We start from the raw sequence: 72,089 nt of genomic DNA, 5'->3' as shown, positions 1-72,089 counted from the left end.
TAATAATTTATTAGATTTGTATGCCGCTTCTCTCTGAGGACTTTAATGTTATTAAAATTAATATCCCTCATTTGACTTATAGCTCTGAGATATTCCTATGTTAATACTAAATAAATATTTCCATCAAATCGATACTTACAAAATTTTTCTTTCAGTAAATTGGGATTACCATTTAAAGAAAATATCTTATTGTCTTATTTTATCAGCTATCAGTATATGAAATGACAGTGTAATGAAATGTTAAACTTTTGGGTCATGTTGGAAAAATGATCTATTTCCCTTGTGGACATGGAAGGATTTTGGTATAACATAGAGCAGAAAATGTTTTATTTCTAGGAATACAAACTGAGAGAAATTTGGGGGACATAAATTGTTTTTTGATAAGGAGATTCATTAAATATTTAATTCTTGGGGTGAAGTTACTCTAAAAACAAGTGATAAAGCATTTTATTTAATAAATTGTTTTAGTGAAAAAAGACCCAGCTAGAAAGTGAAAGAATATGAATTCAAGGCCTGTGTTAACAATGAAAGCCAACCAGTCACACTCTCAGCCCAACCCACCTTTTGAGTGGTTGTGGGAAAATAGGAGGAGGAAGGTGTGTTGGATATGTTCAGCACCTTGAATTATTTGTAAAAATGATAAAGGCAGATAATAAATACATTCCCTTCCAGCTGAAGTAGAGCCAATAAGAAGCATTCTTCAGGTGAAGGGGAATGAAAAGGTAAACATTTGCCAATCTGTTAAATGACCTTTCAAAATGTACACAATCTCTACTTGTAGCTGATCCCATGAGTGGGGGGGGACCAACACAAAGAAAGCATCAAGGGAATCATACTGGGGTAGGTGAGAGGAGTGGAAATGGACTAAGAAGCTGAGAAGAAAATTGAGTTGGTTAGAAATGAAAGAAATAAAAATAGCTAGTAAGCAGAGATGGGCTACTGAATATATGCATGTTCCAGAGGGATTCAAGATCACTCTATAAAGAATCACAATAGGAATCTTCAAAAAAAGGGCAACAGAGCATGAGGTCTATCAAGCCTGCAGAAATATAAGGAGATTGAAAAGAAACTAAAAACATCAGGAAGTAACTCCCAAGTATTGTTGTGAGAAGTTGCCAGCTTCTTGAATTCAATAGCAACTGAATATTAAGAGAGACATGCTTGTCATTTTTGGCAGTATTGGTAACATTGTCAGCAGGGTTAATCAAAGCTGATCCCTGAATTGAAGATTAGGTTAGATTTAGGTTATACAGTAACCTTCTATATTCTAAACTCTTTGAAGGCAAACAGAGGAATCCCGAGAGAAGTATAGCATTGTTGATATGCTTTCACTGACTTCTGCTTTCTATCGCTATTATATTTTTAAAAAATTAAGTGGAAAAAAAGACTTGGCATAGTTTATTCTCTTAGGTAATAAGTCATAGGTCAGTGATAAATCAGTTAATAATTGCTCAATTTCATAGTTATTTCATCCGGGCCATATTTTATGATTTTATTAAGATGTATTAATATGATTGTCTTTCTGACAGTTTTGTGGAGGTCAAGATATGCCATATGTTCAGTTTTCCCTCATCTTCTAAGTTATTAAAGCAATAAAAGGAAATAATTCCATCAAAATTATGGACTCCTGTTAATTGTTACATTTCAGGGAATTATATGTCTTCATGCTAGCATCTTTCCCATTTTTTCTTTTTGTTGAAATGGAGCACCTTATAATATCTCATTTCATAGGATTTCCCATCATTCTTGGACACGTTTTTGCCTCAGAACTTCAAGTCATGTGATCTGAGTTCAAAGTTCATTAAAATCTGTATATCCATTTTATTCTTTTCAGATAACTCTTCTCATACTATTTTCAGCAGATATGGTTTGGGTTCTTTTCAAGCAGGAAGACAAAATTGCACACACTTTGTACATTATGATACAAAGCAAAACCTTCCTGTTCCCTTTCTCTCTGTTTGTTTGCGTGAATGTGTGTTATATATAAATATCACAGTATGCCCAGTGAAGGCCTACCAAAATTATTACTACCACACTGTGGGCGTGGTTTATGCAGGACACCCTGCATTTTGTTTCAACATCTTTCAGTGCAAATTGGTTGCTTTGGGGTGGAGTTTCATTTTCGCTACCGCACTGCATTCCCCGCCCCCACCCCACCCCCGTACAGGCAGTAGCCCACCCCTGAGTATACCTGCACATTACCAGATTTATGAAGATCTTTTTCAAATACCTAATGCGTCATTCTAACCCTGCAATTGTGTAATGATCATTAAACCAAAATAATTAAAATACATCAGCAGTTTGCTTATCTGTTTTATAAATCGATTTTAAAGAAAGCATAAAAATAGTTGACTGCAAGCAAGCAAAACCAGAAAAAAGTGAGCAACTTCAGTTAAAACCATTCTAATTTTGTAAGTATATGATATATTTGTACATATACCTTATATATGTATTAGCATGTATCAAATATTGAATAGTTACTTGCAAATTAATATTGTGTGGCTGTTATAAATTCTAACGTAGCACATTATTAGCACAAATATTGGTCATCTTTTTAATTTAAAACTAAACCATTGACTGTCATCAAATCAGTTCCACAAACTATGAAATATTCATTTTAATTAGCTTCACTGGAAATTAAATTAGATATTATCCTCTCTATATATTTCACTGTAGCTTTAATTTATCGTTCCTGCTTCTTAAAGTATTAAGTTCACTTAAGAAATAATAGAAATAAGTGTATATATAATGGCTAGAATTTGTATTCAGATTTGTATTACTTGTGTTCTCAGAAATTTATAATCTAAATACAAAGGTAAATATGAACTGGTTCTCAATTGCTGCTTCTATCCCCTCCCTCCGCCTGCCCCCCACTCTCTTTCTGTTATGTTACTGCAGTCTTGTTCATATTTTAATTCAAAAAAGGGGGGGTGTAAAAAAAATAAAGGTTATAAACCCACAATGTGATTTATTTAGTATTGATTTTGAATAAGTTGTGAGCTCAGCCACTGTGATAAGCCATGTCTTACTAATGTACCTGACCCAATCAATGTTGTATATAATAGTCAACAAGTGAATATAAATATTGTTTTGTCAATAGGCATTTTATTTGATCAAACATGATAACATGGACACATGAATTAAAGTCACATATCACATGAATTAGAGTCACACATGTGTCCGTGTTACCATGTTTGATCAAATAAAAGGAGGGCCTGGATTGTGGGGACAATATGCTGGCTCTGTTAAAAAGTGCTATTATTATTATTATTATTATTATTATTATTATTATTATTAAATAAATTTGTATGCCGCCCCTCTCCGTAGACTTGCTAACATGTTGTAAGCCGCCCTGAGTCTAAGGAGAAGGCAGCATTAAAAAATCTCCTTTCTTTTTCTTGGCTTCCCCTACTATCTTTTTTATTTGTATTTTAAATAAATTGATTGATCTCCAAAAAAGAAAAAAGAAAGACAAGAATGCCAATGCTAATTCTCATTCTGTCAGCAGATGTTGCTACTCTTACTGAACTTAAAAAGAAGTTGAAGAATATTTTAAGCTGCTGACTGAGAGAGACTGGTAACATTTAGTCTAGAGCTCCAGAAATTGCTTTTTATTCCTGCCACACCTTTTGCCCGAACAGCAAGTTCTTTAACCTATTATTGCCAGATGCTTTTTACTAAACTCCTCCATGAATTGAATCTTCCGGACATGGCAAGTTCAGGCTTGTTACTTATATGATCCACTTGCCTACACAGTTCCCATGGATTACATTTTGGTCATGTATATGAAGTCAAGAATTGTGTTCAGATTTCTTATTTCATTTTGAAAAAGAAGGGTTGCAAATATTCAGCTCTGAAAATAAATATGTCTGCTTAGTAATCTCACGAGTATCTCAATCAGTCACTTAGCAAGTGGCTAAGTTGAAGGCCTTCTCTGTGGCGGCCCCAGGTCTTTGGAATCAACTACCCCCTCAACGTCCATACCAACAGTCCTAGGGGGCCATGAGAATGGACATATTTTAATTTCAGCCTAGACACGATTTGATTGATGATGTTTGACAGTATGATTATTGTGATAATATTTAAGGGTTTTATATTTTATTAATTTTTGTATTTAACCACTTTATATTGTTTTTATTCTTGCTGTAAGCCGCCCTTAGTCTATCGAGAATGGGCATACAAATCTATTAAACAAACAAACAAACAAACAGACAACCATTTTACAACCAGCCAAGCTCAAGAAAGCATCAAGGACCCCACAGTTCAACCCTGGGTATAAACATTATCTTCTGTTGGGACCATTTGAAGTTACAATGGAACTGGGAGGCAGGTACTTATGAACTGGATTCTGATGGTTGCGTCTCCCCCAGTCACATGACTGCACTTTGGGTGTGCTGCATTTATATTTCTGTAAAATCAGGTCAGTTACATGATCAAGAGTTGATCAACTCACTTTACAAAAATCATGAGTTATAACCGATTCTGTTATGGTTATAACTCAAGGACTACCTGTAATTCATGCTGCTGCTCCATTTATATGTAACAGCTGATGCAACCTGAGATAAAAGCAGAAACAGATTTCCCTCCATAGGACAGCATTACAAGTAGAGTGCTGATGAGTGGTCATTCCTTACAATGGGGGATAGAAGTGGGTAGGTATTTTTCAAATTCTTTTGCTATGGGCCTTACTTTCTAGAAAGATTAACCCAAAGTTGTCTATACTTTTCAGTTCTTTGGATCATAATTTGTGGCTGTGGCTAAAATATTCAGCCAACTACAACTATGACTTCATTGCTTCAAACTGTAAACTCTAAGAAGAAAACAATTCTGGCAGTGTTCAATTCTCATACTTAGAAGCGGACTTGGAAAAATATTTTCCAATGTTTCCTGATTGCTTAAGTGCAAAAATGGCACATCAACATTCATTTTATTGATCGAAAGACTTGCTATATCTGTGGATATCTCCTGATTCCTTATTGTAGAATTTATCTTTCCTTCCCATCCTTTAAAAAGTATTTGGGGAAGTTCTATGATTATAGTTGATATTCAAAATGAAGTTAAAAATTTTGCTTCACTAGTAATTTTCAATATCATGGCAGCAAATTATCTATTCATTAAAGACGACCTTTTTTGTCAGATCAGGTTGGGCGATTTTTGATTCCTCATTTATCATTGTCATAAACAGACCTAATCCTGTCAAAATCAATGAGCTGAATTTCTGTATAAAGTCAATGTTTACCTTTCTAAAGGATGCAGTCAGCATCAAAAAAATATGTATGTATGACCAAAAAAACCCTCAGGTGTCTGATGTTACATAATTGGATAATTTTTATTTATTCAAGGTGTCAAAGAAACTGCTATATGCAGCGTATGCCAGTCCTGTGTTTTATTTAAATGTTTTGTATTTTATGTTATATTATAGAAACACCAGATTTAGAAATAATGTGATAAAAAGCAGCAAAATGAAAAAGGCTTGCTTTCCTGTTTATGGCACTTAGTTGACCTTCCTAATAGGTTTGAAGTTAGAATTAATGAGCCTTTACATGTCTTGTTTAGTTCATATTTAAAGTGAGAAGTTATATTCAACCAGCTGAATTCAGAAAATACATTATCAGTGTTTTTCAAAGACCTACAGAGTTCAGCTAGGGTTTGGTTTTTTATGAAACTGAGATTACAATTACTTCCTAATTAGTGTAATGGAAATATAACATCCTTATCAGATCAGCATTCAGCATTTTAGCAGTGGAATTTTGGTGAAAGACTTGAAACCAAAGCAGATCCAATTATAATAAATATTCGCATATATCTCAAATATTTTAGAACTTGTTCATGTATGTACGAACCTAAGAGTGGTTTACTTGGTTGTGGAAAAATTAAGCATTGAATTTATTTATTTATTTTATTTATTCAATTTTTATGCCGCCCTTCTCCTCAGACTCAAGGCGACTTACAACATGTTAGCAATAACACTTTTTAACAAAGCCAGCATATAGCCCCCACAATTCGGGTAAACATTTTACCCACCTTGGAAGGATGGAAGGCTGAGTCAACCTTGAGCCGGTGATGAGATTTGAACCGCTGACCTACAGATCTACCGTCAGCTTCAGTGCCCTGCAGTACAGCACTCTACCTGCTGCGCCACCTCGGATCATATGTTTCTGAAGTTAAAAGAAAAAAATATATGCCTGTAATTAGTTGTCAATGATATGCCTAAAGTACTTCTCATTCAAAATGCTCAAGGAAAAACAAAAGGGAAGGGAAAGACTTTGTTTTTAGATATTTCACTTTTGTTTTGGAGAGCTCAAAGTACAAAGAAGTACGCAAAGTTCTACCAGCCCCATTTTCTCCTCACAACTACTCTATGAGGTAGATCAGGGCTATCAAACTCCCAGCCTGCAGGCAGGATGCGTCACATACTGGCCATGTCCATGCCATAGCCAGTTTAGCGAAGAGGGGGGAGGTCCTGATATATTATGTGATTATGCCATGATGACAATAGTTTGATACCCTTGACTGAGGTAGATTATGCTGAGAAAGCTTTTTAATGAAGTTGAATCCATTGTAAATGTCTATTTCTGAGTTCAAAGTGAACATGTTTTGTAAAATAGCATGTCTTCAATCATGTATTAAAATCTAGAAATCATTTTCCTCCTTAGACATATTTCCAATCCTGATGACATCAACCAATGGAATGATTTCATTATCACATAATGTATAGATTTAAACAGCCATTAGGCAATTCTGATTGCTTAAAAAATGGGCCAGTTTTTCAGGTTTAATGTTATTTCCAGCAGTTCAAACATGAGATAATGTTTGCTTTCAGATAATAAACCAATTATGCTAAACTTCCCAGATGTGTACTCTATATTATTAAATATAATGTATATACTACATTATTGCTACAAAACAAATCCAGAGATGGTTTAGAAATTACTATTAAGAAAATATTAATAATAAAACAAAGAAAAACCATCTATAGCATTTAAAGTTGACAATTTTTAAAGTAACAAAATATCCAAAAAAGTAAAGAAATGCTGTATCAAAAAAATGTTTCTAAAACATCTAAAATAAGAATGTTCATGGTGGTACAAATTTCATAGCGGGAGACTATAATTCAAAGACCTTACTTCATGTCCTGCTTTGATGTCTTAATGATCAGTTTTTCTCCTGTGAATAGGATATGATTTTCTATTATTGAAATCTATATTTCATGTATAGATAAATTACATCTTGATGAAGGCGTGCTAAATTGATACGAATGATTGGTCAATTTAACTGAATTATTATTTCACTGAAGCAAGTAATTTAATGAAACTGGTTTTGGACTAAGAAATATGGTAAAACTAAATGAAGTCAAAAATGAAAGGTTCATAAGTCAAATACAAGTACGATGAGTGTACCTTTTCATGGCATGTTAAATGGAAATACTTTACGTGGAACAGAGTTTCCTTTTATCTTTGCTCCATGGACAATGGTATCTTTTCTTCAGAAGAATGGGAGAGCTTGTGCCAGGTAAGACAAATACATTGAGGGACGCATAATATTGGATGCCAAATCTAGTTATAAACATCTGGCTGACTCTGTGATGAACATAATAATAAAGCAAAGCAGATAACAAGACAGGGCAATGGCTAAAGAGCATGAAAATTGAAGAAAGAGACAGAAAGACTACCATATTTTTCAAATGGTGTAGTAATATATTATTTAATAAAATACCAGTGTAGCAGAATACTTTTTACAAACATGTATACTTTTTACAACTATGTATACTTTTTACAAAGTTCAAACTTGACGGCTTTAAGACTTGTGGACTTCAACTCCTAGAATTCCTCCTCCAGTCATGCTAGCTCAGAAATGGGAGTTGAAGTCCACAAGTTTTAAACTTGCCACGTTTGAATACCCTTGCACCCCTAATCCCTAACCCAGGGGTCTTCAAACTTGACAGCTTTGAGGCTAATGGACTTCAACTCCCAGAAATCCTCCTCCAGTCATGCTAGATGGGGTAGTTAGAAGGCAAAAACAGCTCCATTTTTGTTTTTATAAAGGGCCATTTTCACCCTTTTTTTTCAGAAAAAATTGGTGGGCAAAGAGTCTAGGAAGCGTGCAGGGAGTTCCTGGGTACTGGCGGGTGGCAAAATGGCCCCGTTTTTGTGAAAAAGGGCCATTTTTGCCATTTTTTTTAAATAAAAGGGGATGCAATTCTGCCTTCCCCCAGTCCCCAGGAGCTCTCTGCAAGCACCCCAGATCCTTTGCCCCCTCGTATTTTGCAAAAACAATTGGCTCATTTTTTGAAAAAATGGGGCCATTTTGCCATCTCCCAGCACCCAGGAAATCTCTGCAGGCATCCCAGACCCTCTGTCCAAAAATGGGATACGGAGGCAGGGCTTCAAGACAACAAAAAGGGTGGCGAGAGCGGCGGCCCCTTCCACAGACAGTGTATGGAGGTGGCAATGGTGAGCAAAATGGCCCCGGGGAGGCACGGCAATTGCTCAGCCAGAGCAGCCTCAGCAGTGGCTGCATCGGCCACTCTGTCCGTGCCATGTCCCACTCCGGCCAGCTGCGCAACTACAAGTGGGGCAACCTGGTGAAGATGATTTCCCAGAGTGTGCCGGTGGTCAAAAAGCAGGCAGATGGCCAGGTGGGAAGCCGGAGTCTCAAGCTTCACAGAGCCACAGTGGGAGACATGCAGACCCGAGTGGAAGGCAGCAGTTTCTGCAGCATCCCCTTCCCCTCTTTGGATTGCCTTACAGGGGGGGCTCTTCCTTTGCAGAAATGGGGTGGGTGCATGTGCAGCAACCCCGGGATGTCTGCTTGCCCTCCTGGATCACTGCTACTGCCGCCCTCTCAGTGTCTGCATTTTCACCATTTCAACCAGTGACTACTCAGAAGCATAGTTCCCTCTAAGCTGAGCAGGTGAGCAATCGCTCACTTAAAAATCATCATCAACTCAGAGTTTTCCAAACCTGCCCAGAAGCCGAGAGGGAAATTTTATTATTATTTCTGTGTCGCCCAGTCCCAAACTGCCGCTCAGACACTATACTTTTCCGCCCACCCCAAAAAATTTTTAGAGAGAATACTGCTCAGAAGGCAAGTGGGCATGGCTGCTACCTCCCTTCCCTGACACCCCAACATGCTTTCCTGTCTTCCACGTGGCCTTCCACTTGCCTGGCTTCACATGCTGGCCACGGGGAAACCAGGAAGGCTGTGTGGAAGGCAGGAAAGCATGTCAGAGCTGCGGGCCATAGGGAATGGAGTAGGGAAGGTAGTCTGGGATGGGGGGCACGGGCATCTAGGTAGGTGCAATTTTTCAGGTTTATCTGGCAGGCAGATCATGGGCAGGCAAGCTGCAGAGTAGAGACTGGCAGGGCAAGGTGAGTAAGCAGCGACTAATGGTCCTGTTCGGAATCGTGGCCAGCCAGTCATCACTACCAGTTTGGTGAACCATCGATGGACTCAAACCAGTCCAAACCTGGAGTATTTCCCCCCTGCTTAATGCACATAAAAATGTGTTTGTGCGTGTATGTTTGTGTGAGAGAGAGATGATTCTGAAATAAAGAGGGCTCTAGTGTAGATTGTAAATTAATTAACCTAATTTGCTCATTTCTTCACATTATTATTATTATTATTATTATTATTATTATTATTATTATTATTATTATTATTATTAATTCCATTTGTATGCCGCCCCTCTCCGCAGACTCGGGGTGGCTCACAGCAGTGATAAAGAACAATATGTATTGACAAATCTAATAATTTAAAATCTAAAATAGCAATTGTACATTTAAAAAATCTAAAAACAAGGAACCCAATATAAAAAACATTCCATATAATGCGCTTTCTCATTATCTCCTTGACTTCCCCAAACCCCAATCTCTTTCTTGCTTAATACTAGATTTTTATTTATTTTTTTTAAACCTTCCTGTTGAAATTTTGATCAAGTGTATGTTTGAAGCTTCACTGCCTTCCAAAATACAGAGATGATACTAAAATTAGGGCCTTTTCAGTAGTGACATTACTTCTCTTCAGGCCATGAAGTTGACAGCATTTTGTTATCTAACTAACAGTATAGAAGGTATTTTTATTTCCTGGGTTTTAATAGATTATCCTATTGATTTATTGTTGCAGTTTTCACTTAATTATCTGTTTAACTATATCTCTATAAGGTCTTCTGGGTATCTTCTTAGCGCTAATAATTAGAGAGAATGGAAATCTTTCAAATCAATTTAACATGGCTGAATGAAATCTGGTTGTATTTGATTAAGAGATGATCTACCACTGGAGGAAAATGAGATTTCTTAGTAATAAGGGCATCTGTTAGCTGTTTATCTGTGCAAATAATATATTTATTTTCATGTGTTAATATTCTCCTCCATATGGCATTTAAATCAAAATGTAAAAGAGAAAATTAACAAAATATTTAGATATAATTTCAGTTACTGTTTTATGAAAAAAATAAGATTAATGAACAGATTTCTCATTAATCTTTAAATTCAATGAATAAGCACTATTTCAAGCAAAAGGAAGAAGCGCTTGCTACACAATTAATTATAAGGAGATCCTGTTTCAAAAACTTATATATAATACACAAGCTTGTGTAAGTTGGTTGATTTTTAAAATTCTGTGTAAATTGCCTGATGTCTACATCAGTGTTTCCCAACCTTGGCAGCTTGAAGGTATCTGGACTTCAACTCCCAAAATTCCCCAGCCAGCATTCGCTGGCTGGGGAATTCTGGGAGTTGAAGTACAGATAGCTTCAAGTTGCCACGGTTGGGAAACACTGGTCTACATCATATTAAAATTTACTTCAAAATAGGGAATTTACATTAAAGAATATTAGAACTGGAATGGCAAGGAGATGGGAGGGAAAATCTAATGAGACAACTGGAAAAGGAAATGGGGAGGAGCTGGTGTGCAAAACTCCCAGTTTTGCCCCAGGGGACTATTCAAAGAAAAATGAGGAAATCCAGATTATCAAGTTATCTGCATATCTAGGGGAAACTTCTACATATCTCTGGATAATGAATGCCCTATTATCCCTACAGTTAGTCAAGCATGTTTTGTGGAAATAGGCTCAAGAAAGTACAGTACTGTACTGTAGTGGCAATCTAACTTCGGCATTTTTGAAGAATTGTCTAGAACAGAGGTGTCAAATTCGCAATGATAAAATAAATGCAATTTGTTCTGAAACATGAATAGGAGGCACACTAGGAATGACTGGAAGTGTGTGTGTGTATCTGTTTGTGACTATGGAGATTTTTGTTGCTCCAGGATGTGAACTAATGTATGGTGAGGAACTTTGCTATTGATCCCAGGAGGAAAAGTACATGGGTTTCTCTGAATTTCAGGGTCAGCAAACATGAATGCAATGCAGATCACCTTGATCTGATTTTTAAAGGAGTGGAAACTGAAAAAGCTGTTGTTCAGGAGTGTCTTGCATTGAAAGCAGTCATTGAGAGATCAGAAACAATGCTACTTTTCCATTTAGAGACAGTGAATTCTCTCTTTGCATTAGGAGACACTGAATATTCTTCTCCAATAAATATCCATTTGACTTTTTATAAGAAGAGTAACTTCTCTCTGGATGGTGATTCTGTTGAATGTCCTCCCTCCACACAAAATAATAATAATAATAATAATAATAATAATAATAATAATAATAATAATAATAATTTATTAGATTTGTATGCCGCCCCTCTCCGAAGACTCGGGGCGGCTCACAACAATAATAAAAACAATATTCCAGCAAAAACAAATCTAATATTAAAAAGCACATAAAACCCTATCATATTTAAAAAAGCAAACAACATATACATACACAAACATAAATATAAAAAAAGCCAGGGGGAAAGGTATCTCAACTCCCCCATGCCTGGCGGTATAGATGGGTCTTGAGTAATTTACGAAAGACAAGGAGTGTGGGGGCAGTTCTAATCTCCAGGGGGAGTTGATTCCAGAGGGCCGGGGCTGCCACAGAGAAGGATCTTCCCCTGGGACCCGCAAAACAACATTGTTTGGGCGATGGGACCCGGAGAAGGCAACTCTGTGGGACCTTATCGGTCGCTGGGATTCGTGCAGAAGCAGGCGGTTCCGGAGTTACTCTGGTCCAATGCCATGCAGGGCTTTAAAGGTCATAACCAACACTTTGAATTGTGACTGGAAACTGATCGGCATCCAATGCAGGCCACGGAGTGTTGCAGAAACGTGGGCAGAAAACGAAATTGTATTGCAAATTAATAGATATTTCAAAAAATAATAAGTAAGCAAAGGCTTTCCCATAGACCAGTGTCCCTCAGCCTCAGCAACTAATACCTGTGTAAACTTCAAAAGCTACAGTTCTGGCTGGGGGCAACTGCACTAGACTAGAAATGTGGGGGGGGGACGACCTTTGTACCAAGTCTTACCCATTAATTCTTTATAAACTGGCCAAAGGCTCTCTGTTAAATATACTGTATTAACTTTTTGTTTCACTTTAAGTATGTATCTGCATATTGTTCTTCATCTCCTTTTATTAGTAAAAAGACACCTTCCCCCAACTGCTTATCTTCTTTTTCCTTTCTTCCTTGCCATTTAAGGAAAGCTTTGGTTCTTTCTTCTCTGATTCACTGACTGGGATTGCATTTCATTACTTTGTCTTAATATTATCTGGAGCAAAGGTGGGTAAGAGTCCAAGGCTGAGACACAGTCAGTCAGTGAATTCTACCAACTGTTTCCCTAGAGTTTATTTCATAAAGCCCATTCCATGTCTGCAACACTTGTAATCATTTAACCATAGAATGATTTCTATGACGCTTGTTGTAGTTATTCCTGAACTGATGTACCTAGTGACAATAAAGTTGCCCTTTTTTTAATGCAGAGCATACAATTATCTCCCAGTGAGTGAAGAGGTTGGGTTTCCTCTATTGCTCTTATGTGCCCATAGGAAGGTGCTACTGCCCAGAAAGGATAAGTTATGAGATCTTTTTGATTCAGGGACAATGACCATGCAATGTATGTTTTAAGGCTTTATTCCAAGGCATTATAATAAAATAACACAATAATATAATGAAAGTAATCAAAGGAATACTAAAAAAATATAAACTAGGATGATAATAAAAATGTTAAAGGTTATTGAAGGATACAATAAGCCAAAGTAGAACCTTATGCCTTTCGGCATTTGGGGAACTTCAAAGAGATAGAGAGAGCATTGGGAAGCCTCCTTCAATACCAACAAATATGAAGCACTCTACCCTATAGATCTGCATTGAGGTTCCATCCTATGGGAATTATATCGACTTTAAATCACCATCACTCACATCCAATTTTTTTATAGTCTCATCTTGCCGGAGTTCAAAATCTGGTGCTTGGAATGCATTTATTATTTCTGCCAAAATGAGATCAGAAGGTTCAGAAATAATTGTTTATGTCATACTATCACAAAGAATATTTGTTTTTCATGGTTTTGGGAAATAATAAGGGGAATGAAAAAGATTATCCTACTTTACACAGGGCAGGGCAAAACAAAGTATGACCCAAGTATAACCCTTTAGTGCAGCAGTCCCCAAACTACAGCCCATGGGCCGCATGCGGCCCGCTGAGGCCATATATCCAGCCCGCAGGTGAGTGACAGGAAACCAGAAAACTTTGTATAGCCAATCAGATGTTAACAAAAGAAAATTAAAAACAAAAAATAAACATATATGAATTTCAGACTTCTTCCCCCCCTCTAAATAGTACATTCCCATTTTGCTTTTTATTTTAAAATAAGGTATGTGCAGTGTGCATAGGGATTTGTTCATAGTTTTTTTTTATAGTCCGGCCCTCCAACAGTCCGAGGGACAGTGAACTGGCCCCCTGTGTAAAAAGTTTGGGGACCCCTGCTTTAGTGACTAAAGTAAAAGAGATTCAATCATTAAGTAGCAATATACAGTTACAGGCACCTAAAGGAAAGAAGTACACATATCTATTCAATTCCTCCTCACTAATTGTTCAGTAAGACTATCAGCAATTCATTTTTCTCTATGCAAAGAGAAATGAAGCAATCTAACAAATGAGGGAGAAATTATTTTAGTCTTTCTATGTCAATGCAAGACTCTGCTAAGTCTGTTGATATGCAGTTCCACGCAGGAAGCTTGAGAAACAATCAAATCTTGAAGACAGGACAGATTTCCCCCTGTTAATGGCTCAGCAGGATTTCTATCCTACATAGAAATGGCATGTAAATTGAAATTGGTGTATGTGCATGCAAAATGTGTGTCTCTTTGCACAGGAAGAAGACTTGTGAAAAAGAGCTTAATATTTAATTTTTTATTATTAGATGTTTTTAATCCCACTTTTATTACTTTTTAAAATACCGGTAAATAATTCAAGGCAGCGAACATATTTTTTCCTCCTATTTTTCCTACAACAACCCTGTCAGATGAGTTGGGCTGAAAGTAACTGACTGGCCGTCATGCCTAAGGAGGGAATAGAACTCTTAGTCTCCTGGTTTCTAGCCTGATGCCATAACTATTAGACCAAACTGGCTCCATTATAAAGTTGAAAGAACAAAATTATATAATGTATTTGTGGTAAAAGACTGCTGAAGGCATATTGGATCTAAGTAGTATTTTAATTTTTTGAAAGAGGCTATTCATAGCTTTATACAATGTTCACCTCCTCCCAAAGTAAAACTAACTTAAGTTTCAGAAAATTCCTGAAAAGGGAGAAATAGAAAGATATATATGCATGCATACACAAAGTCTCTGTGTGCATATCAGCCATGAATAGAAATAAGCCACATTTACATAGTTTAATAGAGATAATTTAAAATGCCAAGAAGGAAACAAAAACACAGAAAAACATCCTTTCCAGCAGCCAGTATCCAGATAAGCCGGGATTAACACCAGACAAACAGTCAAACAGAAAACAGTGCTCTAATCAGAGAAAACCAAGCTTCCGCCATCACTGGCAAGGAAAACTACTATATATAAACAAAGAGCAAACCCCACATTCACTCACAGAGATGATGTTAACTAGTCAGGTAATGAAACATCTACAAGCAAACAACTGAAGCTCCAAAGTTTGTGCAACAACTGATTTCCCCCAAATAAAAATAGCAGAAAAAAAGGGGGGAAAGACTATTCATAGAGGGAAAATTGTATATATATAATTGTATATTAGCTTGCATAACACACATAAATTTGGTAATAGTAAATTTAGTAATGATAAGAATACTTCTAATCATTTCGGTCCCAATAAGCCTTTTTGACTTGTTGAACACCTCTTTTGCATAGTACAGTATGTTTATGTCTATGTGTCTATTGATGACCAATTTTTTTAAAAATGCCAAGCTTCCAGAAATTCTCTAGCATTTTTGAACTTGGCTTAGTCCAGGATGGTCACAGTTTCCCAGTTGAAACTATGGTTAAGTGCACTCAGGTAGTATTGCAGATTAGCATTTGATTTACCAAGTTATCCTAGCTTCTCTCAGACCTACTGCAGGTCTATCCTTTCCTGGTTCACTGATCCCTTAATTATCTCCTCTTCCACAATCCTTCAAGAATTTAAGTTCCCATTCATAGTGCAACCTATCACCTTCATCTCCATTCTTCTTTTCTCTTTCCAACCCCCCTCCTTCAACACTAAATTGCAAAATGAAACAAGCACCAATCATTACAGAGGCTAAGCCTACTCAAACAATTCTTAGTTCTTCTCAGTTAATTAACATTTTCACCCCATCAATTGCTTCAGGGGGAGGGTGGAGAATACTTTATCTAATTATTTGGTTAAATAAACACATACAAAATGCTTAAATAAGTAAATAAATTCTACCGAATGCTGCAATTTGATGGGTTCAGATATTCTACCATTTGATATGCCCTGTGAACTTCTTGATTAAGTTCCCAGATGAATGTGTTTCGTTTTGACTTGCTTGATTATTTGAGGATTCATCTACATACATAGGAACTATCCGGCCTTAAAACCTAGTTAAGGAATGAAATTTATTCTCAGTTTATATTCTAGTGCAGGGGTGTCATGCACTGGCCCGCGGGACAGATGCGTCATGGGCTGGCTGGGTTAGCAAAGAGGAAAAAGGTCAGGATGCATCACGTAATGACATGACACCACAAGTTTGACACCCCTCTTCCAATGACTTGCCCTGTTAATGTTGGTCGAAGTGGTCTTGGAGGTTCTTTGGTTTGGGTATTTACTGTTAGCTTGTTTGGCAATTCCTTGTTTGGGATGTTTACTTCTTTACTTTGGGATTTGGCTTAGTCTAGGATGATAAGTTTCCCACTTGAAACTACAGTGTTCCCTCGATTTTCGCGGGGGATGCGTTCCGAGACCGCCCGCAAAAGTCGAATTTCCGCGAAGTAGAGATGCGGAAGTAAATACACCATTTTTGGCTATGGACAGTATCACAAGCCATCCCTTAACACTTTAAACCCCTAAATTACCATTTCCCATTCCCTTCACAACCATTTACTCACCATTATTACTGGTACTCACCATTGAATAAGACACTTAGTGATCCTGATATTTATAAAGATAGTTATTTATTAACAATAATTATTTTTTTTGTTATTTATTTGCAAAAATTATTAGTTTGGTGATGATGTATGACATCATCGGGCGGGAAAAACCATGGTATACAAAAAAATCCGCAAAGTATTTTTTAATTAATATTTTTTGAAAAACCAGGGTATAGGCTATTTGCGGAGTTTGAACCCGTGAAAATCAAGGGAACACTGTATTGTTAAGTCTGTCCATATGTTGTGAAATTAAAGCGTTTTCATCATGTCTTCTGACTGCTAGTTGGTATTCATAGATGTGTTCTGCTAGGCTTCTACCTATTTGTCTTATGTCATGGTGGCTATTACTATTGTCTTTTTTCTGGGGCTGCTGCATCTTTTGGTTTACTTAGAATGCTTTGAAGGGCTTTAGTTGGTTTGTATGCTGTGCTGATTCCATGTGTTAATCTGCTGGTGGTTTCTGAGATGCTTTTGTTGTATGTCAGTGTTATCCTTTTTACTATTTGTATTGGTTGTGCTGTATTAGGTTGAGTGGTCAGGCACTTTTTGATGAAATCGCATGGATATACATTTTGGTTGGAAGTTGTTGTATAGATGATCTGTTTCCTTTTTCTGCTGTTCAGGGTTGCTACAGTGTGTTTGTGCTCATAAGAATAGAGTCCTTATACAGCTTCTCTTGTGGGAAGCTGGGTTATTACTTTGGTAGGGGAGCACTTGATTGGTTTGGGTGATTTTTCAGTACATTTGTGTTTTTAGTTTGTCTTCCTGACCTCTGTTGATCAGACTATCCATGAAGGGTAATGAGTTGTTCTTTTCTTCTTCTCTAGAGAACCTCGGTGGCAGAGAAATAAAAGAAGCAGCAATAGAAAGCGCTCAGAAACATAGAAACATAGAAACATAGAAGACTGACGGCAGAAAAAGACCCCATGGTCCATCTAGTCTGCCCTTTTACTATTTCCTGTATTTTATCTTACAATGGATATATGTTTATCCCAGGCATGTTTAAATTCGGTTACTGTGGATTTACCAACCACGTCTGCTGGAAGTTTGTTCCAAGGATCTACTACTCTTTCAGTAAAATAATGCTTTCTCATGTTGCCTTTGATCTTTCCCCCAACTAACTTCAGATTGTGTCCCCTTGTTCTTGTGTTCACTTTCCTGTTAAAAACACTTCCCTCCTGAACCCTATTTAACCCTTTAACATATTTAAATGTTTCGATCATGTCCCCCCTTTTCCTTCTGTCTTCCAGACTATACAGATTGAGTTCATTAAGTCTTTCCTGATACGTTTTATGCTTAAGACCTTCCACCATTCTTGTAGCCCGTCTTTGGACCCGTTCAATTTTGTCAATATCTTTTTGTAGGTGAGGTCTCCAGAACTGAACACAGTATTCCAAATGTGGTCTCACCAGCGCTCTATATAAGGGGATCACAATCTCCCTCTTCCTGCTTGTTATACCTCTAGCTATGCAGCCAAGCATCCTACTTGCCTTTCCTACTGCCCGACCACACTGCTCACCCATTTTGAGACTGTCAGAAATCACTACCCCTAAATCCTTCTCTTCTGAAGTTTTTGCTAACACAGAACTGCCGATGCAATACTCAGATTTAGGATTCCTTTTCCCCAAGTGCATTATTTTACATTTGGAAACATTAAACTGCAGTTTCCATTGCTTTGACCATTTATCTAGTAACGCTAAATCATTTACCATATTACAGACCCCTCCAGGAATATCAACCCTATTGCACACTTTAGAGTCATCGGCAAATAGGCAAACCTTCCCTACCAAACCTTCCCCTATGTCACTCACAAACATATTAAAAAGAATAGGACCCAGAACAGACCCTTGTGGCACACCGCTTGTAACCTGTCTCTGCTCAGAATACTCACCATTAACAATAACTCTCTGATGTCTATGCTTCAGCCAGCTTGAAATCCACTGAACTATCCAGGGATTAAGTCCAATCTTCACTAATTTATCTATCAGCTCTTTATGTGGAACCGTATCAAAGGCTTTGCTGAAGTCCAGATAGGCAATATCCACGGCACCACCTTCATCCAACACCTTTGTGACATAGTCAAAGAACTCAATGAGATTAGTCTGACACGATTTGCCTTCAGTAAAGCCATGCTGATTTGGGTCCAATAAGTTATTGTTTTTTAGATGCTGATTTATCCTCTTTTTGAGTAGAGTCTCCATCATTTTAACTACAACTGATGTCAAGCTAACTGGCCTGTAGTTTCCAGCTTCTTCTCTACTGCCCTTCTTGTGGATAGGCACAACACTGGCCATTCTCCAATCCTCAGGAACATCTCCTGTTAACAGGGATTGGTTAAACAAATCAGTCAGGGGGGTAGCAATGACAGATCTGAGTTCTTTAAGAACTCTGGGATGGATGCCATCTGGACCCATTGCCTTATTTATCTTTAATCTTTCAAGTTCTTCTAAGACATCGGCTTCTAAGATAACTGGAGCTGAATCCGTACAGCTGGAAGCAATGCTATATCCCTCTATAGTATTATTTTGTAAGGTGTCCTTTGAGAAAACTGAACAGAAGTAGCTATTGAAATGGTCAGCGATCTCCTTATTCCCATTAATGCATGTATTATTCCCGGTACTAAGCTTTGTGATGCTGCAGTTTTTCTTCTTCCTATCACTAATATATCTGAAGAAGGTTTTATCCCCCTTCTTTACAGATTTTGCTATTTCTTCCTCTTTTGAGGCTTTAGCAGCATATATTATCTGTTTCGCCTCCTTCTGTCTCATTTTATACACCTCTCTATCAGCTATACTTCCAGACTCTTTATACCTCCTATAGGCAGCCTTTTTTTCATTGACTATAGCCCTTACATCATTGCTAAACCATAGCGGTTTCTTCTTCCTTTTACCTTTAGTTACTTGCTTTACATAAAGTCTTGTGGCTTTTAAGATGGCCTTTTTTAATACAGTCCACTGGGTGCTCGCTCCTGCCATTTTATCCCTCCCCTTTAATTCATTATTTAAATATTCCCCCATTGCATTAAAATTTGTTTTTCTGAAATCCAATACTTTGGTTGCAGTACAGGATTGCTCACAATCAGTTTTTACATCAAACCACAAACATAGATGGTCGCTGCAACCTAAATTTTCTCCCACCTTGACCTCTGAAACCCGATTCCCATTTGTAAAAACTAAATCTAGAATATTCTCCCCTCTAGTTGGTGTCTTAACTAGCTGTGCCATAGCTGCTCCTGTAAAGGCCTCTACTATATTCTTACTTTTGCATGTAAGGGCACTGGGGATATTCCAGTCAACATCAGGCATGTTGAAATCACCCATAACCACAATATCTCCCTTTACTGCCATTAGGGTAATCTCATCCACCATCTTGTTGTCATGTTCCTCAGATTACCCTGAAGGCCTATAGATCACCCCAATTCTAATGACAGAACCGTCTTTATTTTGCATGCAAATCCAGAGGGTCTCCAGATCTTTACATGTATTTTGAATTAGTATTGTTTTTAGACTTTCTTTAACATAAATGGCTACTCCACCTCCCCTTCTCTCTATTCTATCCTTCCTATACAGTGTATATCCTGGTATGGATATTTCCCATTCATTGGAATCCTTAAACCATGTCTCAGTTATGGCAACCAGATCCAAATTATCTCTAGATATTATGGCCATTAACTCACAGAGCTTGTTGCTCAAGCTTCGAGCATTCGTGCACATTACCCGAAGAACATTATTTTCATTATTAGTTTGCCCCTTATCATCAACAACTACATCTATTTTATTTTCAGCTCCCTTTTCATAAGCTTCCAGAAACTGATGTATCCTCATTGGTCGGGGACAGAAATCCTCCACATCTGGTACATCTCTGTCCCCTTTACCCAGGCGGTAATAGTTTTGGGTTGGAAGGATGCGACAAAATGGTCAATGCATTGGTGGACCATATTCAATTTGAAATTATGGATAAAAGGATAAATTTGGATAATGAAACCGAATTGAGACAACTGATGGGATGGTGGGACAAGGTAAGACGATATATGATGAGTAGAATCCGAGACCAAGCTACAAGAAATAAATTGGAATCACTCTATAATATGTAAATAGATATATTGCCCTTGGGTCAAAGTGGATTATATAAGAAACACCCCCAATTTGGTGGTGGGGTATGTGTGTGTGTCGGGGTGGTGGGCACATTTCACTATGCACTGTTTTATGTTGTGTGTATATTAAACCTGTTAAAAATTAATAAAAATATTTATTAAAAAAAAAGAGAGAACCTCGGTGGCACAGTGGTTAGAGTGCAGTACTGTAAGCTACTTCTGCTGATCACCAGCTGCCACAGTTTGGCAGATCGAATCTCAGTAGGCTCAAGGTTGATCAGTTTTCCATTCTTCCAAGGTCGGTAAAATGAGGACCCAGATTGTTGGGGGCAATATGCTTACTCTCTTTAACTGCTTAGAGAGGGCTGTAAAGCACTGTGAAGAGGTACTGTATATAAATCTAAATGCTAAATGTTATTGCTATCTTCCTTGGTGAATTGGATTTCTTTGAAGAAGTTGATGGGTTTGTGGATAGTCTCTTTAATGATTATTTCTATTATGGTGAAGGTGTTGTCTCTATATATCAAACCCATAGTTTGAATTGCATTTGTGGGATTACTGTTGATTTCAGACATTGCATTATGACCTCTGCTATGAGTCCTGAAAGTGATGATCCTCTAAATGTACCAATGTCTGAACAGAGACCAGTCACGAGCGATGTATCCCCAGGCTCAGCCCTAGGTCCTGTTCTGTTCAATGTGTTTGTAAATGATGTAACAAAAGGATTGCTAGGTAAACTTTGCTAATGAAACAAAGGTGTGTAATAAGAATGTAATTAAAGGTGTGTAATTTTCCTGGTACCATAGAAAATGATTTGGCATTACTGGAAGATTGGTCAAAAATGTGGATACTGCAGTTTAATGTTTCTCAATGTCCCTTAAGGAAAAAGAATCCTCTGGAGGCTAGAGTGTTGAGGGCACTCTGGTGACAGAACAACAGAAGAAAAGGATTTAGGCATAATCATAACAGATAACTGCAAAATTAGTAAACAGTGTGGCCAGGCAGCTGTCAAGGTAAAATTTTGGGACGCATCATTAGAGAAATCATCAGCAGGAAAAAGGAGGTCCTAATCCCACTATATAGTGCTTTAATCAAACCCTGTTGGAATACCATGTCTAGTTCTGGAGACCTCACTTTATATGTGTGTGTGTGTGTATGTATATGTATATCTACAGTATATCTACAGTATATCTACAGTATATATACAGTATATATACAGTATATACAGTATATATCTGTCACATGTTTTTGCTGAATTTTTTAAAATTAAGGGAGACTAAGATAGATCTATTTCGGCCTTGTTCTCGCCTCATTGGCTAGCCACAGCCTCTCACTGGGATTTGAACTTGCAGCCTTTGCCTTGTAAGGCATATACAGTATGTAATGTATATTTAAGTGAGGTCTCCAGAATTAGACATGATATTCCAACAGGGTCTGAATATATATATTTCACGGGCACAGATATGAAGGTTTTGGCATATTCAGGTTTCTTCCCGTGTAAGGTTCAGAGGTTTCTGGTGACGTTTCTTCAGGCTGGTGCTTTTGTCCTCAGTTTAGTGTTTGCCCTAGCACAAGGACAAAAGCACCAGCCTGAAGATGATGAGTGGGACCTCGTCGAAACATTAGTTTTTTTTCTGACATCAGTTTTCTATGTTTCTTAAAAACTTCCAGTGACAGAGCACCCACAATTTCTGGAGGCATTCCACTGACTAATTGTTCTAAATTTCTTATTAATTCAAGATTGGATATCTCTTTGATAATCTCACTATCGTTTATAAAGTAGATAAGTATACCACCCAAATAGTTATTGGCCATAATGGCTGTCTATGTTCCTACATGCATCTATAAATATTAGCTTGGTGGCACAGTGGTTAGAGTGCAGTACTGCAGGCTACTTCTGCTGACTGCCAGCTGACTGCAATTTGGTAGTTCAAACACCACCAGGCTCAAGGCTGACTCAGACTTCCATCCTTCCAAGGTGGGTAAATGAAGACCAAACTTGTCGGGAACAAGATGCTGACTCCGTAAAACTACTTAGAATGTGCTGTAAAGCGGTGTATAAGTCTAAGTGCTGTTGCTGTTATTGAGTTTGTTTGGGGGGTGGGGAGGAAGAAAACTCATGGTGACAGCTGAAATGTTGTGCTATGTAAACTAATGTAATATAAATGTTCTAGGCATGGGCCTCTGGAGTGAACCCCAACTCAGAAATCACTTATTTTATGATAAAATCCCACTCTTTATTCGAAATCAGGCATACATGAGGAATTTAAAACAGCATAGAAGCAAATATTTCTCTCTTTAGAACTAGTTGTAATCTATGTCCAGGAAGAGCACCAGAAACGCAGTCTTATCTGCATTCTTGAGATAAAGCCCATTCATTTACTTAAAACATATGCATAAGCTCACTGAAAACTTTCCCTAGCACAGCGCCCAACAAAGATTGTCTTTTTGAAGCAGAAATCATGGTTTTAAAAATTCGTTCAAGCACCCCCCCCAGTTTAAGGTCTCTTCCATAGAATGGTGTTGACTGGGACCACTCCCCCAATGTCACATCAGCCCCCTCTAGTGGTTCCTCAGGCTCACTCAAGTCACTTTCTGCCTCACACTCGCTCTCTGCTTCCTCTGGCAACCCCCCTGGACCAGGGTACCCAGAGGGAATTGGCTCATCCTCCTCAGAATCTGACATGACCTGAGGTGGACCAGGAGCACTCACAATCATAAGTATTTGGTATTTCTCCAAAGTTTTAAAGTTGATATTGAAGAAAAAATCTATTCAATACGTGGGGAATAAATATATTAAGTGAATCAAATCAAAGATTTTTGTTTTGTCATCTCCTACCTCTTTTCCTGATACTACTTTTTCCAACTACTTTTTAAAGTTAGGCTTCACTCAAGAATCTGCTGTGGCTCTTCTTGGGGAAAATGTTGTATCGGACGATTGAGGTATTGCTCACAGTCACTCATGCCCTCATCACCTCGAGGCTCGACTACTGTAATGCTCTCTACATGGGGCTACCTTTGAAAAGTGTTCGGAAACTTCAGATCATGCAGAATGCAGCTGCTCCTAAATACGCCCATGTCACACCAACAATCCGCAGTCTGCATTGGTTGCCGATCAGTTTCTGGTCACAATTCAAAGTGTTGGTTATGACCTATAAAGCCCTTCATGGCACCGGACCAGGATATCTCCGGGACCGCCTTCTGCCGCACGAATCCCAGCGACCAGTTAGGTCCCACAGAGTTGGCCTTCTCTAGGTCCCGTCAACTAAACAATGCTGTTTGGCGAGACCCAGGTGAAGAGCCTTCTCTGTGGTGGCCCCGACCCTTTGGAACCAACTCCCCCCGGATATCAGAGTTGCCCCCACCCTCCTAGCCTTTCGTAAGCTCCTTAAAACCCACCTCTGTCGTCAGGCATGGGGGAATTGATACTTTCCCTCCCCCTAGGCTTATAAAATTTATGCATGGTATGCTAGTATGTATGATTGGTTTTTAAATTGGGGTTTTAAATTAACTTAAACTTAAATATTAGATTTGTTTGCATTGTACTATTACTGCTGTGAGCCGCCCCGAGTCTGCGGAGAGGGGCGGCATACAAATCTGATTAATAAATAAATAAAATAAATAAATAAATTAAACCCAGAAAAGTTTAAATTGAAATATTTACCAACAGGAATTGAATTGATGGTACTAAATTACAAATAATCATTATTTTTTATATTAATTGATAGAATAAATACGTATCTCTAATCCAATGATTTGGGAGAAAAATACGGTAATAGTTTCATTCTGTTATAGATTCCCCTTGCAGGACATTTCCAGTACTGATAGTGCTTCTTTGTAGTAATTTTATTAATATGGAACATCCGTGTAAATGGAAACAACCTAGGTAAATATCTGCAGAGGCCAGGCTGCCTTGAATGGATGCAGATGAGCCATTCAGAGATGTGATGGATATTTTCTAAGAGTTCCTGCCCTGAACAGTTTTCACTTGTTGGCTGCAGACATTAAAGGGTTGGCTGTGGGGCAGGGAAGAAGGGAGAATGCTGCCAAAAAGCTTCAAAGTTCTCGCCAAAAAGAGGTTTAAAATCCATTTCTGGCTTGAATTGAAGCATTTTAGCTTTTCTGGAATGAGCGCTGAACTACAAAAAGGTGTGTGTGTTGGGGGGAGGGTTGGATAAAAAAGAGAACAAAAGAAGCCAAAAATGTAATACAGTGAATTGATTTTGGCAAAAGGATGATGATGGAAGAATTGACTCTCCTGAAATCCAGGCAAGCACCCAGACGCCTTCCCAAATTCAAACTGTTTAGTAACAAAGCAAAAAGTTCCGTCACTTTAATCAACTTATTTTACGTTTCAAGAAATGCCTTCTCCCCTGTAATTCCCCATCCCATCATTTAAGAGATACAATATCCTCTCTTGTGAGTTGCAGCAATACAGTGGTTAGAATACAGTATTGTAGGCAAACTCTGTCTACAGCCATGAGTTCGATCTCAACTCAAGACTGACTCAGCCTTCCTTCCTTCCAAGGTCAGTAAAATGAGAAACCCAGATTATTGGGGGCAATATGCTGACACTGTAAACTGCTTAAAGATTGCTAGAAAGCACTATAAAGCAGTGTATAAGTCAAAGGGCAATTGCTCTTGCTATCTTTTTGTAGGGTAGCAAGCATCATTTCTACTATTTCCATTTTTTTGAAAGGGTCACCCATACAGAACTGTCTCGCAAATCTTTTTGATGTCTTTCTGCAGGTAATTCAGAACATTGCTTCCTAAACCCGCCTTTCACATCTGACTCTTTATGCTTAAGTTTCAAATATTCAGTCTTTTTTTTTAGGTGGTATATGCATTTAAATGATAATAGTAACAATTCTTAGGCCCTTGCTTAGGATTTGAATTATTGTATTTCCACCAATCTTAGATGTCCCAAAGTCCAGTTGCATCTTGAAAAAGCACCTTTGGGACAACTATGACCTGGATGACTGAGAATCTTCATAGACACCAGTCTTGGACTGTAAATCTAACTGTAGAGTACCTACACATAACAACCACCTTGTAACTAATAGTATATTTTTGCTTTAGCAAAGCTTCTAACAAAGCCTCTCATGGAATCCTTATTTAAAAAGTAGTCAAATATAGATTTAACAATGTCACAATTGCCTCAAGGATCATACTTAAAGGGTAGTTCTAAGTAATGTCAAATCTACTTCTATCTCAAGTGAGGTGCTTTGTCCTGGACTCAATTGCTATTCAATATTTTTATCAAGGATATAGAGTTCAAAGTTGAAGGAATGGTTACCAAAGTTCCAGATGATACAAAGTTAGGAGAGGTTTCTAATACTGTGTTTTCCCTAAAATAAAGACCCTGTCATTATAATATTTTTGCCACCAAAAAAAGACACCAGATCTTATTTTTGGGGTGGGTGGGATGTCATCCACTGATTCAATTCACTTGTGCATATCACCCCTGTCCTCTTTTTTGCTATCAGAAGCCTTCAGGAACTTTTTCCTCTAGCAAGGTTTTCCTGAAGGCCTCTGCAGCCTATAACAGAGCTCTGGATCGATCTGGAACTCTGTTATCGGCTACAGAGGCCTTCAGAAAAGCCTTGCCAGCTGCAGCAAAAGAAATTGGCCAAGATATGTGAGGCCTGGCTACAACTATCCAAAGGGAAGTAGTAGGGCAGCTCCACCCCATCATCCCCACCCTAGCTTAATTTTTACCTGTGCGACCTAGAGTGGGTGGGGTATTAATTAGGGCTTAGTTTGAAGACAGGGCTTATATTGGGCATAGGTTTAAAAATCAAGCTAGGACTTACTTTCAGAGTAGATCGGATTTTTGGGGAAACACAGGTAGCATCTCATTTATATAGCCACCCATCTTATCAAAAGTAACTTCATAATGGTCTTCAAATATCTGAAGGACAATCACATTGTAGAAAGTTCAAAATTGTTCTCCTTTGCTCCAGAAGGTAATACTAATAGAATGAAACATTAAAAATGAGGACATTTGGAAGTTTTTTTTAAAACTATAATGATCTGTCATTCAATAGACAGTAGTTGTTTCTGTCCTTCACTGGAGGTTTTCAAACATCTATCAGGGATGGTGTACTGAACCATGCAGTGTGCAGGAAAGTAGATTTGATGACCTCTGAAGTCATTTCCAACTCCATGATTCTAACCTTGGCTCCCTGAATGTAAAATATATTTTAAAAGATACTATGCTGTGCAAATTTGACTCAATGTGCCTGATCATTATTTAAATACTGACAGCTATAAATTAGTACAGTGATACCTTGTCTTATGAACTTAATTGGTTCCAGGACGAGGTCTGTAAGGTGAAAAGTTCGTAAGACGAAACCATGTTTCCCATAGGAATCAATGGAAAAGCGGTTAATGCGTGCAAGCCCAAAATTCACCCTTTTTGCCAGCCGAAGCGCCCGTTTTCATGCTAGTGGGATTCCGCTGCAGGGGAATCCCAGCAGGGGAATCCCACCAGTGTGAAAACGGGCCAGTGGGATTCCCCTGCTGTGATTCCCCTTCAGCATCGCAAAATGTGGAAGTCCAGAGGTGGGGTTTCCCATAGAGGGGAGCCTCAGGGGAATTCCACCAGTGCAAAAATGGTCTGGTGGGATTCCCCTGCTGGGATTTCCCTGCAGCATTGCAAAATCTGAAGGTGGGGTTTCCCATGGAGGGGAGCCTCAGGGGAATCCCACCAGCACGAAAATGGGCGCTTCGGCTGGCAACGGAAGTCCGGAGGTGGGGCATCCCAGCGTTGGAGGCGGGTTCATAAGGTGAAAATAGTTTGGAAGAAGAGGCAAAAAAAATCTTAAACTCCAGGTTCGTATGTTGAAAAGTTCGTATGACAAGGGGTTCGTAAGATGAGGTATCACTGTACTTGTTATCATGAGTTTCTTATTCGTTACTTCTTGAGAAATCAAATCAAATATGTATGCAATCTTTTCATATCTCACGTTCCCAGGAAATGCTGCTCCCATTTTTTTAATTCTGAGAGTTGATGTCCATGCATCTTAAAATCATCAAGGTTGAGAAATACTGCTTTAGGTGCATGGAACTTTCATAATTAGGAACAAAAGATAGATCAGAGTCAGCTTGCCATTTGATGATAGACCAGTCAGCCAAGGCATCCTTATAAGAAGTTTACTACTAGTTCCCAATTCAAAGTACATGGTTATGGACTTTGGATTTAAAAAACAAAATTAAAAAAGAGGTGGTACACAATGTTAAAAGTATTTCCAATTAAGTTTATGATTGTATGTTTAACTTTATTCAAAGGACTTGCTAGCCTAGCTTTAATGGACTGGGGCTGAAACTCCTTTAGAAATAGGCAATCAGCCGAGAGAGGTATGCTGGTAGGTATGCTAGCCTCCCAGGTAAGATTTCCCAAGTTTCACCTCTTTTATTTTATACTGATGTTTGTTAGATAGACTCCACTTTTTCCTTTGATGATGATTCAATAACCCATTTTCTTACCAGGATTTCATTTTTAAATCCACAGAAAGAAAATTGCAAGATATTTATGCATTAATAAAGGTAAAAGGACTTTGTCTGCTACTGGCTCTACTTCATACCCGCCTAAGGCATTTGCCTGAATTAAAACTGCTTTGATGAAATGATATTCAGAATTTGAGTATGAGCATGTAAAAATGAACACCCAAACCTGCGGTCTGGCATGAACAGCAAATTATTCTACTGGTTCTCCTCCCTATATACAGTGTTCCCTCGATTTTCGCGGGGGATGCGTTCCGAGACCGCCCGCGAAAGTCGAATTTCCGCAAAGTAGAGATGCGGAAGTAAATACAGTACACTATTTTTGGCTATGAACAGTGTTACAAGCCTTCCCTTAACACATTAAACCCCTAAATTACAATTTCCCATTCCCTTAGGAACCATTTAGATTATTACTCACCATGTTTATTTATTAAAATGTATTTAAATTTTTTTTTATTAAAGGCGGACAAAAGTTTGGCAATGACATATGACGTCATCGGGCAGGAAAAACCGTGTTATATGGGAAAAAACCGCAAAGTATTTTTTAATTAATATTTTTGAAAAACCGTGGTATAGGCTTTTCGCGAAGTTCAAACCCGCGAAAATCGAGGGAACACTGTACCGATATTTGTTACCATGACTGATGGGTCATCATCACTGGATATTCTGGCAGAGCAAGATAATAATACACATTTAAACCATTAAGTATAAAATAGAAGACAATTACCTTAACAACAACAGCAACAACAACAACAAAAAGATGAGTAATTAGGTTGCTAATGAAAAGAGCTGGCAAAATAGGAGATCTGATGCAACTTACGAATCAAATAAGGAACACTCTTACGAGCTCATCAAAGTAATGAATGCACTATAAATGACATAACTAGAACAAGAAAAGTATCAGAATGCCTAAACAAGGATTACAAACACTATGCATTTTAGCAGCAACAAATAAAATGAAGAAACTTCTGGACAAGAAAGGCATAAGAAAGAATTCAGGCTGATAGACATGCTAGAATAACTGCTGCCTTATAAGAAGCACTAGGTGTGTTTATAAAATAGAGTGCTAGTGTGAAGACAATTATATTGGATAAACAAATATTCCTTGTTCATAGATTTTTTTACAAAAAAAAAATCAAAAAGTTGAAATGGATATTAGGCTAGAAAAACTTGGAAAAGTCCTAACTGAAGATCTATTTCCCCAAAAGTATTGATGAATACAATGTTCCCTTGATTTCCGCAGGGGATGCGTTCCGAGACCGCCCGCGAAAGTCGAATTTCCGCGAAGTAGAGATGCGGAAGTAAATACACCACTTTTGGCTATGGACAGTATCACAAGCCTTCCCTTAACACTTTAAAACCCTAAATTACCATTTCCCATTCCCTTAACAACCATTTACTCACCATTATTACTGGTACTCACCATTGAACAAGACACTTAGTGATCCTGATATTTATAAACATAATTATTTATTAACAATAATTATTTTTTTGTTATTTATTTGCAAAAAAATATTAGTTTGGTGATGATGTATGACATCATCAGGCAGGAAAAACCGTGGTATAGGGGGAAAACCGCGAAGTATTTTTTAATTAATATTTTTTGAAAAACCGTGGTATAGGCTGTTCACGAAGTTCGAACCCACGAAAATCGAGGGAACACTGTACATTAATAAACCCCAAACTGGGAGGAAAACTATCAAATGTTGTCGATAATTGACATCTTGTTCTCTAAAAGTAGAAAGTTGAAGTAGATAGTAGAAACCTTCAAATTTCTAGGTTCTGCCATATTCCAAGATCTAAAATGGACACCTAACATCAAAAACCTCATCAAAAAAGCACAGCAAAAAATGTTCTTTCTGCGCCAACTCAGAAAGCTCAAACTGCTCAAGGAGCTGATGATACAGTTCTACAGAGGAATTATTGAGTCTGTTATATGCAGAACTGTCTGGTTCTGCAACCCAACAAGACAGGCACAGACTTCAGAGGATAATTAAAATTGCAGAAAAAACAATTGCTGCCAACCTGCCCTCCATTGAGGATCTGAATACTGCATGAGTCAAAAAGAGGACTCTCACATCCTGGACACAAACTGTTACAACTCCTACCCTCAAAATAATATTACAGAGCACTGCACACCAGAACTAGACACAAGAACAGTTTTCCCCTGAATGCCATCGCTCTGCTAAACAAATAATTCCCTCAACACTGTCAAACTCTTTACTAAGTCTGCACTACTACCAGTATTAATCTACTCATTGTTTCTATCACCCATCTCCTCCCACAAATGACTTTATGACTGTAACTTTGTTGCTTGTATCCTTACGATTTATATTGACTGGTTCCTACTATGATTTGATTGCTTATTTGTACCCAGACTATCAGTAAGTGTTGTACCTTATGATTCTTGACAAACGTATCTTTTCTTTTATGTACACTGGGAGCTATGCACCAAGACAAATTCCTTATGTGCTCAATCACACTTAGCTAATAAAGAATTCTATTTTATTCTATTATAGAAACAGGTAGAATATAAGGGCATACCAGTTGAGGCTGACTTCAGTTTTATGTTAACAATTAAAAAACTAGATTCAAGGTAAAATATCAGTTCACAATTCACTGATCTGTAAAACATTACTTGAAAAGCCATTTTATTTAAAAAAAAGAAATCTCTAGACCCAAATTCATTGAGCAAACGGAGGTTTTCTGGAAAAAGGAATGTGGAGATTTGAGGGAATAAAATTAATTGAGAACCTTTGGGGCAGGTCTTTCCCATCTCCTCAGAAAATCAATGTGCGCTTAAAGGAATAGATGAAATGACTTTAGCTATGACCTCTAGCGGACATAATATAACAAAGCATGAAATTTTGACTACTCAAAACATTTCTTCCAGAGGGATACGGTTTGATCTGACCCTGTGTACTCTGTCTGATCCTGCATGCTGCATGGGCTATTTTGAGAGCAGGGACAGGATACGGTGTATTTTGAAGGGATTCAGTTAAAATATTTTGCTTCAGCAAACTAAAACAGGAGAGAGAGTCTTGCCCAGCTCTAGAGGCTGTGCTCATCTCTGCTTCCTAGCTGAGCTGAAAGTGTAAGGAACACTGTAATCTTCCTAACAAACTGACACTTATTTATCTACTTGCATTTACATGCTTTCAGACTGATAGGAGAGGCCCCTCTTTAGGGACCAGTAATAGATTAATGGTATGGCAAGCTTCCTAGTAGGGCAGGAGGGGGACCCACCTATCTTCAGACCTTAGCATCATCAGATCGATCTTGGAGAATAACTTTTGACTAGAACACAATGCTGTGAAATGCTCTGATAAACAGCATCCTTTGACGGGCATTAAAGGCACTTAAAACCCCCCAGTACATCTCTGACCAAACTGGGATGCATTCACAAAACAGTAATTATTAGTAATTTACAAAATATTAGATGCTGTCTTCATCACAAATTGAATAAATTATACTCTAACGCCTTGGTCGTTTGATAGAAAGCTCTTTAAACCTTACATCATTTAATTCCATTAGCACTCATCTATCACTCCTGAAATCATACTTAAAAATAAAATAAAAAGTAATGATATCATTTATTTTTCTTTCTACTTTTCTATGCATTTGTATCTGGGAACCTTCTCGAATGTTTGAACACAACCATTACACATAGATTCAGACATTTCTTGCATACTTACAATTATGAGTGTATTTGGATTAATTATGCATATAAAGAAGATTTTAGTATTTAAATCTGTTCCCACTATGTTTGCGTCAGTTATAGACATATCAGCTAAACAGAACTGCATAGTTCAGAAGAGAAAATGGGCATCAGTCCAATTATAAATGGAAATGGCTAATGGATTTTTATGCTAAAGTGCGAAGACATGAGGATTCTGCTCTGACTTCTTGTGAATAAACTAAATATAAACATTATCCTGGTCACATGCCTCAAGTGGAAAAAATTATTTGACTGCACAAATAAGCCATTTACTTGCCAATTATCAATGACAGATATCATGCCATATTTTAAATTCAAAGCTGATATAAAGTCACTGACTATAAGGAGTTGTCTCAAGTGCAGTCAGAGCATAGGATTTCTTAATTCAATTCTAGTAACTGGGACCTGCAGTTCTCCAAGGTTTCATAACTGGGAACATTTTCAACTTTTCTTGGAGAAACTGAAATTTGGCCCTTTTCCATACAAACTATTGGGGTAAACATAACCCCTCCTCTTTTTGTTCCCCCAAAGACTGTATGAAATGGATTATAGTAAATATTGGCTATGATTTCAATTAGCTGAAGCGGGAATGCAAATATAATTTCCTTTCTATCAAAGGACAAAAGTAGCAAGATTAGAAATCAAGAAAATCTAAGAACCAAAGTACAGAAAAAAAATGCTAGAAAATACTTAATTGGACAGCTAAGTTACTATAACTTTTAGAGGGCGTGTATAGGCTTCTCTTCATGATGTCATCAGGTGCATGTTAAAATGTATGTGGGGAGAGGAAGATCTTATAATAATAAGGAACTTCACAGGATGCGTATCAGTATTGGTTATGCACACATGGTACATATGCCATCTGCTTCCCAGAAACTTTAAATAAACAAGAAGAAAGGTAGTGATCAAATATTTCTGCTTCACTAGTTTGCAAAGCATGTGTTAGATGAATGTAATGCCTACATTTGCTAAGGGCTTTTTTGTCCAACTCTGCACTACAAAAAATAATAATTTTATTTATTATTCCCTTCCTCCCATTTCCCCTTCCTCTCCAGAAACTCTACACATAATCAGGGCACCGATTCTAAAAGAATCCACAGCAACTGCAAGTCAGTTTAGTCCAGGCAGTTGCTCTCCTGATAGAATACAGCTCCTATTATTCCTAGCCACCAAGGATGTCTGGAGAAGGCTGGGTGGGTGTGTGTGTGTGTGTGTGTGTGTGTGTGTGTGTGTGTGTGTGTGTAGAAAAGCTTGTTTTAAACATCCAGAAAGTGTACTTACTGTATCCAAGTCCAGAATGGAATAGAATAGAATAGAACAGAACATAATTATTTATTGGCCAAGTATGATTGGACACACAAGGAATTTGTCTTGGTGCATATGCTCTCAGTGTACATAAAAAATAAAGATTTGTCAAGAATCATGTGATACAACACTTAATGATTGTCACAGGGGTCAAATAAGCAATGAAGAAACAATATTAATAAAAGTCTTAGGATACAAGCAACAAGTTATAGTCATAGAGTCCTAAGTGGGAGGAAAAGGATGATAGGAATGATGAGAAAAACTAGTAGAAATAGAAGTGCAGATTTAGTAAAAAGTCTGACAGTGTTGAGGGAATTATTTGTTTAGTAGAGTGATGGCGTTCGGGAAAAAACTGTTCTTGTGTCTAGTTGTCTTGGTGTGCAGTGCTCTGTAGCAACGTTTTGAGGGTAGGAGTTGAAACAATTTGTGTCCAGGATGCAGAGGGTCAGTAAATATTTTCACCACCCTCTGTTCGACTCCTGCAGTATACAGGTCCTCAATGGAAGGCAGGTTGGCAGCAATTGTTTTTTCTGCAGTTCTGATTATCCTCTGAAGTCCGTGTTGGTCTTGTTGGGTTGCAGAACCAAATCAGACAGTTATAGAGGTGCAGATTACAGACTCAATGATTCTTCTGTAGAACTGTATCAGCAGCTCTTTGGGCAGTTTGAGCTTCCTGAGTTGGCGCAGAAAGAACATTCTTTGGAGAATAAAATAGGATAGAACAGAACAGGACAGAACAAAATAGAATAGAACAGAACAGGACAATGATGATGAACCTTTTTTTTCTCGGGTGTGGAATGACACGCATGCACGAGTGCCCACACCCATAATTCAATGCCTGGGAGGAAGAAACAGCTTCCTCTACCCCACAAAGGCCCTCTGGTGACCAGAAATGGTCTGTTTCCCAACTTCTGGTGACCCAGGAGGATCATCTTTCTCCCTCCCCAGGCTCAAAGGCTTCCCTGGGAGCCAGGAGAGGGTAAAAACACCTTCCCCCATCCCCCAAAGGCTTTCTGGAAGCCAAAAACACCCTCCCAGAGCCTCTGTGTGAGCTAAAAATCAGCTGGCCTGCACACACATGCACCTTGGAGCTGAGCTAGGGCAATGGCTCCCATGCCAGCAGATATGGCTCTGCGTGCCGCCTGTGCTACAGGTTCATCATCACTGGAATAGGGAATAGGAATAGAATAACAGAGTTGGAAGGGACCTGGGAGTTCCTCAAGTCCCACCCCCTGCTTAGGCAGGAAACCCTACATACTTCAGACAAATGATTATCCAACATCATCTTTAAAAACATCTCCTTAAAAGTCCTTTATAATCTATTATAAAAATCGATTCGTCCAGTCAACGAAACAGTGGAAGTGATGTGCCGGTGCCTGGAGGCTGTTGGGGCCTGGATGGGTGTCAACAAATTCAAACTCAACCCAGACAAGATGGAGTGGCTGTGGGTCTTGCCTCCCAAGGACAATTCCATCTGTCTGTCCATTACCCTGGGGGGGGGGGAATTGTTGACCCCCTCAGAGAGGGTATGCAACTTGGGCGTCCTCCTCGACCCACAGCTGACATTGGAACATCATCTTTCGGCTGTGGCGAGGGGGGCGTTTGCCCAGGTTCGCTTGGTGCACCAGTTGCAGCCCTATTTGGACAGGGAGTCATTGCTCACGGTCGCTCATGCTCTCATCACCTCGAGGTTCGATTACTGCAACGCTCTCTACATGGGGCTACCTTTGAAAAGTGTTCGGAAACTTCAGATCGTGCAGAACACAGCCGCAAGAGCCACCGTGGGGCTTCCAAGATTCGACCACGTTTCTTCAACAGTCCGTGGCTGATCAGTTTCCGGTCACAATTCAAAGTGTTGGTCATGACCTTTAAAGCCCTACATGGCATTGGACCAGATTACCTCTGGAATCGCTTGCTACCGCACGAATCCCAGTGACCGATTAGGTCCCACAGAGTTGGCCTTCTCCGGCTCCCGTTGACTAAACAATGTTGTTTGGCAGGCCCCAGGGGAAGAGCCTTCTCTGTGGCGGCCCCGGCCCTCTGGAACCAACTCCCCCTGGAGATTAGAACTGCCCCCACCCTCTCTGTCTTTCGTAAACTACTCAAGACTCACTTATACTGCCAGGCATGGGGGAGTTGAGATATTCCTTCCTCCTAGGCCATTACAATTTATGCATGGTATGTTTGTGTGTATGTTTGGTTTTATAATAAGGGTTTTTAGTTGTTTTAGTATTGGATTGTTACATGCTGTTTTTATCATTGTTGTTAGCCGCCCTGAGTCTACGGAGAGGGGTGGCATAGAAATCCAATAAATAATAAATAAATAAATAAATAATAATATTAAATTTATATAAATGTGCTAGAACCGGCGAAAAAAAATAAGGAAGAAAACAAATGTGGAGGTATACAAATTCAACCCCCCCCCCCCTTCAGTCAACCCTGTCAATTATTTCGTTAACGTGCCGGTCTGGGTAAGAAAACAGAACTTTTTAATCCGTGAGGATGAAACATTTTCAAACGGGAGACCAGAAAATGTTGTGGAGGGAATAAAGGGAAGGCAAATTCTGCAGAGCAAGACTTGGAAATCCGCTGCTCGGAAGAAAACCCCGACCGTCGGCGAGGCGCTTGATTGATGAAGAGCGAAAAGCACAGGGGATTCTTTCTCCTTTCCTCACCAGCAGCGTCGGAGAGAGGAACTCCGGTGCTTTGGAAAGGGAGGAAGGGCGCGCGGGCGGGAGCGAGGGAAGAGGCGTGTCTCTTCCCCGCCGCCTCAGTCTCCGCTCCGAACAGCCGCTGGGCGCCTCAGCCCGAGAGCGTCGCTGTCAGAAAGCCGGTGCCGCGCGCCGCTGAAACAAGATTGCGCGCAGCGGAGGAGCCCAGAAAACGACCCAACTTCGTCGGAGTTTCCCCGCGGCTCCTTTTCAAGCCATGCCCTCCACGGACAGCCAGGTTTCGCTCCGAGGCGGCGGCGGCGACTTCGGCAGCGCTTCTGCACAAGCTGCCCCGGACGCTCCGGTAGCCCCGTGCTCCGGGCGCAACCAGGCGTCCGCCGCCGCCGCCCCTCGCTGAGGCGTCTCCAAGATTGGGTTGTTCGACGAGGCGCACCGCCGCCCGCGCGCTCGACGCCTTGCCGGGAGAGAGCAGAGCCTCGTGGATGTCGAAGGGGGGAGTGAGGGAAGGTGTGAAGGGTGGAGGGAGGGTGAAGGGGCCGAGAGGGGTCGCCTGCCCGAAGAGAAGCCGGGCGGGGCAACCGAACCCCGCCCTCCCCGGCCCCGCTCCTCAGGGGCGCTGAAGGCAACCGGAGGCGCCATTTCCTCCCTCGCGCCTTGTCCTTTGCCCCCCCTCCAAGCCATGACCTTTGGCCGGGGCGGCCCGCCGGTGGTGGTGTTGAATGTGGGGGGCACCCGCTACTCTTTCGCCCGGGAGGTGCTGAAGGACTTTCCCCTCCGGCGGGTGAGCCGCCTGCACGGCTGCCTGTCGGAGCAGGACGTACTCGAGGTGTGCGACGACTACGACCGCGAACGCAACGAATATTTCTTCGACCGGCACTCGGAAGCCTTCGGCTTCATCCTGCTCTACGTACGCTACGGCCACCTGCGCTTCGTGCCCCACATGTGCGAGCTCTCCTTCTACAACGAGATGATCTACTGGGGCCTGGAGGGATCCCACCTGGACTATTGCTGCCAGCGCCGACTGGACGACCGCATGTCGGACACTTACACCTCCTATTCGGCCGAAGACCTCCGGTCGGAGCCCTCCAGAGGCTGGAACGGCGGCGGCCAGCCCGAGCTGCCCCAAGGCCAGGGGAGCGACGATGCTGTTGCCCCACCTGGCGCCGGCGAAAAGAAATGGCTGGAAAGAATGAGGAGGACTTTCGAGGAGCCCACCTCATCGGTGGCCGCCCAGATCCTGGCCACCGTTTCCATCCTCTTCGTCGTGGTCTCCATGGTGGTGTTGTGTGCCAGCACCATGCCGGAGTGGCGAACCGCTGAGAACCGAAGCCTGGAGGAGCAGAGCAGGTACACAGCAGACTCAATCAGGGAGCCTTCAGGGTAGGATAAAGTGATTAATATTTCCCCCCCATCAGTGGTGTGTGACATCTGTCCCATCTGGTCTTCTCTGTGTCTTCTGCCAGCATCAGTTTGCCACCTTGGAGATCCCAACTCATTACGCATCTCAATTGGCAAGGGGTAAGCTTGGTTTTAACAACCAGGTGGTTCTTAATACCAGATCAGTAACTTCCAGGGTGGGTCTCTAATGCTAACAAAATTTATAAAGGGGTTGGGCTTTCCTGGGAATTGAGATGAAATTTAACTTTAAATTTACTCCAGAAAAGAAAAGAATTCCCTGTGTGAGTCTTGTAACATCTACAGGTAAAACCTCATTGAGCTCCAGTGAAACTGATAAAATAATGTTGAAACTAATTAGTCAGCCACGTTTTCTGGACTATAGTGCCTGCTTTGGAACAAATAAGTGGCCTCTTGGTACGGTGCAAACATGTGTTGTTCCTTTCATTTGAAGGATGCCATTGAAGTCTGTTAAAATTTTATTTTGAGAAGCTTTCAGTCAAATTGTATTTATCTTGGGAAAATCACATAGAGGCAGGAAAAAAAACACCTTAATTGTTCTAAGACATTTTCTATCAGTTCTAGCTATAGGAAGAAATGTAATGAATGTTGGGCGTGTACTAACCTCATGTTCAATGCCAGATAAGTGGCTTGCAAGCCATTTAGAACTAGTGCAGGGTTTTGGGTTGGTTTTTTTTACCAAAACCCTAAGACCCACCCACCAGAGTCAGGCGCAAACACACCAGTTAAAGAACAGGGTGTCTTTCAGCACATTCTGAACCTAAGAATTTATTTTTGGTAACTAGACTGAACTCTCAGTTCCACAAAAATCCCCTCCTGGTTACCCCAAGCCCTGTTAATTTTCTGCAGCTTAATTTAGAAGAAAAAGATTCTTACTGATAAAGGGAAGATCAGCCAGGGATCAATCAATCAGTAGAACTCAATTTACATTTTGTTCATCTTGTCCAGAACATATCTCCAACACTCCCTTATGAAAGTTGTTATATTTTTAATGAAAGTTTAAAAGAAGTTAGGAAAAAATAGGTTTGAGATTTCAGTTCTTAATCAGGTTGGAACCAACATTATCTGGCAACTTAGAGACCAGCATTGAAATTTGTCCTGCCTTTCCTCAGATTTGCTGGTTGCTGAACCACAGCTGTTATATAGCACCTCCATCTGAACTGGTTTATTCAAAGGGTGATAGAATTGTAAAATCCAGAATACCTAAATAGAATGGCCACTGTTGGACAGATATCTGACATTGTAATTGCAATACTTGGGGTGCCAAGTTGGGAAGAAAGTCAAAGCAAATCCTTTTGTAATAAAACAAATTGTGCCACAGATCATCAACTTTTTCAAAGATTATTGATTTTTAATTCAATCACGCATCAAACAATCATATATTTGTATTATATACAGACAGCTTTTGATGGTTTATCTCATGGAATAAGAAACAAGTGGATACATTTTTTGGATTATTTTTTAAGAATACACCTATAATGGTATTCTTCCATTTGTCTAATGTAGATCTATGAAAGCTTAATTACTTCCACCCACAGAAGCTGGGCCAGTAATAGTATTATCTTAATTATCTTTGTGTCCCAAGTAAGAGAGGAAAATATGCCAGATTTCATTTGCTTCAAATGCCCATTATTCCTGAAATATTTCCTCTTTGGAAAATAATCTGTGCCATTGGTTTTGCAGAATCATACCCTTAAAGTACGGTACCCGTGATCCTGCAGTTCCTTTTTTTTCTACTTTCCACCATGGTTGCAGTCATCCAGATTTTGTTTTCCAAGTTTCACATACTCAAAAGGAGTGAAAGGAAAGGCTCATTACATCATTATACAATTGTACCTGCTGCCACTGAAGTACTGGAAATTTTAGCTATTTATCCTGTCCCCTGAAGTATTATAAAATAATCATGTTACTTTTGGAATAATTTTCCCATACTTAAATACAAATTCCAAATTGAAACCTATATGTTTAAGAGGAAGCTTTCTAAACGAGTTACTAAAAGGGTTGCCAGCGAGTTTTGCCTGGTTTGGAGAAAGGGACATTTGGATTTAAATGGTGATGGAATCTTGTGTCCTGTTTTACAGTCTTATTGCAACTACAGAATCAGATTGTTTTTTATACCTGTACATACTCTTGACTAGTTCTTTAGTGGAACCAGAAGATTGTACCAATTGAAATGGTCTTAGCTCAACGAGTTATTTTATTTCAAAAAGCAGGATTGCCAAATGAATTCTGCAACTTGAAAAGTGCTACAAAATAAGCTATGCTTCGAATTAAAGAACATTTTATAACCTTAATCTGAGCAACCGTATTACTGTCACCACCACTCTCTACATACAGATATATGGTCCTCTATTTTGCTTCCTTACATATCTCAAGATCTGACCACAGTAAATTTTATTAATCCCATAGACATGAAACAAGTATTTTAAACAGTGCAGGTGCTATGTTTAGCTAATTTGTGCTTATATGATAGACTTACACAATACATTCATGTTTTTGTTAAAATACAAGCATTATGACATTTTATACAAAAATAGAATAAAATGACCCTTAAATGTGGGTAAAATGATGTAATATTTTAATCCTTACAGCTGCAAAGCTAGCTTTCAAGTTTTTTCTCAGTTTTGGTTTTAAGGAGCATGGATCATGGGCCAATCATACAATACTGTTGTTTTAGTGGTGTGACGAAAGCAGATTAAACACACACACTCCAAAAAAGATTGGTTCAGTGACAAGTAATAATGTATAGTGATATCTCTTCTATGAATATACGTTATGTATATATATCTAACATGTATAAAATATATAGAACTGTTCATTTTAAAATTTATTCCTTCACACTCCTGACATGCCTGCCAATGGCAGATGATGATGGGTTGTATAAAGAGCTTTATAACAGCTTCCCATTCTTATAGGCCAGGCTATTTACAAATAGAAAACAATAACACAGTTAAACTCCATAAGCAGCTGGGCCTAAAACAATAAACCATATCAAACCAGGGCTCACACAAACACATTAGGGCCCCCACAAACATCAACCTCCAACCTTAGACCAAAGTGCCTTTATTCTTAAGTGCTTTGGGTGTTGTCAATATCTCCAGAGAGAAGCTGTTCTGGAGGGCAGGGATTGCAACATAGAAGACATACTTCCTTGATCCCATAAAATGACAGTGTTTATTGGAAGGGAGCGGGGAGGGAAACCACCGCCAAAATATATTGGTCAGGCAGAAATAGTTAAAAATAAACAATGTCTCAGGTACTCAGCCCTATGCCAGTTTAAGTGCAATGAACTACAACAAACCACATCAATTAAGCCAGGATGAATTAAAAAATAGTAAATGTTACCAAATACACACACACACACACACAGAGTGATTATGTAAAGTCATTAAAACTGCAGAGATTAAAAATAATGGAAGAAAATATTTTTAGTTCAGGATTGAATTGTGGGGCCCTGGGTTCTTCCTGAGTTTCATTGTTTGTTTGGTTTTTTGCAGACATTTCATTACCAAACTAGGCAATGTCATCAGTGCACCAAGACCTCTACATTAAAAAGAAAGCTTGCTATACCAATAGATCTTTAGGTTTCTGTTTAAATCTGCCAGGAGAGTGGTATCCACTTCTCTTTTGCTAATGGAAAGTAATTAACAGAAATGTGTGTTATTGAATTCTACATAATATGCCCAACACATGCAATGAAAAAAGATGCACATTTGCCATATAGAGAATTGGAAAGATCTCAAAAGTCATCTAGTCTCACATCCTGCCAGTGGAGGAAATGTAGTGTTATGTTACCTGTATGAGATGGCCAGCTATCCAAAATTGCTGTAAGTAATGTAAGAATATATCAAGTAGCTGTTTGTTAAATACATTTCTTGATTATAGATCTTTTTATGAAAGAGTTGGCTGAAATTCAAAAGCCAAGGATTTTTAAGGCTACAATTTTTCTGTCCTTTGCCATCACATTAAGAATATATGGACTACTCTGAAGGAGCAAGAAAAGTTCTGGAAATGTTTTTGATTTTGTTTTGTTTTGTTTATGCAGCTCTCCCATCCAGCCATTTGCTTTTATTTTCTGAGTGACAAGATTATTCTCCCAAAATTGCTAACATCACATTTGTTTGTTCACTTTAATCATAACAATTTGCAGAATTGGTCTGCAAGCTGCTTAGTTATGCTGATTGATAATGTGACTTGGCACTAACGCAGACCCGTTTATTTTCAACTGAATATTTTTTCAGGGGCCCTGATGCTCTCTGCACTTGGTTGTTTTCTTTTCTTACAGACATTTCATCATTATATTACTAGGTAATGATAGGAAACTATCACTGATAATGTTACCTAATCAAACCTCTGCAAGAAAACAACCAAGCTCAGAGGGCACTGAGAATCCGTCATTTCAACCCTGAGCTACAAATATTATTCTTTTACTGTAGAATATTTTTTTCCTACTATTTTCCCCATACTTCTGTTTAAACCTTACCGGTATCCATATATGCATGTTTTTGGATAACTCTAGTTCCAAATGAAGATTGACATCCACATGAATTTCAAAAAACATTGGTTGATCACCTCAGGGCTGTATGAAACCAAATTTCATTTTAATGTATGTTGATTAGTGTACGTTCAAAGTGTCAATAAAGTTATTATTCTATTCCATCCCATCCCATTCCATCAGTAGATTTAGGTTCAGCTGCCTATGTAGATCTTTCTTACTTTGTCAAAATTGTTAATTGTTGTACACATACCTCATTTCACAGCATTGTTGTCATTGCAAGAAATTCCAAGTTTGTGAGCACTTTAGTATCTGATGGTTCATATACTGTATATAATCTTAAACCAAGGGTGAATAATAGTTTTGGGGTTAATGCCAACCCTTTATTTTTCTTAACTGTTTTTTTTTAAAAATAAACTTTATTAAATTTTTCATAAAAAAGACAAAACTGACAAACATACATTTAACATAAAATTGGGGTTGCAATTTCCTCACTTATTCTAGAAGTCAAATTTCCATACAGAAAAAAGAATACCTTATTAATACTTTAAATCAACTTATTACTTTGAATGAAAAGAAGAAATTCTATTTAATCTTATATAAAAAACCCCTTCATTTATAGACTAAATAAAACACAAAATTTAAGTCATACATTCTTCTGCATTTCCCACATAAGTTTTACTTTTACTTCTTCTTCTTATTTATCCATATATACACTTTATTCCAAATCACATAAAATTCTGATTCTTCTTGGTCTTTTAACTGGTCTTAACTGTTTTTTTAACCACTAAGTACTATAGGGATTGTGGCACAGTAGTGGGTTTTAAAACACTTTACATGTGCATGTTTAAGGATGAGAACAACACTTTTGCACATGCACAGAAGTGTCCCAGATGGGTGGGCAGAGTTTCCCGCTGGTGGTGCTACCGGTTCTTAGAACTGGGCTGAACCGGGAGCAACCCACCGCTGATGTGGCAGTAAAGTATGACAACAGAAAAGAAGAGATGGAAGTTTCAATGCATTTCTTCAATTTGGCTTTTTTAAACTACTGAAAATTTAATATTTGCATCTTACAAATCTATTTTTATTTAAATAAAGTAATTACTATTTTAATTTGTCAGTTTGCTGATGATTTTGGTGGAATGATCCAGGAGATTTAACAAGTGGCAGGAAGATACTTTATTAGCTGCAGTTTGGCCTTTCATGCACTAATCCATGTATTTATGGATAGCCTAAAATTGCACTAGTTTGTTATTGAGGGAAAAAAATCTAACAATGGACCCACAATTTCATTTTTGGATATTATGTAAGCTTGCTTTATCTGAACTGCAAAACTTTAGAAAATCACTCACTGGCAACTGCATGAAAACTTATTCTGTATGTTACAAGGCTCACGTAGGCTAGTCTTTATGCTTCATTCCTGATAAACTAAACAGACATCCAACCTCTGGTGGTTGATAACTACCTTTGGAATAATTTGGAACAAATTATTATTTCTCTTCTTTGGAGGACAATCTTTTTTCCCAATATTATTTTCCCAATCCTCTATAATGTAATAATTTGTGAAGTTGCAAGCAGTGGCCTCCCATTTTGTAATTTTTTTATTTTTCATTTTTTTCATTTTATTAGATTCAAAAGTTTAACTTTCCAACTTATAACTTAATGGAACACAAATGTGGCTTGTTTGAGTGTTATTTTTTTAACAGGACAAGTAAAAGTGAATAGAACACATAAACAGAGTATCATAGTTTAGTTGTATAGATGTTAGCTATCTTAATACCCAAGCAAAGGTCTTTAAAAGATTTGAGCTTATTTAGAAATTTCAGAAGTGTTAGGTATTTGCAGTATATGGTGCTTTTGTTGATGCAGTTTTGAGTAGTATTATTCCAGATCCAACAATCCAGATTGCCATGCATATTTTTGAGAATGAAAGATAGCGAGAAAAAAATGTTTGTATGGTGATATCATATGTCAAGTATTTTATTTGTAATATTGTCTTCCAGAACAGATTGTGGAAGTGCAGATTAGTTGCCTTTTAGTTGAGAACTCTAGTCTTATATCCTAATTCTGCATGTTTGGATTAAAAAAAATCCACTAAGTGAAGTACAATGTATTGCAGATTAATGTATAAGATTATTTTGTGGTCTCTAAAAAATATCAGGTTTGCTCTCCAAGAGTAGTTGTCCCCTTTTGTTCTCAAGAATAAATAAATTATCACAATTAAGGAAGAAAACATAATGTATTTGCAACCCACAGTATTTCAGCAGGGAATATAAAAGAACTCAGTTGCTGGTGTTGCATATTGAAAACAATTTGTGTTAATATTCTTAGGCAAAATCCCATCAGCATCATTTGCAAAGTAGCTTTTCTCTTTTTTTGCTAAGTTAAGCACCTGATTCCCATAGAAATCAATAATATACTTATGGCTTTGCATTTAATTGCTCACTTATTAGAGGAAGCAAGTAGCAATAGCCTCCTGACAAAAACCAAGTGATTCAAGTAACCATCCAAATATCACTGCATGGAAACATGAGACTATCCAAAGAGAGGGAGACCAAAATCACAAGTATCCATGGCCAGTCAGAAAAAAATATCTCTTTTTATTATCTCTTAATGGTGGCTGATTTTTGTCAGAGGCAAGATTTACCTGGCGGTTTGCAATTTACAGTCACTGGATGTTCTTTACAACCAAGGGATTTACTACAGTTCTGAGACAGCTACAAGCATTGTATGTCCACAGGTCCCTGTGACCTGTGGGGTAAGTGTGGCTGAGCCTTAAAACAATGAAGCAGAAAGGTCAGGCATCTCCCTCAGCTCTGCCCTAAAAACAAAATGCAGTTCCCAGGGCAACAATCATATATACTTCATTCTCTTTGTCCTAAATGAAACTATAGGAAAAGCTTAAATCAGCCAATAGGAAAAGGGGGAGGGAAGGAAAGAAGGGGGCAAAGCAACAAAGTAGAGGACCAGGGATACAGAACAGTCACTTATGAATAAGCCCTACATGGCATGGGACTAGGATACCTCCAAGACTGCCTTCTGCCGCATGAGTCCCAGTGACAGGTCAGGTCCCACAGAGTCGGTCTTCTCCAGGTCAAGTCAACCAGACAATGTCGCCTAGCAAGGCCTAGAGGAAGAGCCTGGCCCTCTGGAACCAGCTTCCCCCAGAGATTCGTACTGCCCCCAACCTCCCCGCCTTCCGTAAGAGCCTAGCGATTCATCTCTGCCAACAGGCTTGGGGCCATTAAGATATTTGCCCCTGGCTTATGAATGGAATGTATGTCTGACTGTTTAAATGGGAGTGATTGGTTTTTAATGTTACTTTTGAGTTTTAAGGATTTGGGGTTAGTTAAATTGATTTTAAATTTGGACTTAGGATGCTTTTATTGTTTTTATATATTGTAAGCCGCCCCGAGCCTTCGGAGAGGGGCAGCATATAAGACCAATTAATTAATTAATTAATTAATTAATTAATTAAGATAGGCAGACAGACAGACAGACAAACAAATATATGCTTGTGCCACCTTGATGAGGATGAATTAAGGGGAGAAAAATTTAGCTAGTCTAATATAACACATTAAAACCATTATGTGTATATACTGTATAATGTAACCATATTTTTTGAAATATGGAATGGTAGTTATCAGGGGGATAAAATAAAACATGACAGGTTTTCCCTTTCTGTGATAGAGAAATGGAAGAACTTGAATGCCTTTAGCTTTTGAAAACAATTATTAGAGATCTAGAGGCTAAAACATATGAAGAACAATTACAGGAATTGGATATGTCTAGTGTTATGAAAAAAAAGGACTGGGGTGACATAATAGCAGTCTTCCAATATTTGAGTGGTTCCTACAAAGATGAAGGGGTCAAACTACTTTCCAAAGCACTAAAAGGTAATATGAGAAACAATGAATGGAAACTAACTGAGAAGATAAGTATCCTAAGGAGAAATTTCCTAACAGTGAGAGCCATCAACCAATGGAGTAGCTTGCCTTCAGAAGTTGTGGGTGCTCCATCACTGGAGACTTTCAAAAGGAGACTGGTCAACCATTTATCTGAAATGATATAGGCTCTCCTGCTTGAGCAAGGAGTTGAACTTGAAGACCTACAAGGTCCCTTCCAACTGTTATTCTGTGTTCAGTTTTAGCAGTACAGTTACCAAAGATAGGGTTGCTGGAGATACTGAAAATTATTGTCCAATCCAGCTGCTTTAGGACGAAAAGCTAAGAGCATACTTACTGCTTTTAGTGCATGCTAAACACTGCAATTTAATGAGATTTACTTTCAGTGAAGTAGATGCAACTGTGGCTTAAGACCTTGCTTTGTTTGTAGTGAATGGAATGTCTTCAAGTTTAGGAATTGATAAGCAGAGGATTGTCAGTTTCCACATATGTTATTACCAACTCACTTTGAAGCTTAGTGAGATAAAATGGATAAAAGCTAAAGAAAGGAATAAGAAAGGTTAATTGGTTTTTGCCGAAAGGGAGAACAAATAAGACCTCCAGTGCATCAAACTTAGTTGCACAAAACCTCTTGAACTGGGGTTAGGGTAAAAGGAGAAACTACTTGATAATTTGGTCTCCGGGCAAGACTACTTAGGGGCCCCTTAGCTCTTACGGACAAGCCACACTTTTTCTTCCTTTGCTAGCATCATTCTGGAGATTACACATGAAACTATTTTGGAGGCAGATCTAAAGTATGAGACTGAATTACATTGCTACATTGGCTGAGCTAATTTGGAGTTAACATATTCAGTGATACTGAGAGCTAAGAGTCATTCCCCCCCCCCCTTTTTTTTTCATGCTAGGAAAGTTACTGGCTCTTAAACATTGTAAATGTTTAAAGGATTATAAATATTAAGTTCCTTTTTAGCACATACCTTCATCATATTGGACTGAAGCTTATAAAACATTATGTGAAATACATATAAGGATTGCATATAATAGAACTTGAAAAATGCTAATATTTTTGAAAAGGATTTTAATCAGAGTGATCAATGGTTCATAGAATTATAGAATCATAGGGCTGGAAGCAGCGGTGGGCTATGAGCCGGAACGCTAAATTGCGCTCACCACGGCAGCTCGTACGTTCTTGCGGGACCAGCGCAATTTTGCTGCTGCACCCGTGGAGGTAGCAAAATCATGCACGGAGCCGCAGGTAAAACCTCGCCGAAACATGGGCGCAATTTTGCTACCTCCACAGGTGCAGCAGCAAAATTGCATTGGTCCTGCAAGAATTAAGAGCTGCCGTGGCGAGCGCAATTTAGCGTTCTGGCTTGTAGCCCATCACTGGCTGGAAGGGACCTTGGAGGTCTTCTAGTCCAACCCCTTGTTCAAGTCAGGATTCGTATACCATCCTGGACAAATTGTTCAATCTTTTCTTGTAAACTTCCAGTGATGTAATACTGTATCCCCAAATTTTCTCATTGCTTAATCACTCTCACTTTCAGGAAATTCCTTCTCATTTCCAGTTGACTCTGCATGAGCTTCCACCCGTTGCTTCCTGTCCTGCCCTCAGTTGCTACTGAGAATGAACTGACAACCTTTTCCCCATGACAGCCCTTCAGATATTGAAAGTCTGCTATCTTTGTTAAGCTGAACATACCTAATTCCAAGGGTGAAATTAAAAAAAATTGCCTACTGGTTCTGTGGGCGTGGCTTGGTGGGCATGGCAGCGGAAGGATGCTGCAAAATCTCCATTCCCTCCCCACTCCTGGGAGAAGGATATTGCCAAATCTCCATTCCCAGCCCACTCTGGGACCAGCCAGAAGTGGTATTTTCCAGTTTTCCAAACTATTTAAAATTTCTGCTACCGGTTCTCCAGAACCTGTCAGAACTTGCTGAATTTCACCGCTGCCTAATTCCCTTAGTCCAATAGTTCTCAACCTGGGGGTCAGGACTTCTGTGGGGGTTGAATTACCGTTTCACAGGGGTCTCCCTAGGTCATGGGAAAAGACAAATTTCCCATGGTGTTAGGAACTAAAGCTTATTCTGGCACCTTGGAAATATTTTTACAATCCGTCCAATCAGGCATTTACAATGGGAGTGTCCCTTTGACTTTCCTGCCAATCATCCTAAAGCTCTGTTGGGAGAATTGGTGCTAGACTTATGGTTGGGGGTCACCACAACATGAGGAATTGTATTAAGGGGTTACGGCATTAGAAAGATTGAGAACCACTGCCTTAGTCATTCATTATACACTTTAGCCTTTAGGTCTCTTTTCATCTTTATTGGTCTTCTCTGCAGTCTTTTTTGAATCATGGTTTCCAAAAAATAGTCCAAGCGCGGCTTCTACAGTACAGTAATGAAGTAGTACTATCACTTCCCATGATCTTGATGCTATTCTTCTGTTGATGCAGCCTAGATGCATTGAGATTTTGGCAGCTGCCACACACCACTCATTCATACTGAAGCAGGACAACTAGATCCCTCTCAAAGATACTATTTTTGAGCCAGGTACCTCCTGTTCTATACCTATGCAAATGGTTTTTCCTACCTACAGACAGGATAATCCTTTTCTCACAATTGAACTGGTCTTGTTGGATAGGTCCCAAGATCCTGAATTTTGAGCTTATCCTGAATTTTGAGCTTATCCTGAATTTTGAGCTTATCCTGAATTTTGAGCTTATCCTGAATTTTGAGCTTATCTTCTAAAATGTTAACTTTTCCCCTTGGTTGTTGTCATCTGCAAATTTGATGAATTTCCCCTTCCATCCCAGATTATTTATGAGGATCTTAAAAAACAGCAGGCCCAAAATTTTGAGGTACCCCACTGCATGCTTCCCTCCATGTAGTCCACTTTGTCAAATACCTTATTGATGTCCAAGTACACTTTATCCACAGTATTTCTTTGATACACTAATTTAATCTATCACAGAAAGTAATGAAGTTGATCTGGCACGATCTGTTTTTAATAAAACCATGTTGGCACCCAGTAATTGCCTTGTTCATTTCTAGATGTGCACAAAACTGCTGCTTGCTTGTTGTTGTTTTTTTCAGAAGTTTTGCAGGTATTGATGTCAAGTTGATTGGTTTGTAGTTTCCTATAGTTTTTTGCCATTGGACCACATAAGCTCTTTTCCAGACCTTTGGAAGTTTCTCTGTGCTCTAGAAGTTCTAAAAGATTTCATTTGGAAGTCTTATCAATTTTGCCTATTTTTACCTGCATTCCTGTTCTGTCTCCCATAGGTTGGACTATTTTCCCTTTTGCATAAAGGTAGATGCAAAGAAAGAATTAAGCAGTTCTGCTTTCTCCCTACCTGTTTGACCTGTAATGGGATACATTTATGCAAGGGTGGGTACACAAAGAACAACTGTGAAGCACATATGTTGGCATAGTCAAGAATGAGGAAGGACAGCAAATAAAAAACAAGCAAAATAAATGCAAATAGCATTGTGCTAGATTTTATTTTATTTTTTCAGGTAAAGTTTTTTTTCCAATTTTTCTCCACATCAAAATCATGACATCACATATACAGTATTTTCTAAACAAATCAATAAGCATGTATTTATCTCTAACCTTGCTGTTTTATTTGCATGATTCAGGTGTAACAAAATGTAACAACCTGTGTAGCAAAAAGGAAACAAAACAAAAAACCTCCCCCACACTCATAGTAAGAACCTCTCAAATGAGGAAAAGTCAATTACAAGTTTCAGATCCACATGACAAATAATCTACAGGTCTCAAATTTCATTTCGGGGCATATTGACCCGAGCAAAACAGCAAGGTTAAATTCATTAAAATAATAACCTAATTTTCATTCAAATTCTAATTTATAAAATTCAGTCTATCTCATACTTTCCTCCCCTCACTCCCTTCTTTCTATCTCATTTGGCTACTCCACCTCTATTACTAACCTTTTTACTCCTTCTCTCCCCTTTCCCTCTACCTTCTCCTCCTCCTTCCTTCTTTCCTCTCAACCTCTTACTTCTCTACCTCCCCTTCTAATATCTCTTCTTTCTCTCCTTCTGTCCTAATTCCCTCTACACCTTCTAAATCCTTCTCTGAGTGGATAATTCTAATTCAATTACATTCAGACTGAAAAGCTACTCTAAATTTTAACTTTTTATAATCATAGTTTTTACTTCTTAATGCTATATTCATTCTATTTATATTTTATCTTTAAGTATATGTTATTTAATACTTCCTCCTTTGTCTAATTTCATCATCTGAGTTACACCAATTTTTTCTCAACTCCTTTCATCCCATTCATTTTAAATTTAGTAATTGAGTCTTTATCTATATTCTTCTTCAAACCAATCATAACATTTCACCCAATAACATTTCACATTATAGAATTCTGAGTCCTCCTTATCTTTAATTTTCATTGTCAGTCTATTCATTTCTGCACAGTCCATTATCTTCTTGAGTACTTCTCTCTCAGAAGGTATTCTGTTCAATTTCCAATTTTGCACATACACTATTCTGGCAGCTGTTACTACATGTTTATATTGTCTTATTATTGTTGTTAGCCGCCCCGAGTCTATGGAGAGGGGCGGCATACAAATCTGATAAAAAAATAAATAAAATAAAACTATTGTGCTAAATTTTATGAGCCATGGAATCCTAAGTATACCTGGAGGTAAATGCTAGTAAATCTTCTTTCTGAACAAATAAATGTTATTCTACCCCAAATTCATATTTACTTTAAACAATTCAAAAAAAGGTTAATTATTGATTTTATTGAGATTGTGGAAGGGTAGTTGTGGGAATATGCTGTTGGTTTCTAAAGGCACTTTGATACAAGAATAAAAGCACATCCTCATCCACAAACTGATGTTGTCAAGTTTAATCACAGGCTGTCTTGTCTTTTGTTCCCCCTCCCTTCATGTTTCTTGTCTTGTATATTCCATTTTATACAGATATTTAATGGATGATGAGGCCATTCCTTTGATTTTTTCTATTTTTAGCTCTCAACAAATTTGCAGAAAAATTTGATAAAACTTTGTAAAGGAAAATGTGCAATTTGCAACTGAAAACTGCTTTGACAGCTCAGAATATAATTACTTTGAATACAACAAACTAGCCGTTTCTGAATTTTAAATTCTTTTGAAGCAGTTTAAACTAGAAGTCTATTTTGTTTAAGTCTTATCCAAAAGAGCAAAACGCAAAAAAGTTATTAAATGAAAGTACTGGTTTAGAGTAATCTCCCAGCACTCAGAGAGTGTAAGAGACCTAGGTTTAGAATTATCATACAATTGTTAAAATAATTTTCTTAGCAGTGTAATAAATATTGTAAATTAAAGAAAGTTGAATACAAAAGAAATAAAGTGGCCGTATCTATTGGAATATTTAGCTTCATTATTTTTCATGTCAATTCTCTCTCTGTCCCTGCAAGTAATGCTGAACTACAATTTTGAATGAGTTTAATTCCTAAACACATGGAAAATTCTGGGAGATTCAAAGTGTCTACTCTCCTTCTGGTAAACTTTGAGGAGGAGGAGGTAGGCCTGTGTGAGAGTTCACTTGTGGGTCATTCCTTCCGGGTAAGCCATTGTTACATAATTGTTCTTCATCCTCTGTTTGCCCAGGCTCACTTGGAGTCATGTGTCTTTATAAATATGTCAAATAAATAGTATCCTCCCAAATCTCGCAGAGCACCAGATTTGAAAAAATTGTAGTTCAGCATTACAAGGTGGAGAACTATAAAGGAATTGTTTGTGTTATTATTGAGTAGACATATAGCTTATTGTATAACACGTATTCTATATTTGTTTACTTAACAGAATTATGTGTGGAACTAAATTGTAAACCTAGATTGCATAACTCATTGTTTAAACTAAAAACAATCAGTTGAAGTTCACATGTACTACTCTGAAATAAGATGTTACCATTGCTGCATTTATTAGGATTTTGACAAATTCTGCTACTCTTCATCAGGCAACAGGTTTCAGAAAGCAGAATGAAGAGAGAAGAGTAAACAAGACAGAAGGCTTCCCTGATGAAATGGAGGAAAATATGCATAATTGAATAGTTTAGGCTCTATTATGAATTTCAGCATTCAGGTTATGTTAGAAGAGCAGAACTAATCCTCCCATTTTTAAAAATACATAACCTAGTTGCGATTTGGATATATCTCTAGTCCTAGTTAAATACATACGGTACGTTTTCTTGATAGGTAGTGAACTAAATGTAAATCATGTTTTAAAGTTTAAATAGTATGTAAAGAATGATTGGCCAAGTTCGCAATACCATTCTCTCTCTAATATGCAGTGGTAATAATCCTAAAGGATTTAAAAACAAAGTTAAAACACTCTACCCCCATTAACTAAAAAGCCACCCATTTCAATGCAAAGAGATTGCACCACATTTACCAGATGAAGACTGATTTAAAAAAAATCACTCTTAATTTTAAGATACTTCCCTTCCTCATTTCTCCACCCCCACCAACCCTAAAAGCAAACAGACAGGGAAAAACTACAATGTAGGCAAAAACCTCATGCCATGTTGTGTTTCTTTACATGGTCTAGTAGAGGTATTAATTCTACTTGAATTCAATACTGGAAATTTCCCCTTCCAGGGGAAATTGGATGGGTATAGGTGTCACATATATGTGCAAATGGCTTTGCATGTATAACTATCAGAAACCTTGCTTGAAAAAAATAGCAAAGATAGGATAAACAAAAATATTAATTGACCATTATTTTTGGCACACACAAATCATTCCTACATAGAAGCACACAAACATACCTTTCTACTTTCAGAGAAACAACAAAGAAGAAGGAAATAGATGGAGATGAAGTGAAGGGAAGAAGTAGAGTAGCTTCACACAGAATGAAATAAAAGAGAAATCCTGCTTAGACTTTAGAAAATGGATTAAAATTGATCAGGAAAACAGCTTCAAACAAATCTTCAAAGGCATCCATGCATTTCAACAGTTATATCTCTTGCCATTTGCATCATCTCCCCATATTCTTTGTTCTCAACAGTAGTTTCTTTTATTTTCATTCAATTCACAGGTGAGTATTTTGGAGGAAAGCTTTCCTTTCCTGGTGAAAATCGTATACTGTACAGGTATTGAAACATCATATACAATGGAGATGGATATAAAACAGCCTGAGCCAAAAGTAAAGCTATGGGAGGACTATGTAATTAACTGTTTTAGTATATTTCCATTCTGGAACCTCAAATGCTGAAATGATTCCAGCTTTGGTGTGTTTTTTCAGGCTACAAGTTATGCTAATCTTGACATAGGTTTTTGCTTACTTTGGCAACCCATTTTGACTTCGAGGGACTGGGTCTGAATTTTCAGGCTCTTCAAACTGCAACTCAAGAGAAGCAATAGGCAAAGAGAGAAGGATGGGGGTCCTCTTTTCAATACCCAGCTGATAGAAGAAATGAAATGAAGAAATGAAAGCTAGGTGAATTTAAAAATGTCATTTTTGCCATTTAATTCAGGGAAATAGTAGAACTGTATGTTGCAAATTTACTACCTCTGATGGTGTCATAGAGTTTGCTTTGGGCCCTTTTTATATACATGGAGTCCAAATTGTCCCACATTCAAATAATCTCCATGAATATTTTCAGAATTACAGTGCAAGTCCTCTCTTCCTCATGCATTTCAACTTCTGGAATAATAGCATGGCTAGACTGGAACCTGTATTTCGTTTTAAACTTTGCTGTTTCAAAAAAAACCAGCAAGGATATATTATTTGGCATGATTTTAGAGGTGGGAAGAAGTTGAGTGATCATTGTAGAGTGTCCTTTCCCAACAAACCAGGTCTTTTAGGTGAATTGGACTTTAATTTTAAGCAGGATTATCACATCTGGCCTGCAAATATCTGGATGCCCACCAGATCTTTTCTCTTTACTGGACATTGGGAATATTGGAACCCTACCATACTATGCTAGCTCAAAGAATGGCCAACCGAAATCCAACAGGTATGGAGATTACCTAATTTATGGAAGCTTTGAATCTCCTTTGGCTTTTATTTTGATGACTGGGGTTGCTGCAGTGATTAAGTCTGTTTTGTTCAAAAAGCATAAGGCATGTCTGAGCATGATATTCAGCTTAAATCAGAAGAACCATCAATGTTTTAAAGCTTCTGTTTGAATTCTAACATTTCGCAAAAACTATCTGCTACTCTTTTCAAGTTGTAATAACACAGAGAGATGTTCCATTCTTTTTTGTGATTTCAAATGCTTTGGAGGGCTGCTTGAAGTATTTTAGTGCTGAATAGTAATCATTCATCCAGAAAAGCATTTTAAATGGCCCAACACTAGTATTTTGAAGAGATAATCACAGAAATTAAACTGCAGAAGCAAATATAGGAATATTAAATTGTTTCACACATATGCACAACTCACTCCTCCCCAAAACAAAAAGTAATTAAAAAGATATGAAACATTTAAGCTGACCAAAATCTTAAAATTCTCATAATTCTAATAATCCCTTCCCTTAGAAATCAAAATATTTTTTTAAATGCTTTAGGAAATCATAACTGTAACTGGTAACTGACATTATCAGAGGTGGACAAGGAGCTGTCACAACAATAACCAGATGAAAGATGTACATAGATGACTTTTAAAATAGTAATGATTTTTGGAAAGACAAACAATAAGCAGAGAACTGTATAAAGTCCAATTTGACTTTAAATTTGGCATGCTTTTCTACTAAAAGTCTGAATTCATGTCTGCGTAAAAGTGCCCATTAAAAAAGCCTCTAGCATTGAAAAAAATATTCTCAATAAAGAGTTTCAAAGAAATTTAATAATTTTGCTTATGTTCTTCTTGGCAGGATAATTGAAGCAATTTGCATCGGCTGGTTCACGGCAGAGTGCATTGTGAGGTTCATTGTGTCCAAAGACAAGTGTGAGTTTGTTAAGAGACCACTGAACATCATTGACTTGCTGGCTATCACTCCGTATTATATTTCTATGCTGATGACAATTTTTACAGGGGAGAATTCTCAGCTTCAGAGGGCTGGGGTCACCTTACGGGTTCTGAGAATGATGCGGATTTTTTGGGTGATTAAATTGGCCCGCCACTTCATCGGACTCCAGACACTTGGCCTAACTTTGAAGCGATGCTACAGGGAGATGGTGATGCTGCTCGTCTTCGTTTGTGTTGCAATGGCAATTTTCAGTGCTCTTGCCCAGCTTCTTGAACATGGACTGAAAATAGGAAAACCCAATGAAGGATATGCAAGCATTCCTGCTGCTTGCTGGTGGGTTATCATCTCCATGACCACAGTTGGCTATGGGGATGTTTGTCCTATCACGGTACCTGGAAGGATTCTTGGAGGGATTTGTGTAGTCAGTGGGATTGTTTTGCTAGCCCTGCCTATTACATTCATCTACCACAGCTTTGTGCAGTGTTACCATGAGCTCAAGTTCCGGTCTGCTAGGTATAGCAGGAGTCTTTCTGCAGAATTTTTAAATTAACAAATAGCAGATATATTGCATTTCATAGCAGAACTTAATATATTGAAGAAAGTAGTAAGTTCTTACTCATTGTTTTCCATCTTGGTGTCTGAGGAATAATGAAGCTGGTACAATACTCTGTGACTTAAGTGTCTATCTCCCTGTGACTTAAGATCTATCTCCCTGCTCTGTTTGAGGGGATGGTCACTTGCTCTTCACCACAGAAGAGCTGAAATTCATAAGGGAGAAAACATCTTCATTTTCATAGTCTCAGCAGGTATTAAAGTTTCCACACTCATTTTCCCAAATCCTGAGAAGTCCTAGATAATATTATTTAGAGATGAACGCATATTTGTGTTTTTAAAATATTCTTGATTTTGAAATGCATTCAAAATGACATTTCAATAAGAAATGTGCAACCTTTAATTACTAGGACTACACATAACAGCCTGTGGATAGTCAAGATATTGGGGACGCAAAGGGCAGAGCCAAGATGTTCTCCCCCACCCCCTTCAAAGTTTTGATCAGAAAGGAAAGAGTTGCTGTTGTTTTTTTAAACCAAGGTAAGTCTAATTTAGGACATTCTGGAAGTACTGTATATCTCGTATCAAAATGGCAGGAAACAATGCCACCAAATTTTAGTAACTGTAATCAGAGATGGATTCAGAGCTACTCAAGTAATGTGTAGTCCTTAAATTGCTCCCTTCATAGATACAAACAAACATAATCACCCAAACACATACATTTATTTTAAAAAAGTACTGGTCAGATCCAAGTTTATGTAAAAGAAACCAATGAAAATGACAGATTCATTAGCTATCACTATTTTGTCCAATTATATTAGTCATTTTTTTTTCAAGTGCAATTCAGTCTGGATCTGACACAATACATACAGGTCTTGGTTTCAATATAAGGAAGAGAAAGACTGAAACCGTGCACTATGAATTATGGGGAGAATTGTGATTCTTTATTTTGAAATTTACATGGAATTTCATGTAACTCTTGAAAGTTTGGTATCTTGATTCAATATGGGAAAGACAAGCTGCTTTCCCAAGAGGAAAAAGCTAATCAGAATGATGGAATACCATTGAATAATAATAGTAGTAGCAGAAATAGTAATAGGGGTCATCTTCAGGGTAGATCCAGTGAAGCGCCTTGGATTGTAGCTTTTTGTTTATGAGTTGCAATTTATAGTAGGGATGTCCAACCTTGGCAACTTCAATATCAGTGGACTTCAACTCCCAGAATTCCCCAGCCAGCATTTTGGCTGGGAAATTTTGGGAATTGAAGTCCACAGGTTTTAAAGTTGCTAAGGTTGGACACTCCTGATTTATAGCAATAGTACTAATGTTTTTGGGAAAAACCATTGTCCTCTTTCCCAAAATCTTCTACTGAAGGCAAACTCTAAGGCAAATTTAAAATCTTCCTGCAGAAAATCGACATGATATTTTAAAGCACATAATATCCACACACCGGAGATTTGAAAATATACCATTGCTAGTACCATGCATGCTCTTTTTTTGGTCATTCTTTCCAGTTACAAGTCTTGCATAATTCATCAACACGGTCAGAAAAATAAAGTTTGAATAGCCACATAATTAGATAAAGGAATGATATTTGAAACAGGAACAATGATTTCTATTTCTCATCTGAAAAGTATTTATATATTTCCCCATTAATCATATGTAAAATACCCTCCTTAATGTCAGATGACCTGAGATCAATCATTTCAAAATACTACTATGGAGTTTTCTCAGAAGCTTATACAACTAAAAATTTATTAAAGGTAAACTCTATCACTTATTTTCATATAAAAACACTGGTTAAAAATTATTCTGAATCCTTTCAATGATTTGAAGAATGAAGAACATGGCAGTCAAACCATTACTGCATTTGAGATGCTTTATGGTGCTACTGTCACCTCAGGAAATAATCTAACTTTGTTAAAGTCAAGTAACTCTATTAAAACATTCAAAGTCAGTAAAGTTTCCAGATTAGAGATTCACATCTTAAATGAGAATCTGCCATCTCAGGGGAGGAGAGAGGTTGACATATTTTCACCCTTAAAAAATATCTAGGATTCCAATCCTAGTAACTTTTAAGTGGCAACAAGTCAAAGTGATACAATGGAACCAAAGATGAATTATTGAAGAGAGCTGTCATGTATCATAACTTCGAACTTTGACAATTCGATAGATGTTTTCAGGGAGGGTTTGCTATATGAACTAAACATGACTTGTGCAGCAAACTAAGCTTCATTACTATTTCCCCGTATCCTAATACAATACCAGGATGATGGTTATTGATGAATCCAGATCCTTGCTGCTCCATAACATGATTAAACAGCCTTGTGCAGGCTGTTCAAATCAGAGATTGTTAAGAACATTAGAAGATGCTGGATGGATCAGACCACTGCCCATCTTTGCCATCTTCTGTCTCACACAATGATCAACCTTCTTTGGCATTGTTTTGAAGTGTGTTATCTGGCAGGTATATTAGAAGGTAATATTTAGCAGCTCAGCCTGTCTCGCACCTTAAAAGGATAAAAAATAATGGCCATTGCTGTAGTTGAGGACAATTAATTTTATAGTTTTAACTACCTGTTGTACAAAGAAAAATTTATCTTTATCAATCCTGTTGTGTAAATAAAATAGATAACGCCATAACTCAGACCTGAGTGCCTTGGAGGAAGGATAAATACAATTGTGACAGTAAATATACATAGTTCTCTAGGGAAATAGAACAAATATATACTTGATATATGGAATAATTTTCCAAATTAAATTTTGTGTAGAAAAAGGCAATTGACTGTATTTGTCCAGTTTCTAGAGAAAGCCCCCAAACTATCTAGCTATATTTCCCCTGAGATTGTTTTTATAATCATGAGAACTAAAACCTTTCCCCTTTTAATATAATAAACATTATTTTGGATTATCACAAAACTTACATTTAAATAGGATTTATTATCTTCAAGTCCAACAGTGATTCATATTAAAAGAAACATATCTGAATAAACATCCTTCCAAATAATTTATCGACTACACAAATGAAAATTAAACTCCACTTATATGCAAGAGGAGCTGCTATCTCAATGTGTACACTGTACTATGTAAAATATAGCATGTATTCTATATTAAATGTAGAACTGATTTTAAAAAAACCAAAAACCAAAACCCATGTTCTTGTGTATTACTTAGTGATACTATTTCTATCACTTGAAAAGCTGCCATAATGTCATGACTTTGTGCAGAAAGGGAATATGAAATTTTAAGCCAAAGAAATTAACCAATGAGTTAAGAAAAAGGAAAGTCAATATTGTAATAATTTAGTTTACACCAGACCCATTCAGTAGTCTTATCTTTCTACCCTTGCAAATCTCCCTTATTGTGCCCCTGAAAATCATTAGATGTCAGACATTGTCCTTTGTTCCTTATAATTCTCACATCTCTCTTTTAAAGTTCTTTTCAACTCTATCTGACCATGACATTTTAAGTCTTCTCTTCCCATCTGACCCATTTACTCTTTTTTCATATATTTGTTTTGCAATTCGTCCTTATGACTAAACCAGCTTAACATGTTTTTATGTTGCTCATTCACTTGCTACCTTTTCCCTAATTTGGAGAACAATGATATCCTTCTTCTTCAGATGCATTTTCACACATACATTAGGCAAATTACAAAAATTTACAATAGAAGTTACAATCATATTTCAATATTTCTCCAATTATACCATCAGAACTAGCATATCTATCCTGTTCTCACAGCGTTTATTAGCTCCATTTTTCTTGAGCATTGAGAGGCTTTCTTTCAACCTACTGCTGTCATTCCCATATACTTCTCTAGAATTATTCTTTCAGGATTCACTCTTTTCAATTTCATTCAAAATCAGCTATCAGAATTGCTCTGCATTTTCTTTTCATTTTTCCTAGCTGTTCCTTGCTTTCCTTGATTACAATCTTTGCCACTCTTTTTTCTATTAATACTATTTTCTTATGTGTCTTTCTCAGTCATAGCCTCTTTCACGCCATCATTTCACCAGGCATTCCTTTTCATAGCTCCTATATTTCTGTGCTACGCTGTAACATGATTCTTTTCATTCAGTTCCAAGGAATGTTGACATTGTCTGGCTGTACAATTTCCATTCACATTGTTAGACAACATTTGTCTATAATATTTTAGAGAATTCTATTCTCTATGCAAGTACAAGATTTGTTTGAGGTTTTTTTTGGCATCCTTTATTTTTTTTCATGTCCATTATTATATCAATTATTTCATCATGAATCATAAATAATTATTTCAATAAGACTTTTTAATCTATCTTTTTTCCTACGTATGCATGAATAGACATGCTTAAAATAAGTATTTATATATTTTTATACTATAATAATCATGACTTTTAGCAGCATGCAAAAATAAAACATCCATTACAAACTTAAATGCATTAAAACATTCAGAAATGGAATAATAAAAACCCACAAATAAAACAACATATATTCTGCTAGTATTATTTAACAATAAATCTAATATGCTATAATGTTTAAAGTGCTGGACTAGAAACCAGGAGCCTGTGAATTCTATTCCTCCTTTAGACACCAACCCCAGCTGGGTGACTCTTTCGGCCAGTCTTCTCTTTAGCCTAAGATTGGTGGAAGGTATAAGTAAAAAAGTAAACAAGAGCATTATGTGCAGCATCTTAAATTGTACAAAATAAAGTCAGAATATATATATAAAATATACAGTGATACCTCATCTTACAAACCCCTCGTCATACGAACCTTTTGAGATACGAACCCGGGGTTTAAGATTTTTTTGCCTCTTCTTCCGAACTATTTTCACCTTACGAACTCGCCACCCCACTGGGATGCCCCACCTCCGGATTTTGCGATGCTGCAGGGGAATCCCACCAGCGTGAAAACGGGCGCTTCGGCTGGCAAAAGATGTGAATTTTGGGCTTGCAAACATTAATCGCTTTTCCATTGATTCCTATGGGAAACATTTTTCGTCTTATGAACTTTTCACCTTACAAACCTCGTCCTGGGACCAAATTAGTTCGTAAGACAAGGTATCACTGAAGTCAGAATAACAACAACAGCAGCAATTCACACTAATTCTAATTTTAAAAAACTTCTAGAACAGTGGCAGGCAGCAGCCGGTGCTCCCAGGTGCGTGGCTCCGGTAGGAAAATCCCGGATGCATGCACAACTGTGTGCCTCTGACAAACCCCTGTGCAAGATTTGCCTTCTGTGCATGCACAGGGAGCCAAATCCCACGTGAGGACGTGCACGAGAGTGAGATTTTGGCTATTTTTACCGATTTTCTGCTTCTGCGCATGCACGGAAGCAAAAATATCGGCGAAAATAGCCGAAATCTCACTCTCACATGTGTCCTTGCATGAAATTTGGCTCACTGTGCATGCACAGAAGCCAAATCTCATGCCAATGGGCACACATACAACCGACTGAAGCGTGCCCGTGCCTGTGACAGCCTCCGAGGGAGCTCCAGTACAAGGTTAAAAAAGCGCCCCTTCACTATTCTAGAAGGTTACTTTAACTTGTTTTCACTGGCCAAGTCTTATTTCAGAGGTAGCCGATTCTACAACATGGCATGCGAGAAAAGTACTTCCGCCTAAAATCTATTCCCTTTATTTCATAGTCTTGTGGAATTGCCTGCATTTTTATGATGATGTTTATATAGTATGGATTGATTCTACTGTTCAAAATAATTAAATCTAAGATTTTGCCAATCACCATTCTTGTTCATCCTCTGAAGAAGCCAATCATTTTTCTGTAGTTTTGGAGCAGGACTTTATCACTCATCAATTCATGTTGACTAGCAGAATAGTTCTTTCTCCCCAACTCCATTACATTAATTCAGAATGTGGCACAATTTTTCCCAAAGCTCATCTTTGGTCCTTCTATTATCATCATTCTCCAAAGCACAACTATCACCAAGCTATGGTGATTAGCCTAGATGACATTGATGTAACTGCAGGATCAGTGATGGACTCTGATTGGATCCTACAACATTACCTTGTGGGACACACATATTTGCCTTCATACATTGCTTTCTGACATATACCCACAACTGAAAGCACTCCTCTTATTCATATACTATTCAGCCACCCAAGATCAGGTCACATTCATTCAGATTTGTTGTTGGCATTAACATGTTTTGCATATCTGCCATATATTTCAATTTGTGTGCACACCTAAGAAAACAATAAAGTTGTTACATGTCTGTGTTCAGAATATCTGTTCTTTCCTATATATCTTTATTAGCCAGAGACTATTATTTATTTAATTAACCTGTTTATTATTTATTGCTGAGCTTCTATTACTTCATGTCAGAAAAAGCTATCTGTCCATACAAGCTGGTATTCACATTCTAATCTATGAAAAAAATCAAAAGAAAGCAATAGAATAAGAAATGTAGTTGTTTTGCTTAATCTTAGAACATTTAGATAAATGGATTAAGAAGACCTGTGTGCCCCCAAAGCAAATTTCATCATATAAGAAATGAAATACAAATAACAAAACAGGAACGTGATGATAGATGAGATTTGAAAATCTAGATTTGAAATAAACCTATCAATACCTATCTGGAAATAAATTGTTATTGCATGTAATGAAAAATTCTCTGGAATAAGCATGTCTAAGATTTCCTTGTTTACATAAAGGAGTCAGCAGAGTAACTTAATCATAAAAAACTGAATCCATCCAAGAAATTTAAAACGTATTTTGATATTGTGACTGATATTTTTAATAAAGAAATTTGAAACATGGTGATGTTTGTTTTTTCAGCCAAAGGTGTCTATTTAAATTAATGATATTCAAACTTTATCTTGTCTTTGCAATGTAAACTATTAGTTTTAGTGAGATGTCCGCTAAAATATATATTAAAATAAAAAACCCTGTTCTTTAATCATACCTGTTCCAGCCTTTATCAAAAGATTTTTGTAGCAACAGGTAATGCTGTTTTTAAAGTGGATTTGTAAAAGCATTGTATATTATTTTATCACTGAACATCTTACAGTTTGAGTTGCCATAGCTTTTAAAGTATAAAAATGATTGTGTAGATTTCATTTTAATATCACATTATTTTGAACGGGAAAATAAGAATCCTTTATCGTGGCTATTCAGAGCATAGTTTGTTCACGTATAAGTAGCTGTAGAAGCCAACTGACACAAAACCACTTAAGAGTTTCTGTTCCTTTTTCATCTACCAAAAGCTTTTGTTTGCCAGTCACTGATCCTGTCCACTGAATTCAGCTTCCTCATACATTTTTTCCCTAAACGGGTTATGATCAATAATTGACTTCTGCAAGTTTATGCTTGATTTTTCTGTTTTTTAAATTGTATTTATAAATGTAATAAAATAATGTAAAATAATTAAAGGAAGTAAAAGTAAGCTGCATTTTAGCACTGCAACCCGTGTATCAGAAGCCATTAAAAAGGATTATGACTCTTCATATATTGCAAAACTTCTTTGGTGACTATCTAGTAGTTCACATTGATTTATTCCGTATCTTACTCAAAAAGCTGCAATCAAAATCTTATGCCATTTTATTTTGGATTGCTAATACACTCAATATAAAATGCCTCATTATTTTAAAAGATTTCTTTGGATTTCCCCCTCTCTCTTTTTAAAATACTTAATAGAAGGGAGACATGACATTAATACATACATACCTTTTTCAGCTAAATTAGTAAGTACATTCTTAGATCTAAGGAACACTATGATGCAAAATCTCACTAATATAAAAAGTAATTTTCACCCATTTTCCAAATGCCTTAGAACAAATCCTCTAACAAAGCACAAAATCCGCTCCTTCCTTCCCACACACCTAATAAATACCCTTGCAATTACCATTAATCTTGGATAATCTTGAGTCATGCATAATTGTGTGAAAAAAGAACAGAAGATGGCTGTATGCAGAGCAAATGCATTGATGGGATCAATTTGAAAAGCATCCCATGGTCAAAACAGAGTTGGTCTACATAGCCTTTGGAATATAAGATGCTTTAGCTAGGGTGAAACTTGTGCAGAAAGAGAAGTATAACTGACATAGAAACCCAAATTAAATCCATTTCCAGTGTAAAAATGGAGGTGAACAAGTTTGATTAAACGGCTTCTCTGTTCTGACAGAAAATACACTTTGCTTCTAATCCAGAGTAGGACTTGAATTATAGCGATGAAAACATGATGGAAAGAGGAACTAAATGCATCTCTGTATCTGAGTTAATTCAAATAAGGATTAAAATATGAAACAAAAATACAAAATAATTCAAACATCTGAAAATTCTACAAATTGTAGTTGCAACATATCTAGACTGGGAAAAATTAGCTTGGCTCAGAATGAGATATGGCAGAATATAACAGAGAGGTTGTTTATATGGATTCAGAAACCTTCCTGATCTATTTAAAATTTCCCAGAGACCTACGAGTATATTTCATTTTGTCTTGTTTTCTACAATACTGTTGTCTACTAAAACTGGAACAAAAAGAATAGCAGCTACAACCTGAAGTGGAACAGTTACATCTAGGCAAGGCAAATATTTAAAATTGATCCCTATGTTGATGGATAGAGCTTTATTAGCTGCTAACCTGTCTTAACTCTCTAAGCAAAGGTAATGTCTTGGGTATGACAGAAGAAGACTCAAAGCTGTCAGAGATAGGTTATATATGACTCAGGGTAGCTGCTTCTCTGCTCATGAAACGGGGGAGCAGAAGGGGGAATACAATGTTGTGGGCAGCTTTACCATAAAACGGTATACCAGAATGTATTATAGAAGAAAAAAACTTCCATAATATGACAAAAAACCTCAATATGAAAAAACCCTCCCGAATATGGCAATATTAGCTCCTGTATATGAACAACTAATGAGTAGCTGAGGACTTGAACCAGGAAAGTTATTTTTTTTAGATGGCTAGAACTCTCTTGCTGTGTTTGAAAAATGAAACCTGCCCCTTTCATTTAGCAGAAAGATCAAACAGCAGGTTGACAATTTAAAATACGAAAGAGGGATTAAGGGCTGTGAGTTCAGCTAGAATGGCTGGAATTATTTGCTATTCTCTATTAAGGCAGGGTAGAAACAGGATTTTTTTCTGCCTATTTCTCCCCTCTTTAAATTGCCTTCTGACATGGGCAAAACAAGAGCAGGGTTTACAAAGACACTTTGATTTCCAATGTCCAAGTATTCCACTCTTAGAATGGGGGATTGTCATAGTACAGTGATACCTCATCTTACAAACGCCTCATCATACAAACTTTTCAAGATACCCGGGGTTTAAGATTTTTTTGCCTCTTCTTACAAACTATTTTCACTTTACAAACCCACCGCTGCCGTTGCCAACAAAGCACCCATTTTTACGCTGCTGGGATTCCCCTGAGGCTCCCCTCCATGGGAAACCCCACCTCCGGACTTCGCTGGGATTCCCCTGCAGCATCGCAAAAACACAGAAGTCCGGAGGTGGGGTTTCCTATGGAGGGGAACTTCAGGGGAATCCCAGCAGCGCAAAAATGGGCCCTTCGGCTGTCAAAAGGGGTGAATTTTGGGCTTGCACGCATTAATCGCTTTTCCATTAATTCCTATGGGAAACATTGTTTCATCTTACAAACTTTTCACCTTAAGAACCTCGTCCCGGAACCAATTAAGTTTGTAAGACAATGTATCACTGTGTTTAATTCAGTTTTTACTAAACATGCTGAAACTTACTTTTGAATAGAAATGCAATAATAAAGAATTATGTAGCTGTTATAATAATAAAGTCTGAGGCAAAGTATTCCTTAAAGTTCCAATTTATTAGCAGAGCCAAGTTGGCCCATCTGGGAGAAACCCGAATCTGAAGTCCCAGGGGGTATATCTACCCAGTTGGAAGTTCAAGCCCTTGTGCCAACACCCAGAAGTCCCTCACATTGACCAATCTTCATCTGACAGCTTGGCAGAAACGACCATCTTCTGTGCTTCCCACACCTCCCGTGCTTCACAGAAGTGCGAAGACAAAAGATGACCTTGACCATCTAGAAGGAATTGTTATGGTTAAGTGACAGACATCCCTCATGCAATTACCCCTCCCAAATTCCCACAGCTAAGCATACATTTTAAAATAGCATAAAGTCTGGCAGGCCATAGGTGCTGCCAGCGCCACTTCCATCCACGCTTTCTGCTTGCACCTCAGGTGGGAAGTGGCTGCATGAGGCTGGAGGGGAGCCGAGCAGGAGAGAGGGAAGCTCGTCCGAGCCCAGGAAGGAGGAAAGAGGAAAAAAGTAAGGAGCGCAGATGCAGCAGCAGGGAAAAAAGGAGAGCTGAGCAGTAATCCAGAAAGTGATAGCTGCTGATCAGATGGAGCTACACATGCATCTTCATTTCCGCTGGTGGAACTATGTTCCACCCCGTCCTGCCTGCTGCCCATCCCTGCCCCACAGCAGAAAAAGCCTGCTATCTTTTGACCACCAAGTATAGCTCCCTAAATAATAGAACATGCCCTTTCCACTGAATCTGATGGAACAGGCAGAAGAAATTAGGGAGAGACAGTCCCTCAATTAAACTGGTCTTGTGGCATGAAGGACTTAAAGGTCAACATCAGCACCTTGAATTGGACCCAGAGAAAAACTGGTAAGCAATGCAGAATGTTCTGCTCGAGACACATATAACACACTGCCACATTTTGTACCAGTTGTGAATGGAGCATCTACACTGAATCTCACCCATGCTTAGATGTAGGTCTGAGAATAATAGAGAGGGAACATAAGTTATGATTTTTGGTTCAAAAAGTCTAGCAAATGTGCTAACAATGTTTATCACTAGTGTTGGGCGAACCGAACTTGCAAAGTTTGGGTTTGTGCCAAACTTTGCAGTGTTCGGGATGACGAACCCAAACCCGAACTTTTAAAAAAGTTAGGGTAAAGTTCGGGTTCGGGTTCGATGTTTGCTCGAACACCGCAAAATGATGATGCCCAGGAGGAGAGTGGGGAATCCCATCATGGGATTTCCCACCTCCTTTTGCTTGCAGTACCGCAAGCAAAAGGAGGTGGGGAATCCCACGAAGGGATTCCAGGGGCGGGGCTTTGACATCATGGAGACTCCTTCCTCCCTGTTTCAGCCGGCCAGGAAGTAGTCTCCGTGACATCAAAGCCCTGCCCCCGGAATCCCATCATGGGATTTCCCCACCTACTTTTGCTTGCAGTGCCGTTGCGGCATCCTTTTCTGTAAAAATGAAAAGAAGCAAAAGGAGGTGGGGAATTCCCCACCTCCTTGTTTATTTTTACAGAAAAGTACGCCACAGCGGCTTGCTGCTGCTCGGGTTTGGGTTTGGCGAACTCACCCGAACTTCACAACAAAGTTTGGGGCAGTTCACCAAGCCCGAACTTTGTTGGGTTTGTCCAACACTATTTATCACGTATAAACCAAACAAAAATTTTAATCTTAAGAACAATAGAAATAATATAGAATCTTTTTGCCTTTCAACATTAACTGTCTGAACTAATCTATTTATTTAAATAAAAAAGTGTGTACTGTGGATATATCTTCCTGTCAAGAGTTCACAGAATTAACAAATTTATACAATATCATCCAGCTACAAACTGATGATCTGCTTATAGATTAATCTGAAAGGGATAGCTATCCCTTGAGCTTCTTAACTGCAGCAAGATACAAATAAATCCTGAGAAATAAGAAACAATCGTTACAGACTGTAGCCAGACCTTTCCCTCAAACAGCCCAAAGTGCAAATGGTTTAGTTTTTCTTTTTTATGTAAAGCTTAGATCTCATCTGTATTACATTATGGATAGTAACAATCTGAAGGAATTTGAATTGAAATTGAATAGGCATGATCAGAGGTATAACAAGAAATCCAATAAGTGAGTGAAACAGAGTGTTTAGCTTGGAAAAACCTATTCTTCAAATACTGGAAGAGGTATTTTATCATGTATCCAATTAAATAAGTGAACTTTTTTTCTTATAAGTAGAATATAGATTTCAATACTAGTCAGTTCTTTAAACTATATTTGTTTCTTTTCAAAATGTATTTTCACCATTACACATATAATTGTTTGCATTTTTAATGTATTTTGATTATATCTTTAGTTGTAACTTTAGTTTAACAATAAAAAATGACTACAATACTTAGGCTGTAATGGGATGAGTCATAAAGAGGAAGAAAGAAGGAGAAAGAAAGAAAAGTGTTCCTAAATCTGGATTTTCTTCATATTCTAAATCTGAAATCAAGGTTAGTAAAACTTAATTGCAATTAAAATACCAAATAAACCTTAGTAGCACATATTGGGTGTGTTTATAGAATATATTATGTCAAAACAGCCATATATCTTAATGCAATAGCCTGATCTAGCATGTAATATGAAGACAACTTATAAAGCTTTCTAATTTATCAATAAGATTTGCACGTTTGACAGACACATTCATAGGAAACAAGTCATGGAATATTGCATTCCCCAGATGGAATAGGATTAATTTATGTCCTGATTTATCTTGCTAAAATTTTGCTTCTTTATTAAAGTCTGCTTTGATTTCCTGGTTCGGGGAAGGCAGCATATATATCTCTGTTCCTCTGCAGGATCAACCTGTGACCTCCCAAGCCCTGTTAATGATATTTTCCTGGGCACTGGAATTTGTAGGTAAACTATAAATGCTCAGACGGCTCATAGTTTTGGAGTGGGAGAGGAGTCAGAAAGGTGAAGCTCACAAATGGCTGCTTCACTGGTTCATCACTGAAACTTTTCTCCTTTCAAGTAGGGCAACAACTCCTTGTGCAGACTGTGTGATTCTGTCACGCTCAACATGGAAGGATCAAAGGTCAGTAATGGAGCACATGCTGTGAATGCAGAAAGTTCCCGGGGTAGTTGTGGGTCTGCTGAAATATCAAAGAGCTGTTGCCTATTACTTCCTGCATTCACACAATACATTTAAATAGTCCACTTTATAGCTTTGTACAATATACAAATTGAGCTTGCTGGCTCTGGTGTCATTAAGTGAATGCAACCTTTGAATAGGTAAGGCTCATAATTACTTCTGATCTATGTTTCTCTTTATTTGCCCTACAAAATCCTTCCAATTTTTGACCGCCAAAAATCTGCTATTTTCAGGCAAGAAATGCATTATAATTGCCAGATTAAAAGTCAGTGTTTCCCAATCTCCACAATTTTGATTTGTGATCTTCAATTGGTTAGGGAATAGAAATCAGATTGAGTTGAATAATGTCCATAGTCTGATGGAGACTGGTCTCTTGGTGGTTACAAGAATGCTTGTTTCTTGGCAATCACAAATTCTACAGTTCTCATATTGAGATCTTATTAACTGATGTATGCCTGCCATTTAGGTTGTTGATAGGGAATAGATAAGGGTCCATGCTTGTATCCAAATGCTCAGGGCTGCAATTGCAGCTGTGAAAAAAATTGCTACAAAGCACTCTGTGGCACTAAATTGTAACAAAGAAAGAGTGTATTACTATTCTGAGAACTTTTATGCTGATTTGCCCAATCAGTTGCCTTCAAGACACAGTGGGACTACTATGCCTAGAAATCCTAAATAATGAATAGCCATTCTAGCAACTGATTATGGTAGACAAGTGTCAACATGTTTGGGAAACACCAGACTGGAAAAAACTGCCACAATGTTATTAATGCACAGCACTTTTTTCATTATATTTAAAATAATTGTTTGTGGAGGTTGCATCATAGGCATATTATTAATTGCTTTCAATGTTATTCTTTAAAATATATTAATAAATAAATATGCATGGATTATTTATTTATTTATTTATTCAACTTCTATGCCGCCCAGTCCCGAGGGACTTATGTAATGGAGGTTCCTGGAGAAGGTACACCTATCATATCTTAAACACTGCCTTAACCACTACACCAAATTGGGTCTCTTTCTCTACTGCTTGTGAGCAAAGCAAATTTATAACTGGAAGAAAAATTGAAACAAAAACTCTACTAATGTTAGGAGAAACTCCCCATCACACCCCATAACATCAGCATGTACACAAACACATCACATACATGCTGTTTTTACAATAGCCTTCTGTAAGGCTTATTAGCTTTATCCTAATTTACTGCTGCCTGGAGCTGTAATAACTTCATTCTATAATTTAACAACAACAACAAAATGGAAAGGCATGGAGAAAAGAAATATATTAAAGGCAAGAATTTCCATCATACAGTTTTACTCTCAGGCTACTGGGCAAATACCACGGTAGAATGTATTGACAGAAGACTTATGACACTGGATAAAATTGTTTTTGCTCTATTCAAAGCTCAACTGGAGTGCTTTGTTTGATTCCACAGCATGCATTCATTAAGATAGAGGCAACCTAGAAACAACTGAGAGGAGAACTGGCAAGTGAACAAATAGTTCGCAAATATGGTTTAGGAGCCTATTTGAAACCAAAAATGTAGGACTCGCATAGCTAAAAGGATATGCCTTTATCCATGCTTATGAAAGAGGAAGCAATACACAATGCACAGTCCTTTTCTTGATTTTCCAGAATTATAACTAAGAGGATTGCAAATATTTTTTCCTTTAAAACGTTTGAGAGAGAGAACATGCTGCCAAGAAAAGTGCTAGACAACAGTATTAATTTTATTTATGAGTTGTCTCCAGGACCATGGCCATTCTTGGAACATCAAGAGTGGTGGGTGTGGCTGAGTGCTTTGTTCAGGAGCATCTTCATCTGCCAAAAAGAAAACAGCTATAAATCAATATTCAGCTTGGAAATCTCAAAACAAGTGGCTGTTCCTAGACCATGGGCTTCCACCAAGTAGCAACCTAATGAAACAACTTTGATTAATTCACAAAGTAGGGGGCAGGGGTGGGTTCTCACTTACCTTGCTGCTAGTTCGCTTCCTGATGCACCGTGCAGGTGTTGATGTAGTGTTGAAAAACCAGGTTATGTGCATGCGCATAAGAAAAAACCAAAATGGCAGTGCCTATGGTGCCACTGAGAGAGCTGGTTTGGGGGCTTGGCAGGCCTGGTCGCTTCCGGTTCAGCTAGCGGGTGGAAATTCCCACTACCAGTTCTATAGAACTGGTTCAAACCAGCAGAAACCCACCTCTCTATGTTGTGACCTCCTGTGATTCAGGAGCAACATAGGTAGAGGTGTCACAGAATTGTTCAGAACTTACCTCAAATAATATTGGATCATGAAGATGGTAAGGCAATTTTTTATCTGCTTCCTTTTCTTAGCAGAAGAATAAAGAGTTTTGAGCAGACAACTTTGGGTGTGGCTATGCAGCCAAAAATGAGTTTCTACCATCTCCTAGTAGATATATTTTACATATCAAGTTTAGATACTGCACATCTTACACTCAGAGTGGATTCTGAATGGTGTACAACTAAAAGTATGAAAGCATAAAAACTGTAAAAAAAAATACAATAAAAGGAGGCAAGTGAAAACAAAAATACAAGTTAAAGATTAGAATAGAACAGAACAGAACAGAATTCTTTATTGGCCAAGTGTGATTGGACACATAAGGAATTTATCTTGGTGCATACAGTGTACATAAAAGAAAAAGATACATTTGTCAAGAATCATGTTAAAGGATGGGAGAGAAGGTATTAACTGCCCTAGGGTTGCAGGCCACTCTGCAAAGCACCATCAGAATTGAGAGAGCAAAGTCTTCAAGCTCTTTTGAAAGGTTAGGTAAGTGAGGATCCATATCCCCTCTGGGGAGTGAATATTCCAGCAGGTTGAGCAGTGATGAAGACACCCTTCCTGGATATCTACGAGGGTCGCCCAGAAGGGAATGCACCACATTTTTTTCCCTTCAACAATTATTTATTGAACACAATGAAATTTACACACAAGAAAGCATAATGTTTCTTCTATACTCCCTATTTTTCCACGTAATCTCCATCCTGTTCTATGACCTTCCTCCAGCGAGACACAAGTGCGTGCTGGTACCACTCCTTGTTCTGATCTGTAAATCTTGGAGCTCTGCCGAACCGTCTTCTAATGGCCTCATCCTCTGCACCCAGCGACTAACCATACTTCTGTCTACTGCAGATTCTCCATAAACTGTACACAAATGTTGGTGAATGTTTCTTTCTCCGCAGTGAAAAAATTAATGACAACACGCTGTTATAACATACATCACTTACAGATGCCATTTCAAAACACTGCTGCAGTTACGCTACCTGTCTGAAGAAACACAGAATTTACACACTCACTCCTGACAATTCAAATAATGTATGTTTAAAGTTTCGCATTTGTACCAATATTCAAAAAAGAATGTGGTGCATTACTTTCTGGTCAACCCTCATAGAATAGAATAGAATAGAATAGAATAGAATTTTTTATTGGCCAAGTGTGATTGGACACACAAGGAATTTGTCTTGGTGCATATGCTCTCAACATACATAAAATAAAATATACATTTGTCAAGAATATGTCTTGGAGTTTATTCATGTAGACACAGAAATCGCTGATCAATTTTGCTATGATATCATAAAGTCTGAGAACCCCAGTTTTGGATAAATCTAAATCAAAACATTGATTTTCTACCGGCCAATTGGGTTCCAAGAGCAACATAAACTGCGAATAAAGACAAAGCAGAAGTTTAAGAATTCCAGAAGGCAAACAATAGCAATAAGTTTTAAGGGCAAGGCAGCAATATGATCAAGACAAACAAATTAATTAAGGAGTCATATGTACCAAATCTGAGGCACCAAAAATAAATTGTAATGGTATTTTAGTAACAACTTTTTATGCATGGAAATAGAAAAATATTAGATTTTTCTGTTTCCTGTCGACTTTTATTCAGAGTTGGTTCTGTCCATCATCTTGCCCCATCACACATTCCTGTGTTATTTCATTCCTTTTAAGAGTGTATAAACACAATATAGGAAAGGCAGGAAATAGTGTTATCCATGTTTCTAGATGATACCTCTCAGGTTTTCTAACTATTAGCCACACTATTTAGAATGAGAGTCCTGGATCAACTGGTGAGCCAATGGTTTCATATTCTATATGTCAGTAATGCTAAGTTCAGGTTCTAGAAATGGGGTTAAG

The 72,089-nt window shown here is 38.0% G+C and overlaps 1 protein-coding gene across 2 annotated transcripts; it reads left to right on the top strand.

The window, feature by feature from the left end:
• The first annotated feature begins 36,332 nt into the window (after window positions 1-36,332).
• KCNG3 (potassium voltage-gated channel modifier subfamily G member 3) lies at window positions 36,333-61,840 on the top strand. Of its 2 annotated transcripts, none has more exons than XM_070734528.1 (2): window positions 36,333-37,131; window positions 54,435-61,840. In XM_070734528.1, exons 1-2 carry the CDS (start codon window positions 36,464-36,466, stop codon window positions 55,078-55,080), a joined length of 1,314 nt encoding a protein of 437 aa, XP_070590629.1. In that variant the 5' UTR covers window positions 36,333-36,463; the 3' UTR covers window positions 55,081-61,840. The 2 variants fall into 2 exon arrangements, with proteins under 2 accessions (XP_070590629.1, XP_070590628.1); XM_070734527.1 differs by having other exon boundaries at window positions 36,333-37,164.
• Window positions 61,841-72,089: the final 10,249 nt, after the last annotated feature.

This window comes from Erythrolamprus reginae, chromosome 1 (assembly GCF_031021105.1).
Source record: "Erythrolamprus reginae isolate rEryReg1 chromosome 1, rEryReg1.hap1, whole genome shotgun sequence".
NCBI classification, from domain to species: domain Eukaryota; kingdom Metazoa; phylum Chordata; class Lepidosauria; order Squamata; family Dipsadidae; genus Erythrolamprus; species Erythrolamprus reginae.
The sequence above is the reverse complement of the archived record's forward strand: the minus strand, read 5'-3'. Positions and strand labels throughout refer to the sequence as shown.

What these genes read in the sequence shown, in the direction of transcription:
- KCNG3 (XM_070734527.1), top strand. Translation starts at nt 36,464, where the DNA reads ATGACCTTTGGCCGGGGCGGCCCGCCGGTGGTGGTGTTGAATGTGGGG. An exon ending in TCAATCAGGGAGCCTTCAGG is followed by an intron (nt 37,165 to 54,434) that starts GTAGGATAAAGT and finishes TCTTCTTGGCAG; the next exon opens with GATAATTGAAGCAATTTGCA.